Genomic DNA, 72,089 nt, shown 5'->3' with positions numbered 1-72,089 from the left:
TCTCTAGCGTGGAAGTTTTTTAGAAAATGTGCTGATAACAGGACATGAGTGGTTTGCACCCTGTGCAATCAGAGCCTGAAGCGAGGCATAAACCTTCTCAACCTGAGCACAACCTGCATGATCAGGCATCTAAGTGCAAAGCACGAGCTGCAGTGGAGTACACACCTTCAAAACCAAGAAACGTCTCTGGCTCATCCTGCTTCCTCTTCTGCTGCAGTCTCGGCCGCTCCAGCCACATCTGTAGTGATGCCACACCGCAAACAGACGATCTGTCAGCAACACCACCACCTGGGTCACCAACAACAATCTCCACAATGTCCCGTGGAAGCGTTCAGCTTTCCATCTCCCAAACACTTGAGAGGAAGAGGAAGTACCCCCCTACCCACCCGCGATCCCTGGCCCTGAATGCCAGCATTTCAAAATTATTGGCCTTTGAAATGCTGTCATTCCGTCTGGTGGAGACGCACAGTTTTAAAAACCTTATGTCGGTGGCTGTCCCACAGTACGTCGTGCCCAGCCGCCACTACTTTTCCAGGCAAGCCATCCCTTCCCTGCACAACCAAGTGGGGGAAAAAATCAGGTGTGCACTGCGCAACGCCATTTGTGCCAAGGTCCACCTAACTACCGATACGTGGACCAGTAAGCACGGTCAGGGGCGTTATATCTCCCTAACGGCACACTGGGTAAATGTAGTGGCGGATGGGCCTGAGGCGGATAGCAATTTGGCGCATGTCCTTCCACCACCGAGGATTGCAGGGCGCTTCAGTTTGCCTCCTGTTCCTAACTCCTCCTACTCCGCTTCCTCATCCTCTACCGCCTCCTCATCCGGACAGCGTAACACCTTCACCACCAACTTCAGCACGGCCAGGGGTAAACGACAGCAGGCAGTTTTACAACTTGCCTGTTTGGGGGAAAAACCACACACCGCGCAGGAGTTGTGGAGGAGCATGGAACAGCAGACAAATGAGTGGTTGCTGCCAGCGAGCTTCAAGCCCGGCCTGGTGGTGTGCGATAATGGGCAAAATCTCATAGCAGCTCTGGGCCTAGCCGGTTTGACGCACATCCCTTGCCTGGCGCATGTGCTGAATTTGGTGGTGCAGAGGTTCCTTAAAAACTACCCCGATATGTCAGAGCTGCTGCAGAAAGTGCGGGCCGTCTGTGCACACTTTCAGCGTTCTCACCCTGCTGCTGCACGCCTGTCAGCGCTGCAGCGTAACTTCGGCCTTCCCGCTCACCGCCTCATATGTGACGTGCCCACAAGGTGGAACTCCACCTTGCACATGCTGCAAAGACTGTGCGAGCAGCAGCAGGCCATAGTGGAGTTTCAGCTGCAGCACGCACGCGTGAGTCGCTCTGCGGAACAGCACCACTTCACCACCAATAACTGGGCCTCCATGCGAGACCTGTGTGCCTTGTTGCGCTGTTTTGAGTACTCCACCAACATGGCCAGTGGCGATGACGCCGTTCTCAGCTTAACTATCCCACTTCTATGCCTCCTTGAAAAAACAATTCGGGCGATGATGGAAGAGGATGTGGCACAGGATGAGGAGGAGGAGGAGGAGGAGGATGAAGAGGTAACATTTCCAAGGCTTTCAGGGCAGTCATTCGCAAGGGGCTCCGAGGGTGGGTTCCTGCACACACAAACGCCAGGGACACAATTGTCCAGCAGGGGCACAGTTCTGGAGGATGAGGAGGAGGAGGAGCTGGAGGAGGAGATGGAACCATGTTCACAGCAGGGTGGCACCCAGGCCAGCTCATGGCCATCACTGGTGCGTGGCTGGGGGGATACAGAGGACACGGACGATACACCTCCCACAGAGGACAGCCTTTCGTTGCCTCTGGGCAGCCTGGCACACATGAGCGATTACATGCTGCAGTGTCTCCACAACGACCGCCAAGTTGCCCACATTCTAACTTGTGCTGATTACTGGGTGGCCACGCTGCTGGATCCCCGTTACAAGGACAACGTACCGTCCTTAATTCACTCACTGGAGCGTGATCGCAAGATGCGCGAGTACAAGCGCACGCTGGTAGACGCGATGCTGCTGGCATTCCCATCTGACAGCGGGGCCACAGTGGAAGCACAAGGCAGAGGAGGAGGAGGAGGAGGAGGAGGTCGCCAACGCAACCAGGGCACCGCCAGCACCTCAGAAGGCAGGGTTAGCATGGCCGAAATGTGGAAAAGCTTTGTCAGCACGCCACAACAAACAGCAGCACCAGCAGCTCAGATGGAACGTCTTAGCAGGAGGCAGCATTTTACCAACATGGTGGAGCAGTATGTGTGCACACGCCTAGACGTACTGAATGAGGGGTTTGCCCCCTTCAACTTCTGGGTCTCCAAGTTGGGCACATGGCCTGAGCTTGCCCTTTACGCCTTGGAGGTGCTGGCGTGCCCTGCAGCCAGTGTATTATCTGAACGGGTATTTAGCACGGCTGGGGGCGTTATAACAGACAAGCGCAGCCGCCTGTCCAGAGACAATGTGGACAAGCTCACGTTCATTAAAATGAACCAGGCATGGATTCCACGGGACTTTTCCGTACCTTGTGCAGAATAGCAATGGATACCGACCTTACCCACCCATTGTTCCATTTTTGCTCTTTCTCACTCTTTTGGGGTGTACCCTCATTTAAAATTTGTGAAAAGAAGCAGTGTTGGCTACCTCGTCCTCCTCCTCAGGGCCAGATTAACGTAGGGGCTATTGGAGCTGCAGCTCCAGGCCCCTACCTTTTATATAGGCCCTGGGTTGGCCATATTCACTGTTACCACTCTTCTGTCACTTGTAAACACAGAAGTTCTGTGCTCGCTTCCCCAGGCAGCACCCTCAGAAACTCCCCACACAGCGCGAAGGCCGGACAAGGAGGGACAGTTGCTGATGCATGGATGTGTTTATGGGCTTCAGAGACAGCATCCCATGTTGAATTAGGCATGCATGGCTGCACCCTTCCTCCTCGGGGTGCATGCCAAGGCACGGCCCTTAAGGCCCTTCAAAATCCTCAGCACCAAGCCCATGATGCTCTTAATCCGGCCCTGGTCCTCCTCCACCGCCGCTTCCACCTACACCGCCCATAGGTGTGCGCAGCCTATTGCATTAGGGTGTGCACCCCAAAGTTTAAATACACCTGCATGTGTTTGCCTACATGTACATGGCCCCGATACATTACTCTCCCTGCTGGCAAAGAGAAATGGAGCAGAGCAGGTCCGAGGGAGATCTTTCCCATCTCCTCACTGGCAAACAGAGCGATAATGCTATGTGCCCTAGGTGATTAGGGTGTGCCCAGGTACACCCGGCACACCCTGTGCACACGCCTATTACACCGCCACATCCACCACCACCTCAACCTCCCTCCTACTCCATATGGGCCTCGTCCTTCAGAGATGAAGAACATTGTTTTATTTTTCTGGGATTTTTTTTGTTGTTTTAAGTTATTTCCCTATCCATATTTGTTTGCAGAGCACTTGCCAAGCTTTTAACTACGTTTTGCTGCCATTTGCAGCACTCTAGCCCTTTCCATTGGTGTTTTAGAGCCATTTTAGTGCCTGAAAGTTCGGGTCCCCATTGACTTCAATGGGGTTCGGTGTCCGGGAAAGTGCGGCCGAACCCGTCGAACACGGACATCCAGGTGTCCGCTCAACTCTAGTTAAGAATTATAGACCGATCTCATTGATCAATAACGATTTGAAAATTATGACAAAAATTTTGGCCAATAGGCTGGCAGACTTTATAGGTCGCTATGTCCATAAGGACCAGATGGGGTTCATGCTGGGCAGGCAGGGTCCAGATCAGATCCGCAGGGCTGTAGACATCATTTCTCTTCTGGGGGCTCCTTGGGATGGCGGGAGACCCCAGCAGGGCTTCCTCCTTTCCTTGGACCTCCAGAAGGCCTTTGATATGGTAGAATGGCCGTACGTGTTTGATGTCCTGGCCAGGTGGGGCTTTGGTCCCTCTTTTCTGAACACCCTAGGGGCCTTATACTCTTCTCCCAATGCACAAGTGAAGCTGCAGGGCCACTACTCGGAAGCATTTCCGATACACCGAGGCACCAGACAGGGTTGCCCTCTGTCTCCCCTAATTTTTGTGATAGCCATCGAAACGCTGGCCATCGCTATTAGAAGTAATCCCAACATTCAAGGCATCTCATGCGGAGGTAGGGAACACAAGTGTGCCTTATTCGCTGACGACCATCTCCTTTTCCTCTCAAGCCCGCTCATCACTAGCCCCAACCTTCTCAAGCTCTTAGATGAGTTTGGGAGGGTCTCGGGCCTTCAGGTTAACCTTTCTAAGTCCATAGCCATGAATATCAGTCTTCCTCCTCCTCTACTAAAAACCCTCCAGGAACACTTGCCGTTTTCATGGGCCTCCTCTTCCATCCTGTACCTAGGGGTCAATCTAACCACTTCCATTTCATCCTTATACCAAGCCAATTACCCCCTCTTTTCACAACATTGTCTGAGGATATGGAACTTTGGGCCAGATGGAACATCTCCTGGTTGGGAAGAGTTCATTCGGTTAAGATGAACCTTCTCCCCAGGATATTGTACCTTTGCCGTTCACTCCCTATACCGATAGCTAAGGGGAAACTTCAAAAGCTTCAGTCTAACATAGCTCAGTTTATTTGGGGCCCTAGGGGACTCAGACTCCCACGGAGGGTTCTCACTAAAAGCCGTCTGCAGGGGGGCCTGGGGGTCCCTTTAATTTGGAGATATTATCATGCGGCCCAACTGGCACAATTTTCGGTCATATATGCAATGTGTGGTAGACCAGACTGGGTAGACATGGAAAGGCAAGCTGTTCCCAATCACACTATAGACTTCTTGGTTTGGTCCTCCTCACGTCGGAGACCCCCAATTTTGGCACCCACCCTCTCTCACTCTATCACGCTTTGCGACAGGCTATATAAACATCCCACACTCATATCGGCTCATAAACCCCTGACCCATATTTTCAATAATCCGGATTTCCCCCCGGGAATGAACATTGCAGCTTTCCAATGGTGGACCAACAAGGGGCTGTTCAGGATAGGACATTTTCTGTCGCCTCAAGGTCCCCTGTCAGTCTCACACTGTGTTAGTAAACTTAGCATGCCACCCACAGAGAATTTTCGGTTACACCAAATAAGACATTTCCTGTCATCCGTGGTCGCAGGTTCAGATGCTGAACCCCGGGCCACATCCTATGAAGGCTGGTGTTTGCAGGCTCATGTCCAGAGGGGAGGTATTTCGCTGATCTACGGGGCATTAATCGACTCACCTGAAAAGCCTGGATATGCCCTTTCTTGGGAAAGGAATCTCGAGTTGTCTTGGGAGCCGGATGTCTGGAACTCCCTCTTTAGGAGGGCATTTAAAGGTATTTTGAATATGTCTCTCATAGAAGCAAATGTTAAGATTATTACTCATTGGTATCTTGTACCCACCCGTCTAGCTAAAATGTACCCAGGCACTGACCCCCTGTGTTTCCGTAATTGTGGACATCATGCTTCATATTTGGTGGGAGTGTCCTCGTATCCGTAGCTTTTGGAATAAACTGTTTAGCATGATTCGCAAAGTTACTGGGCTGTCAGTTCCCAAGACCCCGGAAGTAGCACTGCTTTTTGGCCCCGGAGTGAAGGGGCATAGAACCAGTGTAAAACTGATGCACTTTATGCTGTTGGGAGCGAAACTTACCTTGGCTCGGGCGTGGAAGTCACCCTCAATCTCTATGGGGGCGACCAAGCACAAGATCTCCTCGATCATGACCCAGGAGAAGATAGTTAGTATCTTCAGGGACAAGCAGGCTGAATTTGATGCAATATGGGAGCCCTGGTGTCTGTACATCACACCGCCTTCATCGTAGCTACTCTTCTAGGAGGGGAGGGAGGAGGTCCCTTCCCTCTTCCCCCTCTCAGCTTCCACTCCGGCTTCACTCTACTTTCTGTTTTCTTCTCTTGAGTTTCTCTTTTCTTCTCACCTTCATTTCCCTAATCTGCTGCCTCACCTTTCCTATTCTCTCTTGGTTCTCTGTATCTCTAGCTCTCTCAGGATTTATCTTTGCCTGGCTTTTAGGTTGCCAAAACCAATTTGTTATTGCTCAGTCCATAGGCGTGCGCAGCCTATTGCATTAGGGTGTGCACCCCAAAGCTCAAACACACATGCGTGTATATATATATGTGTATATAGGCGAACCTTGGCATGAGACGGTCAGAGACTGCAGACATGATACAGGAGATGGTCAGAGACTGCAGACATGATAAAAGAGATGGTCAGAGACTGCAGACATGATACAGTAGATGGTCAGAGACTGAGGACATGATACAGGAGATGGTCAGAGACTGCGGACATGATATAGGAGATGGTCAGAGACTGCAGACATGATACAGTAGATGGTCAGAGACTGAGGACATGATACAGGAGATGGTCAGAGACTGCAGACATGATACAGTAGATGGTCAGAGACTGCAGACATGATACAGGAGATGGTCAGAGACTGCAGACATGATACAGGAGATGGTCAGAGACTGCAGACATGATACAGGAGATGGTCAGAGACTGCAGACATGATACAGAAGATGCTCAGAGACTGAGGACATGATAGAAGATGGAAGAGCACTAGGGGGGCCGGAGAGCACAGGGGAAGTAGAGAGCACTGGAGGAGGTGAAGGGCACGGTGGGGGGGGGGGGACAGGAGAGAATTAAGAGGGGGTTTGCAAAGCATTGTAGGGGGGTTGGAAGGTGCAGGGGGTGGAGAGCACTGGGGGGGGGGCGAGCAGGGAAAACCAGGGGGGTGGAGAGCACTGGGGGGGGGGACAGGGAGCACTTGGGGGGCAGGCAGGGAAAACCAGGGGGGTGGAGAGCACTGGGGGGGCAGAGAGCATAGGGGGGAGGGAGATAAAAAGCACTGTGGGGAGCTGAAGAGCATGGGGGGGGGCTAAAGAACAGGGGGGTCTAGTGCACGGGGGTTAAGAGCACTGAGGGGGGGAGGTTAAGAGAGCACTGGGGGGCCAGCAAAGGAAGTTGTATAGGAGGGGCATGGGGCAGCTGCATATAGAGGAATTGATCTTCCTGCAGGAGGGAGAGGAGGACAATCAGTTATTCAGCAGCTGCAGGAAGAATAGGGAAGGATGAATTCCTCTATATGCAGCTTCCCCATCCTCCTCCTATCCAGCACAGAGCACACACACTTGGGCAATGGGCACTCACCTTCTTCCCACCGAGGCTCCGTCCCCTTCTTCCCGCCGAGGCTCCGCCCCTTTCTCCCCACCGCGGCTCCGCCCCCTTCATCCCACCGCGTCTCCACCCCCGCTTGCAGCATGGATTGAAGGAGCTGCCACTGCAGCTGCCTTCACACTGCCATACAGGATCTCTCAGAGGACGCTGGCTGATACCCCCCAGTGCGCCCCCCTATTGGTACCCCACTGTTTGTGTGACACTGTCATGTAGCTGCTTGCAGGGAGAAAGACCAGCTGTCAAAACTTAGCGGTGATGTCGGGGGTGGGCGGGATCGAGCAGCTGTCAAACACCAGCCAATGATTGGGCTGTTTAAGAAAGATGTGGAGCCACATAAATGAAGCAGCCGCCCAGACCCCATCCCATTGGCTGGTGTTTGATAGCTGTTCGGTCCCGCCCATCCCCGACATCACAGCCGAGTTTTGACAGCTTGTCTTTCTCCCTGCAAGCAGTAACATTACCTGACAGTGTCACACACACTGAGCGGCTCTGGCAAGCCTCACTGTCTGCTGGAGCCAACAGCACAGCCGCCTCTCCACCAAGTATCTCACTACCCTCAGTGCCAAAGATGGAGATCTGGCCCTACACTAACAGACACAGGGTGATTAGGGTGTGCCCAGGCACACTCGGCACACCCCGTGTGCATGCCTATGGCTCAGTCTAGGGCTTTGTCCCTACCCAGTTCAAGGTTGGCATTGAAGTTTTATCACTCATGATTGCTGATCTGCTTTTAACTGAAATTACAGTACCCTCGGACTTCATTCTGGTCCACAGGTTCTCTAGTTTTATATGGCTTGTTACAATGCTTAAATTACACTGCAATGTCTTTGATGTGTTCTTCACTAGAACTCTCCACAAGACGGCACTAGTCGTATATTATTTTGTATTTGGTTATGGTTATGTTAGCTGAGACTGTCTGTATTTGTTACCCTTTTGTTTTCCAAAATATAAAACTTTTGCAAGTAAAAGAACACCCTCGTTATCTGTCCTTACTAAAATACGTTTGTTCCTAAAGTTATGGCCCCAAATCTCCAAGGCCTCCACTATAGGAAATAATTCCAATAAGACACTGTTGCGAGTATAATCCAAATCTTTCCATCTCTTGCACCATGTATCCGCGCACCAATGGGTGTGCCAAATGGCAGCAAAACCCACAGAGCCAGCGGAATCTGTAAATAGGCAAAATTCCTCATCCAAAATGAAATGAAATCATCCTGCCAAATAGTACTACGTCGCTCACCCAGGAGCCTGTAGGAGGGCGAGCGCGCGCCGCTGGAGAGGGAGAAAGGCAGGCGGCTAATGTAAACAAAGCCACCTGTCATTCTCCCTGGTGTAACAGCAGAGACTATACAATACTGCTATGTAGGATCGTATGTCTCTGTGGTTACATCAAAAGCCACGCCCCTTGACAGTTAGAAGCACGCCCCTAGGGATACAATTAACCCCTGGATCTCTAATAAAGTTAACCCCTTCCCTGCCAGTGTCATTTTTACAGTAACAGTGCATATGTATAGCACTGATTACTGTAGTAATGTCACTGGTAACCCCAAAAGTGTCAAAAATGTTAGTCAGGGGTCCGATCTGTCCGCCAGAATGTCGCGGTCCCACAAAAAAAAAATCGCAGATCGCCACCATTACTAGTTAAAAAAAAAAAAACAATAAAAATTACATAAATCTTTCCCTTAGTTAGTAAACGCAATAACTTTTGCGCAAACCAATCAAAATACGCTTATTGCGATTTTTTTTACCAAAAATATGTAGCAGAAAACAAATTGGCCTAAAATGTTAAAAAATTTTGATTTTTAATTTTTTTTTGGGGAATTTCATATAAAAAAATGTGAAAAATATTGTTATTTTTTTCAAAATTGACGCTCTTTTTTTTGTTTATAGCACAAAAAATAAAAATTGCACAGGTGATCAAATACCACCAAACGAAAGCTCTGTTTGTGGGAAAAAAAGGATGTCAATTTCATTTGGGTACAGCATCGCACTACCGCGCAATTGTCCGTTAAATTCATGCAGTGCCGAATCACAAAATAGGCCCTGGTCTTTGAGCAGCCAAATCCTGCGGGGCTTAAGTGGTTAAATGTGCTAATGTTATGTTTGTGCAAATTTGAAAATTGGGTGCCAATTTCTAAACCATCACTAGATGGCGCCCATACTGCAATGGCTGAATTAGTGACTGACTTGGCACTACCCGACTCATATAGCGAATGGCATTCTTTCATAAATTTTTCGAAAAGATTAAAAAAGTAGTTATTGGGAGGTAAAGATGAAAACTCACCGCCCGTAACAGTCATATCTTCTGGTTAGTGTGCACTGCATCTGTGGATGTAAATGCTTGAGCAGAAGCATTATCGTGTAAATGTCGCTCACCTGTCAACCTGTGACGTCCGTGCTCTGGTGACTGGGATTCCTGACCACTAGCTGCCTGGGCTCCGGCCAGCTGCCCGGTGTCCGCCGCCATTTCCCTGTTGCTCCCGCGCCTGCCTGGAGAGGGCCGCAGAGCACTCCTTGCTGTGAGCTGTCTTTCAGCTGAGGGGGAGAACCTACATCGCGGGATGCGCCTCCTCTTCACTGGCCCTCCGTTCTGACCGGACATGACGGTGTCCCTGCTTCTGCGCAGTTCCGCCGGCGAGCGCTCCTCCTCTTCGTCCTCCAATGAAGATGGCATCCTTCCTCCACTGACACCCGCCTCTTCCGGTAATCTTCTTACTTCAGCTGCAGTCTCCCGAGCAGGGGCCGCGGCTGATGCAGCTCCCAACGGAGCCTCTTGACACGCCGTAGAAGGTAGATCCAGACACCACCGTATCCATTCCACGCCGCCCTCTTCTCCTGCACGCTACATCAGTAAGCTCATCTTCAGCCTCTGAAACCACTGCTTGTTCAATGGGAATGAACCCTAGAACACCACAGCTCCGTTCCAGGGGGGCAAGGCAGAGTCAAAGGCCTGGTGAGTCCCCTTAAATAGCCCTAAACCCGGGGTTCTGGACTAAACTGGCTGACTGGCTTCAGGCAGGAATTTTGAGCGGGAAGAGGGGACCTGACCTAATCTCCCCAGATACATTGCCAGTTTTTAGTGGGAACAGGAGGCTGCTTAACCCAGAGGAAAAGGTCAATTGACCTTTTCCCCAGCAACAGCACATCCTTTACCTCAACCTGCGACCAGTCAAAACTAGCCCCAAAAAAACTCCCTATCCTTGTCACTATCCCATAAGGAAAAGGGGCACAAAGGAGATGCCCCTCTTCCCTTATATTTATAAAAATAGAGATATTGTTTAGTGTCACTTTAATATCTAAGGAGTTCTGTCAGATATTTGAAACATCCCAGAACTATCTGTGCATCTGGGGATCAATAAACCCTTAAAACCTGAGATTTCACCTTCTCTCCTGCTGTCTGCTGACCATTATCATGGCCTGTGTTACTCCTGCCTGTTGATCTTTGGCTCCTCCACTTCTTTTTCTGCCCTTCTATGCTTCTCTCCACTGCAGGTGTCACAATCACTCTCTTCTTCTTGTAACAGAGTTGAGAAGGTCTAAAATAGTCAGTTCATGCAGGCTAGTAAAAATAGCAATTCAAAACTCAACGCACTTTGTAAACCAAATGTCATGAATATACCATGTCATAAATGTTTAAAGCAGTCGTAAACTAAAACTTAAAAAAAAAAAAAACAAAACAAAAAAATACCTGCAAGACAATGGCATAATTTGTTAGCATGCATTGCATAGTAGCACATTATGAAATACTTACCTTAGACCGAAGCCCTTCCAGCGGCGCCCAGTTACCGTTAAAAGGGCTGACATGTTCCCCCCAACGTTTCTTCCGTGCAGGGCTTTTTTTCTCAGTGAAAAGGTGCTGGAACTCCCCCTTCTGAGTCTTTTTGTGTCTTTGCCCTCTACCCACCTCTAAGCACCACCTAATTTAAGGAATACAGAGCCAAGTATAATTTTGCTGTGTTAAGTAATTTTGTATGGAATTTGTTAATGACAACAAGAAAAGCTGTAAAGTAGACCCCCCCTTCAGCCAGCAGCAATATACCCCCCCCCAGCAACAATCGATTCCCCCAGCAACTGTCGCCCCCCTGCAACAAAATATTACCCAAGCGCCAATAGACCCCTGGCAGCAACAACCGATATTTCAAAAGCCAGCATTATTAGACTACCCAGCAGTTAGGTACAATAGATCCCCTCCCACAATAGTAGATCCCTTCCAGCAACAATAGACCACCTCAAAAAATAGATCCACTACAGCAACAATAGATCCCCCAGCATCCAGCATCAGTAGACCCTGCAGCACACCCCTTGCCATTTCATACATTCAGTGCTGGAGGTGCTGGAGGTGCCGGAACTGCGTTCCCCCACGTTCCCCCGCGTTCCTGCTAAAAAAAAGGCCTGTTTCCGTGTTTGTGGGCTTCGGCACTTTGGATGGTCACTCTCACCCATGAGCACAGGAGCCCTTGGTCCTGGCAAGAAGCTCTGAAGGTCAGGCATGGTATGTTGGACCTTCAGGGCGCATGAGTCTCACTATCTGATACTGGTCACTGGAAGTTCAACAGGGCACCTCATGGCAAAGAACTCTCTGATGATCTGAAAAAATAGAATTGTTGGTCTTCAAAAAGATGGCCTAGGCTATAAGAAGATTGCCAAGACCCTGAAATTGAGCCAGAGCACGGTGACAAAGACCATACAGTGGTTTAACGGGACCTGTTTCACTCAAAACAGGCCTCGCCATGGTCAACCAAACAAATTGAGTGCACGTGTGCAGCATGATATCCAGAGGTTGTCTTTAGAAAATAGAATGAGTATGAGTGCTGCCAACATTGCTGCAGAGGTTGAAGGGGTGGAGGGGGGTCAGCCTGTCAGTGCTCAGACCATACGCTGCACTCTGTATCAAATTTGTCTACATGGCTTTCATCTCAGAAGGAAGTCTCTTCCAAAGATGATACTCAAAAAAGCCTGAAAACAGTTTGCTGAAAACAAGCAAACCCAGGACATGGATTACTGGAACTGTGTCCTGTGGTCTGATCAGCCCAAGATAAACTCATCTGGTTCAGATCGTGTCAAGCGTGTGTGGCAGCAACCAGGTGAAGAGTACAAAGACAAGTGTGTCTTGCCTACAGTCAAGCATGGTGGTGGGAATGTCATGGTCTGGGGCTGCATAAGTGCTGCCGACACTGGAGACCTACAGCTCATTGAAAGAACCATGAATTCCAACATGTACTGTGACATACTGAAGCAGAGCATGATCCCCTCCTATCGGAGACTGGGTTGAAGGGCAGTATTCCAACATGATAACCCCAAAACACACCTCCAAAAGGACCACTGCCTTGCTAGAGAAGCTGAGGGTAAAGGTGATGGGCTGGCCAAGCATGTCTCCGGACCTAAACCCTATTGAGCATCTGTGGGGCATCCTCAAACGAAAGGTGGAGGAGCGCAAGATCTCTAACATTCACCAGCTCTGTGATGTCCTCATGGAGGAGGGGAAGAGGACTCCAGTGGGAACCTGTGAAGCTCTTGTGAACTCAATGCCCAAGAGGGTTAAGGCAGTGCTGGAAAATAATGGTGGCCACACAAAATATTGACACTTTGGGCCCAATTTGGACATTTTAAATTAGGGGTGTACTCACTTTTGTTGCCAAGCTGTTTAGACATTAATGGCTGTGTTTAGTTATTTTGAGGGGACAGCAAATTGACACTGTTATACAAGCTGTACATTCACTACTTTACATTGTAGCAAAGTGTCATTTCTTCAGTGTTGTCACATGAAAAGATAATAAAATATTTACAAAAATGTGAGGGGTGTGCTCACTTTTGTGAGATGATGTAGACATGCATCATACATATATATGTAGTACCCTCCTAGATAGGTGCTAGGTAGGCAGTATAGTTTGCTCTTCCTGCTTAACAGGAGAACAGTAGGTAAAACCTAATTGATCTATCTGCTTAACAGGGGAGCAGGATTTCTAGTCAGGCCTGTTGCATGTGTCTATGTGTGATTCATCTGGTCTGAGGGAGTGTCCCCTCTGTGTCCAATAGGGGAGCCTGTTGGACAGTGGAGGAGACCCAGCCAGTGACACACAGGCTTTGTGATTGTCCCAGTGGGTTGGCACAGACAGTGGTGTATCCTGGGATATGTTATAAAAGCCAAGGACACATGTGACAGGGGTCTTTGGGCGGGAAGCCAGGTCCCCCAGGAGGTGGGTGATGTCTCTCCTCCTGTTTGCTGAAGAAGGTGGTTACAGGCAGTTGGCCTAGTGAACCAGTGGTGTGGCTGAACCCAGAGGTCCAGTGAAACTGACTGTGGAGGTGAAGGCAGAGCAACTCTGGAAAAACTGTGCCCGTGAGTACAGGGGAGCTTGCCAAAGGGTCTGCCCAGGAAGGGGACCACTCCAGTGGCTATAGTCAGCGGACAGGTGTCAGCACACAGGCAGTAAAGGGGGTGCCAAGTTGTTAACTCTGAAGAGAATAATAAGACAGGAACAGTCTATCTATCTTCACCTCTGTGGCAAGGTGAAGCAGTGGCCTTGCCTCACACTAGATCATTGTCCTCAGGTTTGTGCATAGTTCATAGTTGGAGTATCCCACTCATCCCTTCTCCCATCCCAGTTCTAAATAAAACACAATAATCAAATCCCCTGGACTGATTATTGTCTGAGCCAAGAACTGTTACTGCCGTTTATCTACTGTCAGTTGCTAATAGTAACCCAGGGGACCCAAGAAAGTGTAATTCTCAGCAGCTCTCTAGAGGGCAGTGATATATATATATATATATATATATATATATATATATATATATATATATATATACAGTGCCTTGCGAAAGTATTCGGCCCCCCTTGAACTTTGCGACCTTTTGCCACATTTCAGGCTTCAAACATAAAGATATAAAACTGTAATTTTTTGTGAAGAATCAACAAGTGGGACACAATCATGAAGCGGAACGAAATTTATTGGATATTTCAAACTTTTTTAACAAATAAAAAAGTGAAAAATTGGGCGTGCAAAATTATTCAGCCCCCTTAAGTTAATACTTTGTAGCGCCACCTTTTGCTGCGATTACAGCTGTAAGTCGCTTGGGGTATGTCTCTATCAATTTTGCACATCGAGAGACTGAAATTTTTGCCCATTCCTCCTTGCAAAACAGCTCGAGCTCAGTGAAGTTGGATGGAGAGCGTATGTGAACAGCAGTTTTCAGTTCTTTCCACAGATTCTCGATTGGATTCAGGTCTGGACTTTGACTTGGCCATTCTAACACCTGGATATGTTTATTTGTGAACCATTGTAGATTTTGCTTTATGTTTTGGATCATTGTCTTGTTGGAAGACAAATCTCAGGTCTTTTGCAGACTCCATCAGGTTTTCTGCCAGAATGGTCCTGTATTTGGCTCCATCCATCTTCCCATCAATTTTAACCATCTTCCCTGTCCCTGCATAAGAAAAGCAGGCCCAAACCATGATGCTGCCACCACCATGTTTGACAGTGGGGATGGTGTGTTCAGGGTGATGAGCTGTGTTGCTTTTACGCCAAACATAACGTTTTGCATTGTTGCCAAAAAGTTTGATTTTGGTTACATCTGACCAGAGCACCTTCTTCCACATGTTTGGTGTGTCTGCCAGGTGGCTTGTGGCACACTTTAAACAACACTTTTTTTGGATATCTTTAAGAAATGGCTTTCTTCTTGCCACTCTTCCATAAAGGCCAGATTTGTGCAGTATACGACTGATTGTTGTCCTATGGACAGAGTCTCCCACCTCAGCTGTAGATCTCTGCAGGTAATCCAGAGTGATCATGGGCCTCTTGGCTGCATCTCTGATCAGTCTTCTCCTTGTATGAGCTGAAAGTTTAGAGGGACGGCCAGGTCTTTGTAGATTTGCAGTGGTCTGATACTCCTTCCGTTTCAATATTATCGCTTGCACAGTGCTCCTTGGGATGTTTAAAGCTTGGGAAATCTTTTTGTATCCAAATCTGGCTTTAAACTTCTCCACAACAGTATCTCGGACCTGCCTGGTGTGTTCCTTGTTCTTCATGATGCTCTCTGCGCTTTAAACGGACCTCTGAGACTATCACAGTGCAGGTGCATTTATACGGAGACTTGATTACACACAGGTGGATTCTATTTATTATCATTAGTCATTTAGGCCAACATTGGATCATTCAGAGATCCTCGCTGAACTTCTGGAGAGAGTTTGCTGCGCTGAAAGTAAAGGGGCTAAATAATTTTGCACGCCCAATTTTTCCGTTTTTTATTTGTTAACAAAGTTTGAAATATCCAATAAATTTCGTTCCACTTCATGATTGTGTCCCACTTGTTTACAAATTACAGTTTTATATCTTTATGTTTGAAGCCTGAAATGTGGCAAAAGGTCGCAAAGTTCAAGGGGGCCGAATACTTTCGCAAAGGCACTGTATATCTTACAGTGGAAGAACAGTATGTACAAAAACAGTGCTCTTCATCACAGGGGATCCTTGCTGTATGTCTTTAAGTAACCCCTTTGTGAGGTTAAGCCCGTCACCACATGTGGGAACATCATGTGAACAGGCTCATGTTTTGTGTAAGCAGGAAGCCCTATAGTGACCCTGATAAGGGTCCCATGAACTGAGTAGCCTGACTTGTCAAATAATGATACAGAATAGTAAATATAAGAAACAAAAGAATACACAAATTTGTACATCTAGTTATAAAATTGAACTTTCTTTAAGAAATACCACAAGATGAGATTCAGCTAGCAATAATAGTTTCAATATATTAGAATTACATCTATATTTTATATATCATTTATGTGACGAGACCTTCTTAGACGATAACCCTATGTCCCAATGTTTATGGAAGGTATGCGTTCTCCTTTCTTTAATGCAAGCATTTTTCCAGTACACAACTTGAATTGACTCTAGCTATAACTTCTTCAACGCTGGGGGGGGGGGGGGGGAGATTTTGAATGCCATTTTTTTGCTATAGAAATATGGGCTGCAAATAATATGTGGATAACAACTTTTCTCAATAAGGGAGGGAAAGATTCTATACCCCAACTCAGGAGTGCCAATGCTGGGTTGATAGTGAATGTGGACCCTCAAAGTTCAAATATGAGGCAGAAGACATCCTTCCAAAAAGATCATAGCACCACACAGTCACACAATATGAGTACAAGATTATCAGTACTCTAACACTCTCTCCAGCACAAAGGGGATAATTTTGAGTCCAAGCTATGGAGGCGCATGGGTCTCTCCTTTGTTTCAACTGGCATCTCTCGTATTGGAGCCATAATTAATGTCAATCAGACTGGTGCAACAGCTCACTAAGGTGTGCAAGCACTCTTTTTTAACTGCAGACTAATTAGCAGATGTACTTACTTTTAACATGACACACACACACACACACGTCACTATTGTCAGTGAAGCACCATGAAATGTAAATGCAACTTTTAATGTGTTATATCCACTTTTAATAAAATACTACATTATAATATGTATAATTTCCTTTGGGCTCTTGGTATATTTGGTCGCTTAAAAGAGGTATATGTGGAGGGCCTGGTTATTTGGGACCCATCACCCTACCATCTAAATGGCTATTTGAAGAGCAGTCTGAAGAAATCCATTTGCGAATTCCCCTAAATGCTTAAGGTATTTTAAAGGTCTATGGTTGGTGAGTGTACATTTTACTCACTTTGTGGTGGAGCACATCTATAGGATAAGGAGTCACCTGACAACATTGAAGCACAGTGATTGGAAGATTTCTGGAAGGATGTTTTCTAACATTTTTTGAACAATTAAAATACTTTTTGAAACTTCTCATTTGGAGGTGTATGATGCACTTTGTTGCTATTTGATTTTCACAGTAGCACCCTACCTTCCTTTTAGTGTTTGTGTAATACTAACGCTTTGTTCAAGGCACAGTAACAGATCTAAATACTTTTACAATATCTCTACAGTTACTTAGAGTGGTGATAAGCTGAACTGCCCTGAGTTCAGTTTGAGCAGGGTTCAGTGAACCAAGAAGTTTGGATGCTAAACTCCAAACCCAAACCCGAACATACACTATATTACCAAAAGAATTGGGATGCCTGCCTTTACATGCACATGAACTTTAATGGCATTCCAGTCTTAGTCTGTAGGGTTCAATATTGAGTTGGTCCACCCTTTGCAGCTATAACAGCTTCAACTCTTCTGGGAAGGCTGTCCACAAAGTTTAGGAGTGCGTCTATAGGAATGTTTGACCATTCTTCCAGTAGCGCATTTGTGAGGTCAGGCCTTGCTCACAGTCTCCGCTCTAATTCATCCCAAAGGTGTCCTATCAGGCAGAGGTCAGGACTCTGTGCAAGCCAGTCAAGTTCCTCCACCCAGCTCGCTCATTCATGTCTTTATGGACCTTGCTTTGTGCACTGGTTCAAATCATTTGGTGGAGGAGGGATTATGGTGTGGGATTGTTTTTTCAGAGGTTAGGCTTGGCCCTTAGTTTCAGTGAAGGGAACTCTTAAGGTGTCAGCATACCAAGACATTTTGGACAATTTCATGCTCCCAACTTTGTGGGAACAGTTTGGGGATGGCCCCTATCTGTTTCAACATGACTGTGCACCAGTGCACAAAGCAAGGTCCATAAAGACATGGATGAGTGAGTTTGAGGTGGAGGAACTTGACTGACCTTCAGAGTCCTGACCTTAACCCAGTGGCGTAGCATGGGTTGTCAGCGCCCAGGGCAAGGTAAGTAATTTGTGCCCCCCTACACAAACCTACTAGACCATTACACAGACCACTACACTGACACCTACACTGACCTAGCTGGCCACTACACAGACCTACCTTATTCCTACACTGACCTACCTGATTACTATACTGACACCTACACAGACCTACCTGACCACTACACAAACCTACATGACCACTACACAAACCTACCTGACAATTACACTGACCACTACACAGACCTACCTGTTTCCTGCACTAACCTACCTGATTACTATATTGACACCTACACTGACCTACCTGATTACTATACTGACACCTACACAGGCCTACCTGACTACTACAGAGACCTACCTTATTCCTACACTGACCTACCTAATTACTATACTGACACCGACACAGACCTACCTGACCACTACACAGAAACCTACTCTGACCTACCCTCTTCCTACACTGACCTACCTTATTCCTGCACTAACCAACCTGATCACTACAATGACCTACCTAATTTCTATACTGACACCTACACTGACCTACCTGACCACTACACAGACCTACCTGATCAATACTTCCCACTACACTGACCTACCTGATCACTAAACTGACACCTACAGAGACCTACCTGATTCATACACTAACCGACCTGATTACTATACTGACACCTACAGAGACCTATCTGATCACTACAAAGACCTACCTAATTCCTGCACTAACAGACCTGATCACTACACTGACCTGCTTAATTAATTACTGATCCCTACACTGACATTCCTGATTCCTACACTGACCTACCTGACACCTTCACTGAACCCCCTACACTGACACCCCCCCCTACACTGAGCCCTGTAATGACCCCCTACAATTAACCCCATACACTGACTCCCCCCTACACTGACCCCTTCACTGATACCCCAATACACTGACACCTACACTGACCCCCCTACCCTGACCTGCCCCATACACTGCCACCTACACTTACCCCCCATACACTGACACCTACACTGACCCACCCCCCATACACTGACACCTACACTGACCCCCCCATACACTGACCCATTCACTGACACCTACACTGATTCCACGCACTGACCCCCCTACAGTGACACCTTCACTCACACCTTCACTGACAAATACACTGACCCCCCCTATACTGACCCCCCTCCACTGACCTCCCCCTACATTGACCCCCCCATAGACTGACACCTACACTGACCCCCCTGCACTGACACCCCTACGCTGACCCCCTCTACATTACCACATACACTGACCCCCTACACATAGCCCCCTATACTGACCCCCTACACTGACACCGACACTGACCCCCCCATACACTGACCCCTACACTGACACCTATACTGACCCCCCCATACACTGACCCCTACACTGACCCCCCTATACTGACACCGACTCTGACTTCCCCATACACTGACCCCCCCCATACACTGACCCCTACACTGACACTTATACTGACCCCCCTACACTGACCACCCCATACACTGACACCTACACTGACCCCCCTACACTGCCCCCCCATACACTGACACCTACACTGACCCCCCTACACTGACACCTACACTGACCCCCCTTCACTAACCCCCCCTACACTAACACATACACTGACCCCCATACACTGACCCCTACACTGACCCCCCCCTACATTTTCACATATACTGACCCCCCTACACTGACCTCTGACCTCCCTACACTGACCCCCCCATACACTGACACCTACACTGACCTCCCCACACACTGAGACCTACACTGACACCTATAGTGACCCCCCCTACACTTACCCCTCATACATTTCCACATATGCTGACCCCCCCACACTGACACCCCCTACACTGACCCCCCCATACACTGACACCTATACTGACCCCCCCCCACACTGACCCTCCCTACATTCCCACATACACTGACCTCCCTACACTGACCCCCACATACACTGACCCCCCTACACTGACCCCCCCTACATTTTCACATACACTGACCCCCTACACTAACCCCCCCTACACTGACACCCCCATACACTGACACCTACACTGACCACTGACCCCCCCATACATTGACACCTACACTGACCACTGACCCCCCCATACACTGACACCCCCTACACTGACCCACCTCCTCCCCTCCCATGTCAGCTTCCCTGGGCTCCCGGGGGCAGGCAGCACATCACTTACCTTGTTCTGTGTAAAAACACTGGCGACTCGGGGAGGCGATCCGGAGCGTAGGGGAGAGACAGCAGGGGGAGACTCCGGAAGCGGTGCTGCACATGCACCGAGCCACAGAGCATCTTCACCCATGACCAGCCCCGCCCCCTGGCCGCTGCTCGTCCTGCACAAAGTCAGTCACGGAGCCAAGAGGAGTGAGTGCGGGCGGGCGTTGGACACTATGATCCCGCGGATGGCGGGCGTGGGATGCGCCCCCCTAAATGTTGCGCCCGGCGCCAGTGGCCCCCCCAGCACCCCCCACGCTACGCCACTGCCTTAACCCAGTAGAACACCTTTGGGATGATTTAGAGCGGAGACTGTGAGCCAGGTCTTCTAGTGCAACATCAGTGCCTGACCTCACAAATGCGCTTCTGGAAGAATGGTCAAACATTCCCATAGACACACTCCTAAACCTTGTGGACAGCCTTCCCAGAAGAGTTGACGATGTTATAGCTGGAATGGGTGGGCCAACTCAATATTGAACCCTATGGACTAAGACTGGGATGCCATTAAAGTACATGTGCGTGTAAAGGCAGGCATCCTTATTCTTTTGGTAATATAGTGTATGTTCGGGTTTGGGTTTGGAGTTTAGCATCCAAACTTCTTGGTTCACTGAACCCTGCTCAAACTGAACTCAGGGCAGTAGTGTATGTTAAGATCAAACAATAAGTTCATCCCTAAATTAGAGTAATAATCTGTGTTTTTCTTACAGTCATTATTATTATGCATCATTTTTCTTTGCCTTGTTAGGTTGTATCCTGTAACATATGTGAGATTTTACATGTATCCCTTACTCTATTCAGCATTGAGTTACAGATGTGCTAATTTTACTATTGATGGAAAGTTCACTGCTCTTGAAATGTCAGCATATTTGTGGTCACTTTGGGTAAGCATACTTTGTACTTTGTCAATTTTGTGTTTTCTTTTCAATTCATATCTTTGTACTTTGGCCTAAAACAAGAGATTGTGTTGAAAATATTCTTTGTATCCCAAAAACAGTACAACCTGGGCACTAGAATTCATTCAATTTCCTATATGAAGGTTGTCTCTGGACAAAATATATTAACTTATTAATTATCCTATGAATGTTCAGTCTACAAAAAGGCCTACATTTACTTCCATCTACTCAAGACTCTATGACAGAAAAACTTCTGTTCTGGAGTTACCACATCCATTTACCTAAAATCCCACACATAAAAACAAGTGAGTGCTGGTGAAACAAAATGTAGCAACAGCAGCTAGCACACAAAGGTTAATATATGACCCTCAGAAAGACGTGTAAACAAAAAGTGCAGCCCTAAAAAATTAAAATGATAATGAGTGTCCAAATCAGTGCTACAATGAGAACAATAGCCACATAACAAACTATAATGAGGCTAGTCTATCTGCTAAGGATCCAGTCAAAGAAATTGTAAGTCCTTGAAGAAGCGTGCCATTCAAACGCAATAATGAATTTAGGGAGAAGATCTTCTTGTTATATAGGGTAAATAAAAAGCCACCAGTGCACTTCTTATATATAAAGTCAACTCAAATAGTGCTCCCCTCCACCGTGCCTATGCACTCACCAGATGTCTGGTGTATATACACCCTGAGTCCTATTCAACAGGAACTGTTGTTATCGCACCCAGGATCGTTCCCACAGTCAGAATTTCGTGTCCTTAACCCTCTCGCATCCACTGCTATTCAGGGTGAACAGGTTAGCTGGGGGATCCATTCAGATCATGCCCAGAGTTCAAAACAGGCTGCATGGAATGATATGAAGACCGCTGTTCCTACAGCATAAGGACACAGCAGGCCCTTAGGGGCCTACACACTGGCGGCACTGGTGGGAGGCACACTAACTGACAATGACACCAATAGTGACACTAATGCAGTGATTACTGTACACTGTCACTGAACTAATAACACTGTCTGGGAAGGGGTTAACATCCCAGGGCAATTAGGGGGTTAACTGTGTTAATGTCTGTATTATGTTCTGCTTTTACTGAGCAATCTTGCTGTTTTTTACCTGCTTTGCAGGGAATAAAAAAAACAGCAAGATCAACTGTCAGTGTAGAGAACTCTGTGCTGTTTACCAACACAGAGCTCTCTTCTGTGAATCACTGAGCCAATCAGTGGGCCCCAACAATCAATCATTGGCCGGAACCCGCTGATCAGCTTGTGCTGAAATGAATCACAGCTGGGGCGGTGGGCGCGCACTCTACCTTGAAGCACTGATCACATAACAGATACATGATCCAGCATAGAGTGGCCACACTACAGCAGGATATCTGTGTGGGGTGGTCAGGAAGTGGTGAACTGTACACAGTCTACAGTACTTGTACCCACTAAATACTGCATAATTATTGTAGGTGGTGGTGGGGTAGGGCAGTAGAGCCAGTGGTGGCAGAGTGATAGATCGTGGTGGTGTGGGATGGGGGAGTAGAGCTGGTAGTGGCAGAGAGATGGATCGTGGTGGTGGGGGGAGTAGAGCCAGTGGTGGCAGAGTGATGGGTTGTGGTGGTGGGGGGTGGGGGAGTAGAGCCGATGGTGGCAGAGTGATGGAGCGTGGTGGTGGGGGATGGGGGAGCAGAGCCGGTGGCAGCACAGTGATATATTGTGGTGGTGGGGAGTGGGGAGTAGAGCCGGTGGTGGCAGAGTGAAGGATAATGGTGGTGGGGGAGTAGAGCCGGGGGTGCTAGAGTGATGAATCGTGGTAGTGGGGGGTGGGGTGGGAGAGTAGAGACGGTGTTGCTAGAGTGATGGATCGTGGTGGTGGGCGGTGGGGGAGTAGAGCCTGTCAGTGCTAGAGTGATGGATCATGGTGGTGGGGGGTGGGGGAGTAGAGGCGGTGGTGACAGAGTGATGGATCGTGGTGGTGTGGGGTGGGGTGGGGGAGTAGAGCCGTGGTGGCAGAGTGATGGATCTTAGTGGTGTGGGGTGGGGGAGTAGAGCTGGTGGTGGGAGAATGATGGATCATGGTGGTGGGGGTGAGGGAGTAGAACCGGTGGTGCTAGAATGATGGATCATGGGGGAGGGGTGGGGGAGTAGAGCCAGTGGTGCTAGAGTGATGGATCATGGTGGTGGGGGGAGTAAAGCTGGTGGTGCTAGAGTGATGGATCATGGTGGTGGGGTGGGGGAGTAGAGCCAGTGGTGCTAGCATGATGGATCGTGGTGGTGGGGGGTGGGGGAGTAGAGCCAGTGGTGCTAAAGGGATGGATCATGGGGTGTGGGGTGGGGAAGTAGAGCCAGTGGTGCTAGAGTGATTGATCGTAGTGGTGGGGTGGGGAGAGAAGAGCTGGTAGTGTTAGAGTAATGTATTGTGGTGGTGGGGGGTGGGGGGAGTAGAGCCGGTGGTGCTGGAGTGATGGGTCTTGGTGGTGGGGGGTTAGAGCCGGTGGTGGCAGAGTAATGAATTGGGGAAAATAGTTTAAGATTTTCCATGATCACATGGGTGGGGGAGGACAATGTGGCACTCCAGGGCCCCTGGGGGACTTGTACCACCATGGCCTCAGGAACTAAAGTGCAAGCAGTGTAGACAAGTCCCTGTATGAACCCCTCAGAGCTGAAGACCTGACCCCCCCCAACTAGTAAATGACTACAAGTCCAAGCATGAACCCATGAGATCTAAGAGGTCACATTTTTAGAACTCAGGGGCTCATGTTGGGACTTTTAGTCCTTCACTGGTTGGGGGCTTTCATGTCCTCAGCTCTGAGGGGTTCATGCTGGGACTAGAAGTCCTTCACTTTTAGGGGGGGGGGGGGGTGTCACATTCTTAGATTTCAGGGGCTTATGTTGGGACTTGTAGTCCTTCACTAGTTAAGAGGGGGTGTCAGGTCCTCAGTTCTGAGGGGTTCACGCTAGAACTTGTAGCCCTTCACTTTTAGGAAGTTCATACCCCCAAAAGATGAAGGACTACTAGTCCCTGCATGAACCCCTTAGATCTAATGGGTTCATGCTGGGGCCTGTAGTCCTTAACTAGTTGGGGGGTATCGAATCCTCAGCTCTGAGGGGTTCATGTTGGGACCTGTAGTCCTTCACTTTTGGTCACTGGTTGCTAGAGGCCGGCGGTCCTAGCAACCAGTGGCAGTGGCAGCTAACGTAAAACGGGCTTCGGTCGCGATGTGGGGTGGAAGCGCACTAATAGATTATTACTCTCATCTGTGAGTAAAGAGGTGTTGGCTGTGGCGGCCATTTAATGAAGATTTAGAAATACCTCAGGGCTCCCAGTTGAAGATTGCTCCACCCAAGAGAGACAGGAGGTTTCCAGGAGTCAGAGAGGCTGCATGGGGCAGCTAGAGCATGTATGTGTCTGCAAGAGACAGGTAACAGCCTGAGAACTAAGGCCAGAGCTGAGCTGTGTGTGTTAGAGTTAAGCAGTCTATACTGAAGCACCTATTGTCTGGATGACCAGCATAAAGAGCAGAGGTACTGCAACTAAAGCTAAGTGAGAGCTTAAGACCCAGATGAGCTAGCGTTTTCTGTTTATTTGTTTTTACAGGAGAAGAACCACTGTGTGGGAAACCCTATATGGTATGGACTTTCCATTTGCCTTTTAATAAAAATTGGCTGCCATGCCCTAAAACTGAAGTGCAGCCTGACGTAAATCACTTGAAAATGCATCTATCAATAGAGCTAATGATCCCGCACGTTACACAGGCAACTCCGCACATAAACTTGATAGGACTGAAAATCTCCAACCATCAGAATTTGCCTCAAAACTATGGTAGTGGCAAATAAGAACCTAATCCCTAGTGGGGAGATTAGGGGAGAAGATACTGGGTCAACACAACAAGTAATTATATACTCCTAGATGCAGAAAGGGTTATGACATGCAAGGAGGGGAGGGGCTATGCTAGCAAATTGATCCCACTGGAGTAAGTGCAAGTGTTATAAAAACATACTTTATGGAAAGAAAATTAAAAAAAACAGAGTAAGTAGGCATTTACAATACTTATTTTTTTCTGTGCTTTTACCTGCATTTTTACCTTATGACAGGGGTGGATTTTAATATTACAGTGCTTTAGTAGTAATGTTTAGTTATTTACTCCAGAAGTCTGCCAAGAAACACTCAGGGTAATTTTTTTTTTTTTTTTTAGCAACAAAAATGTATAATGCTTTGCTAGATGTCTTGCTGTAAGAGATCAATAAAAATCAACTGAAAACAGTGAATGTATCTTTTCTGGGGAAATTTGCTTTGAGCTCCTTGTAGTGCCACTCAAATCCTTTATTTATGGCTATGCGTAGTACAGAGATTATGCCAAACACATGGCACACAAATGCCATAATATCACAATTGTAACAAGCCATTAAGTACAAAATATTGAGAAAAGAACTTGAACTGAGCAAAGCAAGTTGAAAAGAAGAGAATACCATAGCACTCAGCTTCAGTTGCATGTCTGAAAATACGTTAGGTTGATCTGGCTCCCCGAAGTCAAGTGCGTATTGTAACCTGAATGAATCTAGAACACGTGATTGGTCTTGTGTTAGTCATACAAAACACAAAAACTAGTATAGATGAAAATGAAACATCTCTTATCTAATTGTACTGACAGCACGTTGGTACCAAAAGTGTAGTATAGAACTCGATGCAACTCAAAGAAGGGTCAGCCAGTTTGAGAAGTAATATGAGGTAGGCTGACGGATATTCAGGAGGGTTGGGGGAGGAAGGGTGATAGGTGAGGGACAGGAAGAGGAGGGAAAAAAATTGGGAAGAAAAACAAAGGTCATTCTCCAAAGGTCAAACACTAACCAGACACCGTGGGCAGAAAAGTGCCTAGCAGGTGGCATGTCAGCTGACAGACTCGGATTGGAATAAGGCCTGTAGATAGCCATCAGTGTAAGTAAGTATCTTCAGGGCCTCCACCTCTACGGAAATGTTTTCTCTGCATTGTTTACGGTGGCAGTCAACTCCTCCATACAGAGGATGTCATTGATTTTTAAATATCTCAGGACCCCAGTCGGCGGCTGTGTCTGCCCCCAAAACAATAGCCACATTAACATGATGGATCTTAGATGATTGTTTGTATTTTAGGTGGAGGAGTCATTCAGTCGGGATCCCACCGAGGTCAACTGATGTCAAGTCCAAATATCACTCCACTCTCCTGTGTTTAAAGATGGGCCTCACGATAGGTGTCTCCCAGGATTCAAATGCTTGTCCACCCAGGATATCACTCGCCTTGCTGACCTTCCAAGACTGGGAATGTCAGATCACACTGGAAACAAGAGATAAACAGAGGGCGCACTGGCCTAGCGCATTGTTCTTAATTAAAATAGCTTTAGTAAAAGAAAATGCAAATTCATACTCACAAACGTAAGTTTTGAAAAAGGCACATCAACACTTTTGTTATATCATCAATATTGTCGCATCACAGATGTGAAGTACTTATAGTGACTGGCTGATGCATTTCGAGGCCTCGCCGCTTCCTCAGAGCCTGTTATACTGTATCTCAACCTCTATATTTAAATAACCAGACTAATTGCAAGGAGGTAAAAACCAGGGCTTGTCCCTTCCAGGCGGGTGTGTACGTTCCCAAAATGTCCACCCACCTAGAGTTGCTATGCACCCTTAAACCACAAAATGTAACTCGATATATTGAATGTATAAAAGCATTGCCAGAGACATGCTTAAAAAATTCTTCATAGATAAAAATACTTCAAAGGCATTTACGAACAGTACACAAATACACCATTGTCATATGTTGGCTCACCCTTTAATGTTATGATGGTCTTACATGCCTCTGTGTCATACTTGCAGTGAGGAAGAAAGGAACGGAAGGAATGGAGGAGAAGAGGGATAAAGACACCTGGGGTACTCCAGGTATCCACATCGGTGCCCTGCAATGGCAATGCATAGGATCCCCCTTGGTGCCCGGGCTATGGAGTGGCTGGAATGCACGCCACCACTACCAGGAAGTGAGGGTGCCTTGTGCGTTCCAAGCCACTGATGTCACTTCCGCCAACGTCATTTACGGGTCGGCAGCAACTGTATCATCTCCACCCCAATCCACGAAACCCTCTCACATCCAAGGGACCAGAAACAAGCGGCGCACTCCGCAGAGTGATCCCCTCCCTCCGACTAATCCAACACCCATCTCTGCAGACCTCTCACCAGCCACATATCAGACCCTGCTCAACCAAAAAAAGGAACAAAAATAAAACTGCAAGTAAAAATAAAAATTCAAGAACGACCAAAAACAAATACAAGCGAGCAAGGGCAGCAAACCACTAAAGGGAAAAGCAGAGAGGCACAAAGGAGGCAGAAGAAGGTTGAAGCACTCAAATGAGGGACATAGACAACCTATCTACCACAAGGGGGGGGGGGAGGCAACATGGTGGCAATGTAATGCCAAACTCTCAACATAAATATGCTACCAATACTCCACAAACAGATAATGACTTCACTTTATCTCGAAACTAGACACAGGGAAATGAAGCTGGGAAATGCTGGCTACCACGAACAACCTGGGGCTTTAGCAATTCAGCATCTCCAACATCTCAGGTGTCAGCAGATGAAAACAGTCAGGAGGGTGTATATGGACTCAGCCATCAGTGAACACACAAAAAGGACAAAAGAGACCCTCAGTAACAGTTACCCTCAGTAACAGATATATGGGGTCCTTGGGGATGAAACAGAAGGCTCGATGAAACATACCCCCACTATAGATGTTAACCTTACAAAAGCCTGTGTATCTCTTGGTCTTCGTTGATGCCCCTGGGAATGAAACATCCTAAATTGAAGATCCAATAGGTCTCCCTGATACACAGTTTTTGGAATCTCCTGCCACAGTCTGGATCTCTACCTATGGCCTCAATGCCAAAAATCCTTAGACCACACAGGTCCCTATTATGGTATTGCCTGAAAAGGGGACCGAGTATTTATTCATCTCCTTCACTCCTTCCCTTACATTTTATTCAGAATGTTGCATTTATGTTCATTGAACCTTATTCGCAGTGGGCGTATCATACATCCCACATAGAGAAGGCTGCATAAGACCATATACTACATAATTAGTACTGCAATTGATAAATTGTCTGATCATATGAGTGCAGCCATCAGTTCCCAATATCTCTTTTTTTCTGTGCCACGTGAACAAGCAGGACTCACAATTCTTCACTCCACATCTATAGTTGCCCTTTTGGTCGAATATTGTGGACCAAGGGTTGCCTATAGCTACCTCCCGACTGACTTGGGGTTTATGTACTTTACTAGGTGCTATTTGACTCCTGAGATCTTTGGGTTTTCCAAAAACAAGAGCTTGCCTAGGATAGGGTCCTGTCTCAGGATTTTCCAGTTTCTCTGTAGTACATGCTGAATCTCAAAGGCTTTAGTATTAAAGGTGGTGCTAAACCTTATGATGTATATCTTAGCATTTTCACTGTTACGCTTGTTTTTGCATCTAGGCCTATGTACCACTTCGTTAACACCCTGTGGGGCATCCTCGCTATATTGCAGCCAAAATTTCCTGAATGCTTCCTCCACCAGATCTTCTCTATAGCCTTTCTCCAGAACTTCCTTCTAAGGATCTCTCCTTGGACCTCATAATCTGCCCTCTTAGTGCAGGTTCTATGCAATCTGCAATATTGACCAAAATCCACCTTGGATGATGGTTGCTCTTTGCGTGTAAATATGAGTTCCCTGCATTAGGCTTGAAGTGTGTCTTAGTGGAGAATACCCCTATCCTCTCCTATTCGAAGTTCAAGGTCTAGGAAGACGAGATGGGTGAAACACAACATGAGTGAAAAATATACCATTAGGGTTATTATTACAATAAGAGAGCAACCCGCTGAGATCCTCAGTCGTCCCATCCCAGATGATCAAGATATTATCAATATACCTAGCATATTGGGCCAGGTTTGCCGCATATGGATTATTGGCCCAAATAAATTGGTCTTCCCAATAGTCCATAATTTATAGGGTTGAGCGAACACGGACTGTATTATTCGTGTTCGTACCGAATAATTGGATTTTTGTTACCCGAACACGGACCCGAAAACTTTACTGTATGTTTGGGTAAAAATCCGTGTTCGGTCATTTTATTTCCGGGTTTGTATGTATTGGCGCGCTTTTCATGGCGGGCTTTCAACAGCCAATCAACAAGCGTTTAACTGGTGTGCCTTAAGCCATCCCAGCCATGCCTACAAATGTATTAGTAGCTGTGATTGGCCATCTGAAGCATGTGACCAAGTCTTTATAAGTTCGAGACCGAGCGCCGCTGCGTCATAATTAGTGTTGAGCGAACACGGACTGTATTATTCGTGTTCGTACCGAATAATTGGATTTTTTTTACCCGAACACGGACACGGACACTTTACTGTATGTTCGGGTAAAAATCCGTGTTCGGTCGTTTTATTTCCGGGTTTTGCATGCTTTGGCGCTCTTTTCATGGCGGGCTTTCAACAGCCAATCAACAATCGTTTAACTGGTGTGCCTTAAGCCATCCCAGCCATGCCTGCAAATGTCTTAGTAGCTGTGATTGGCCGTCTGAAGCATGTGACCAAGTCTTTATAAGTTCGAGGCAGCCGCCGCAGCAGCGTCATTCTGCTGCTTAGCTAAGGGACAGAGCACACATCAATGTGCTGGCTGCTGATTAGGGAAAGACAGGCAGGAAAAAACCATTTGTGTCCGGATAGAATTGAGGGACAGGTCGGAGTGTTTAGGCAGGGCGAGTTGTAGGCATTTTAGGGATAGAGTCTGCTGAATTATAGGGTCAGTGTCTTCTACAAACTACAATCGATATTGCTGTGTGGGGGGTGGGGTGAATCTGCACTCAATCCTGATCTACGATCTCTTCTCAATCCTGTTAGGGACAGAGTCTGCTGAATTTTAGGGAAACTGTGTTCTACAAACTACAATCGATATTGCTGTGTGGTGTGGGATTGGAGATAGGCAGGTGTCAGTGATCCACATCCATTTTTCTGTGTGTGAGCTGCAGTGAACACAATCTTTTTGGGCTGCAGTGAACACAATCTTTTTGGGCTGCAGTGAACACAATCTTTTTGGGCTGCAGTGAACACAATCTTTTTGGGCTGCAGTGAACACAATCTTTTTGGGCTGCAGTGAACACAATCTTTTTGGGGTGCAGTGAACAAAATCTTTTTGGGGTGCAGTGAACACAATCCTTTTTGGTGTGCAGTGAACACAATCTTTGTGGGGTGCAGTGAACAAAATCCTTTGTGGGGTGCAGTGAACACAATCTTTTTGGGGTGCAGTGAACAAAATCCTTTTTGGGGTGCAGTGAACAACATCCTTTTTGGGGTGCAGTGAACACAATCTTTTTGGGGTGCAGTGAACAAAATCCTTTGTGGGGTGCAGTGAACACAATCTTTTTGGGGTGCAGTGAACACAATCTTTTTGGGGTGGAGTGAACAACATCCTTTTTGGGGTGCAGTGAACAAAATCCTTTTTGGGGTGCAGTGAACAAAATCATTTTTGGGGTGCAGTGAACACAATCTTTTTGGGGTGCAGTGAACACAATCTTTGTGGGGTGCAGTGAACACAATCTTTTTGGGGTGGAGTGAACAACATCCTTTTTGGGGTGCAGTGAACAACATCCTTTTTGGGGTGCAGTGAACACAATCTTTTTGGGGTGCAGTGAACACAATCTTTGTGGGGTACAGTGAACAGAATCTTTGTGGGGTGCAGTGAACACAATCTTTGGGGGGTACAGTGAACACAATCTTTTTGGGGTGCAGTGAACACAATCTTTGTGGGGTGCAGTGAACACAATCTTTTTGGGGTGGAGTGAACAAAATCATTTTTGGGGTGCAGTGAACAACATCCTTTTTGGGGTGCAGTGATCAAAATCCTTTTTGGGGTGCAGTGAACACAATCTTTTTGGGGTGCAGTGAACAAAATCCTTTGTGGGGTGCAGTGAACAGAATCTTTGTGGGGTGCAGTGAACACAATCTTTGGGGGGGTACAGTGAACACAATCTTTTTGGGGTGCAGTGAACACAATCTTTGTGGGGTACAGTGAACAGAATCTTTGTGGGGTGCAGTGAACACAATCTTTGGGGGGTACAGTGAACACAATCTTTTTGGGGTGCAGTGAACACAATCTTTGGGGGGTACAGTGAACACAATCTTTTTGGGGTGCAGTGAACACAATCTTTGTGGGGTGCAGTGAACACAATCTTTGGGGGGTACAGTGAACACAATCTTTTTGGGGTGCAGTGAACAACATCCTTTTAGGGTGCAGTGAACACAATCTTTGTGGGGTGCAGTGAACAACATCCTTTTAGGGTGCAGTGAACACAATCTTTGTGGGGTACAGTGAACAGAATCTTTGTGGGGTGCAGTGAACACAATCTTTGGGGGGTACAGTTATCACAATCTTTGTGAGGTGCAGTGAACACAATCTTTGTGGGGTGCAGTGAACACAATCATTGTGGGGTGCAGTGAACTCAATCTTTGTGGGGTACAGTGAACACAATCTCATACTTCTGAAGATTTGAGGGTGCTGCCTGTTCCATACTCCCCCTACTCCTCATCTAGCCTTTTAGGGGTACAAACAATAGTAATTGGGGCCTAGTGTGGTTGTGTACGTGTGATATACATACACTTTTTTTGGATCATATTTTCTATTCCGCTATTTAATCAAAAACCTTTGGGGATCAGTTAAATTGGGGGATAGTCTGTGTTGGTACGTGTGAGAGAGATCCACCTTTCCAAGTTGTTGGGGTTCATCTCATACTTCTGAAGGTTTGAGGGTGCTGCCTGTTCCATACTCCCCCTACTCCTAGCCTTTTAGGGGTACAAACAATAGTAATTGGGGCCTAGTGTGGTTGTGTACGTGTGATATACATACACTTTTTTTGGATCATATTTTCTATTCCGCTATTTAATCAAAAACCTTTGGGGATCAGTTAAATTGGGGGATAGTCTGTGTTGGTACGTGTGAGAGAGATCCACCTTTCCAAGTTGTTGGGGTTCATCTCATACTTCTGAAGGTTTGAGGGTGCTGCCTGTTCCATACCCCCCCTACTCCTCATCTAGCCTTTTAGGGGTACAAACAATAGTAATTGGGGCCTAGTGTGGTTGTGTACGTGTGATATACATACACTTTTTTTGGATCATATTTTCTATTCCGCTATTTAATCAAAAACCTTTGGGGATCAGTTAAATTGGGGGATAGTCTGTGTTGGTACGTGTGAGAGAGATCCACCTTTCCAAGTTGTTGGGGTTCATCTCATACTTCTGAAGGTTTGAGGGTGCTGCCTGTTCCATACTCCCCCTACTCCTCATCTAGCCTTTTAGGGGTACAAACAATAGTAATTGGGGCCCAGTGTGGTTGTGTACGTGTGATATACATACACTTTTTTTGGATCATATTTTCTATTCCGCTATTTAATCAAAAACCTTTGGGGATCAGTTAAATTGGGGGATAGTTTGTGTTGGTACGTGTGAGAGAGATCCACCTTTCCAAGTTGTTGGGGTTCATCTCATACTTCTGAAGGTTTGAGGGTGCTGCCTGTTCCATGACCCCCCTACTCCTCATCTAGCCTTTTAGGGGTACAAACAATAGTAATTGGGGCCTAGTGTGGTTGTGTACGTGTGATATACATACACTTTTTTTGGATCATATTTTCTATTCCGCTATTTAATCAAAAACCTTTGGGGATCAGTTAAATTGGGGGATAGTCTGTGTTGGTACGTGTGAGAGAGATCCACCTTTCCAAGTTGTTGGGGTTCATCTCATACTTCTGAAGGTTTGAGGGTGCTGCCTGTTACATACTCCCCCTACTCCTCATCTAGCCTTTTAGGGGTACAAACAATAGTAATTGGGGCCTAGTGTGGTTGTGTACGTGTGATATACATACACTTTTTTTGGATCATATTTTCTATTCCGCTATTTAATCAAAAACCTTTGGGGATCAGTTAAATTGGGGGATAGTCTGTGTTGGTACGTGTGAGAGAGATCCACCTTTCCAAGTTGTTGGGGTTCATCTCATACTTCTGAAGGTTTGAGGGTGCTGCCTGTTCCATACTCCCCCTACTCCTAGCCTTTTAAGGGTACAAACAATAGTAATTGGGGCCTAGTGTGGTTGTGTACGTGTGATATACATACACTTTTTTTGGATCATATTTTCTATTCCGCTATTTAATCAAAAACCTTTGGGGATCAGTTAAATTGGGGGATAGTCTGTGTTGGTACGTGTGAGAGAGATCCACCTTTCCAAGTTGTTGGGGTTCATCTCATACTTCTGAAGGTTTGAGGGTGCTGCCTGTTCCATACTCCCCCTACTCCTAGCCTTTTAGGGGTACAAACAATAGTAATTGGGGCCTAGTGTGGTTGTGTACGTGTGATATACATACACTTTTTTTGGATCATATTTTCTATTCCGCTATTTAATCAAAAACCTTTGGGGATCAGTTAAATTGGGGGATAGTCTGTGTTGGTACGTGTGAGAGAGATCCACCTTTCCAAGTTGTTGGGGTTCATCTCATACTTCTGAAGGTTTGAGGGTGCTGCCTGTTCCATACCCCCCCTACTCCTCATCTAGCCTTTTAGGGGTACAAACAATAGTAATTGGGGCCTAGTGTGGTTGTGTACGTGTGATATACATACACTTTTTTTGGATCATATTTTCTATTCCGCTATTTAATCAAAAACCTTTGGGGATCAGTTAAATTGGGGGATAGTCTGTGTTGGTACGTGTGAGAGAGATCCACCTTTCCAAGTTGTTGGGGTTCATCTCATACTTCTGAAGGTTTGAGGGTGCTGCCTGTTCCATACTCCCCCTACTCCTCATCTAGCCTTTTAGGGGTACAAACAATAGTAATTGGGGCCCAGTGTGGTTGTGTACGTGTGATATACATACACTTTTTTTGGATCATATTTTCTATTCCGCTATTTAATCAAAAACCTTTGGGGATCAGTTAAATTGGGGGATAGTCTGTGTTGGTACGTGTGAGAGAGATCCACCTTTCCAAGTTGTTGGGGTTCATCTCATACTTCTGAAGGTTTGAGGGTGCTGCCTGTTCCATACTCCCCCTACTCCTCATCTAGCCTTTTAGGGGTACAAACAATAGTAATTGGGGCCTAGTGTGGTTGTGTACGTGTGATATACATACACTTTTTTTGGATCATATTTTCTATTCCGCTATTTAATCAAAAACCTTTGGGGATCAGTTAAATTGGGGGATAGTCTGTGTTGGTACGTGTGAGAGAGATCCACCTTTCCAAGTTTTTGGGGTTCATCTCATACTTCTGAAGATTTGAGGGTGCTGCCTGTTCCATACCCCCCTACTCCTCATCTAGCCTTTTAGGGGTACAAACAATAGTAATTGGGGCCTAGTGTGGTTGTGTACGTGTGATATACATACACTTTTTTTGGATCATATTTTCTATTCCGCTATTTAATCAAAAACCTTTGGGGATCAGTTATATTGGGGGATAGTCTGTGTTTGTACGTGTGAGAGAGATCCACCTTTCCAAGTTGTTGGGGTTCATCTCATACTTCTGAAGGTTTGAGGGTGCTGCCTGTTCCATACTCCCCCTACTCCTCATCTAGCCTTTTAGGGGTACAAACAATAGTAATTGGGGCCCAGTGTGGTTGTGTACGTGTGATATACATACACTTTTTTTGGATCATATTTTCTATTCCGCTATTTAATCAAAAACCTTTGGGGATCAGTTAAATTGGGGGATAGTCTGTGTTGGTACGTGTGAGAGAGATCCACCTTTCCAAGTTGTTGGGGTTCATCTCATACTTCTGAAGGTTTGAGGGTGCTGCCTGTTCCATACCCCCCCTACTCCTCATCTAGCCTTTTAGGGGTACAAACAATAGTAATTGGGGCCTAGTGTGGTTGTGTACGTGTGATATACATACACTTTTTTGGGATCATATTTTCTATTCCGCTATTTAATCAAAAACCTTTGGGGATCAGTTAAATTGGGGGATAGTCTGTGTTGGTATGTGTGAGAGAGATCCACCTTTCCAAGTTGTTGGGGTTCATCTCATACTTCTGAAGGTTTGAGGGTGCTGCCTGTTCCATACTCCCCCTACTCCTAGCCTTTTAGGGGTACAAACAATAGTAATTGGGGCCTAGTGTGGTTGTGTACGTGTGATATACATACACTTTTTTTGGATCATATTTTCTATTCCGCTATTTAATCAAAAACCTTTGGGGATCAGTTAAATTGGGGGATAGTCTGTGTTGGTACGTGTGAGAGAGATCCACCTTTCCAAGTTGTTGGGGTTCATCTCATACTTCTGAAGGTTTGAGGGTGCTGCCTGTTCCATACTCCCCCTACTCCTAGCCTTTTAGGGGTACAAACAATAGTAATTGGGGCCTAGTGTGGTTGTGTACGTGTGATATACATACACTTTTTTTGGATCATATTTTCTATTCCGCTATTTAATCAAAAACCTTTGGGGATCAGTTAAATTGGGGGATAGTCTGTGTTGGTACGTGTGAGAGAGATCCACCTTTCCAAGTTTTTGGGGTTCATCTCATACTTCTGAAGATTTGAGGGTGCTGCCTGTTCCATACCCCCCCTACTCCTCATCTAGCCTTTTAGGGGTACAAACAATAGTAATTGGGGCCTAGTGTGGTTGTGTACGTGTGATATACATACACTTTTTTTGGATCATATTTTCTATTCCGCTATTTAATCAAAAACCTTTGGGGATCAGTTATATTGGGGGATAGTCTGTGTTTGTACGTGTGAGAGAGATCCACCTTTCCAAGTTGTTGGGGTTCATCTCATACTTCTGAAGGTTTGAGGGTGCTGCCTGTTCCATACTCCCCCTACTCCTCATCTAGCCTTTTAGGGGTACAAACAATAGTAATTGGGGCCCAGTGTGGTTGTGTACGTGTGATATACATACACTTTTTTTGGATCATATTTTCTATTCCGCTATTTAATCAAAAACCTTTGGGGATCAGTTAAATTGGGGGATAGTCTGTGTTGGTACGTGTGAGAGAGATCCACCTTTCCAAGTTGTTGGGGTTCATCTCATACTTCTGAAGGTTTGAGGGTGCTGCCTGTTCCATACCCCCCCTACTCCTCATCTAGCCTTTTAGGGGTACAAACAATAGTAATTGGGGCCTAGTGTGGTTGTGTACGTGTGATATACATACACTTTTTTGGGATCATATTTTCTATTCCGCTATTTAATCAAAAACCTTTGGGGATCAGTTAAATTGGGGGATAGTCTGTGTTGGTATGTGTGAGAGAGATCCACCTTTCCAAGTTGTTGGGGTTCATCTCATACTTCTGAAGGTTTAAAGGGTGCTGCCTGTTCCATACTCCCCCTACTCCTAGCCTTTTAGGGGTACAAACAATAGTAATTGGGGCCTAGTGTGGTTGTGTATGTGTGATATACATACACTTTTTTTGGATCATATTTTCTATTCCGCTATTTAATCAAAAACCTTTGGGGATCAGTTAAATTGGGGGATAGTCTGTGTTGGTACGTGTGAGAGAGATCCACCTTTCCAAGTTGTTGGGGTTCATCTCATACTTCTGAAGGTTTGAGGGTGCTGCCTGTTCCATACTCCCCCTACTCCTAGCCTTTTAGGGGTACAAACAATAGTAATTGGGGCCTAGTGTGGTTGTGTACGTGTGATATACATACACTTTTTTTGGATCATATTTTCTATTCCGCTATTTAATCAAAAACCTTTGGGGATCAGTTAAATTGGGGGATAGTCTGTGTTGGTACGTGTGAGAGAGATCCACCTTTCCAAGTTTTTGGGGTTCATCTCATACTTCTGAAGATTTGAGGGTGCTGCCTGTTCCATACCCCCCCTACTCCTCATCTAGCCTTTTAGGGGTACAAACAATAGTAATTGGGGCCTAGTGTGGTTGTGTACGTGTGATATACATACACTTTTTTTGGATCATATTTTCTATTCCGCTATTTAATCAAAAACCTTTGGGGATCAGTTAAATTGGGGGATAGTCTGTGTTGGTACGTGTGAGAGAGATCCACCTTTCCAAGTTGTTGGGGTTCATCTCATACTTCTGAAGGTTTGAGGGTGCTGCCTGTTCCATACTCCCCCTACTCCTAGCCTTTTAGGGGTACAAACAATAGTAATTGGGGCCTAGTGTGGTTGTGTACGTGTGATATACATACACTTTTTTTGGATCATATTTTCTATTCCGCTATTTAATCAAAAACCTTTGGGGATCAGTTAAATTGGGGGATAGTCTGTGTTGGTACGTGTGAGAGAGATCCACCTTTCCAAGTTGTTGGGGTTCATCTCATACTTCTGAAGGTTTGAGGGTGCTGCCTGTTCCATACTCCCCCTACTCCTAGCCTTTTAGGGGTACAAACAATAGTAATTGGGGCCTAGTGTGGTTGTGTACGTGTGATATACATACACTTTTTTTGGATCATATTTTCTATTCCGCTATTTAATCAAAAACCTTTGGGGATCAGTTAAATTGGGGGATAGTCTGTGTTGGTACGTGTGAGAGAGATCCACCTTTCCAAGTTTTTGGGGTTCATCTCATACTTCTGAAGATTTGAGGGTGCTGCCTGTTCCATACTCCTCCTCCTACTGCTCAACCATCCTTTTAGGGGTACAAACAATAGTAGTTGGGGCCTAGTGTGGTGGTGTACGTGCGAGATACATACACTTTCTTTTTGATCATATTTTCTATTCCGCTATTCAATTAAAACCTTTGGGGATCAATTCAATTGCGAGATAGTCTGTGTCGGTACGTGTGAGATCCACCTTTCCAAGTTGTTGGGGTTCATCTCATACTTCTGAAGATTTGAGGGTGCTGCCTGTTCCATACCCCCCCTACTCCTCATCTAGCCTTTTAGGGGTACAAACAATAGTAATTGGGGCCTAGTGTGGTTGTGTACGTGTGATATACATACACTTTTTTTGGATCATATTTTCTATTCCGCTATTTAATCAAAAACCTTTGGGGATCAGTTAAATTGGGGGATAGTCTGTGTTGGTACGTGTGAGAGAGATCCACCTTTCCAAGTTGTTGGGGTTCATCTCATACTTCTGAAGGTTTGAGGGTGCTGCCTGTTCCATACTCCCCCTACTCCTAGCCTTTTAGGGGTACAAACAATAGTAATTGGGGCCTAGTGTGGTTGTGTACGTGTGATATACATACACTTTTTTTGGATCATATTTTCTATTCCGCTATTTAATCAAAAACCTTTGGGGATCAGTTAAATTGGGGGATAGTCTGTGTTGGTACGTGTGAGAGAGATCCACCTTTCCAAGTTGTTGGGGTTCATCTCATACTTCTGAAGGTTTGAGGGTGCTGCCTGTTCCATACTCCCCCTACTCCTAGCCTTTTAGGGGTACAAACAATAGTAATTGGGGCCTAGTGTGGTTGTGTACGTGTGATATACATACACTTTTTTTGGATCATATTTTCTATTCCGCTATTTAATCAAAAACCTTTGGGGATCAGTTAAATTGGGGGATAGTCTGTGTTGGTACGTGTGAGAGAGATCCACCTTTCCAAGTTTTTGGGGTTCATCTCATACTTCTGAAGATTTGAGGGTGCTGCCTGTTCCATACTCCTCCTCCTACTGCTCAACCATCCTTTTAGGGGTACAAACAATAGTAGTTGGGGCCTAGTGTGGTGGTGTACGTGCGAGATACATACACTTTCTTTTTGATCATATTTTCTATTCCGCTATTCAATTAAAACCTTTGGGGATCAATTCAATTGCGAGATAGTCTGTGTCGGTACGTGTGAGATCCACCTTTCCAAGTTGTTGGGGTTCATCTCATACTTCTGAAGATTTGAGGGTGCTGCCTGTTCCATACTCCTGCTCCTACTGCTCAACCATCCTTTTAGGGGTACAAACAATAGTAATTGGGGCCTAGTGTGGTTGTGTACGTGCGAGATACATACACTTTTTTTGATCATATTTCCTATTCCGCTATTCAATAAAAACCTTTGAGGATCAATTGAATTGCGGGATAGTCTGTGTCGGTACGTGTGAGATCCACCTTTCCAAGTTTTTGGGGTTCATCTCATACTTCTGAAGATTTGAGGGTGCTGCCTGTTCCATACTCCTCCTCCTACTCCTCATCCATCCTTTTAGGGGTACAAACAATAGTAATTGGGGCCTAGTGTGGTTGTGTACGTGCGAGATACATACACTTTTTTTGATCATATTTCCTATTCCGCTATTCAATAAAAACCTTTGAGGATCAATTGAATTGCGGGATAGTCTGTGTCGGTACGTGTGAGATCCACCTTTCCAAGTTTTTGGGGTTCATCTCATACTTCTGAAGATTTGAGGGTGCTGTCTGTTCCATACTCCTCCTACTCCTCATCCATCCTTTTAGGGGTAGAAACAATAGTAATTGGGGCCTAGTGTGGTTTTGTACGTGCGAGATACATACACTTTTTTGGATCATATTTCCTATTCCGCTATTCAATAAAAACCTTTCTAGGGCAAGATCTTAAATTACAGAAATATGAGGAGACCGTCAAATAAGGGCCGTGGCCTGGGTCGTGGTGCTGCTGGTAGAGCTCCTGTTGCAAGGAGAGGACGTGGTCGATCTGTGCCAGCTACACGCACAAGTGAAACACCTTCCTCAAGTGTGAGTAGGCGACAGAACCTGCATCAGTATTTGGTAGGGCATCAAACGCCCCTAGAAGTGATGAGGCCAGAACAAGTTGAGGCGATAGTAGATTGGTTTGCTGCTGACAGTGCCTCCAGTTCCTTCACATTGTCTCCCACCCAGTCTACTGCAGAAAGGTCAGAGTTGGCACCTGCAGCCAATGTCCAACCGTCTTTCACCTCACCCCCTTGCAAATCAGGCCAGCAGTCTGAGCCCCAAGCCATAAAGCAGTCTCTTATTCTTTTTGAGGACTCTGTCAGCAGGGTTTCCCAGGGCCATCCACCTAGCCCTGCCCCAGAAGTGGAAGAGATTGAGTGCAGCGATGCCCAACCACTTATTTCTCAAGATGAGTACATGCAAGGATCATCGCAGCACGTCTCCGATGATGACGAAACGCAGGTGCCAACTGCTGCGGCGTTCAGCATTGTGGAGACCGACAAGGAGGGCAGGGGTGAAGACTGGGTGGAAGATGATGTGGAGGACGATGAGGTCCTCGACCCCACATGGAATGAACGTCATGCAGGTGACCTGAGTAGTTTGGAGGAAGAGGCGGTGGTCGCACAGAGCCACCAGCACAGCAGAAGAGGGAGCAGGGTGCAGAAGCGGAGCGGCCGTGCCCTAGACACTACGCCCGCTACTGCCCAACGCAGCAAGGGAACGAGCGCACCAAAGTCAGCTCAAAGGAGTTCTCTAGCGTGGAAGTTCTTTAGAAAATGTGCTGATGACAGGACACGAGTGGTTTGCACCCTGTGCAATCAGAGCTTGAAGCGAGGCATAAACCTTCTCAACCTGAGCACAACCTGCATGATCAGGCATCTAAGTGCAAAGCACGAGCTGCAGTGGAGTACACACCTTCAAAACCAAGAAACGTCTCTGGCTCATCCTGCTTCCTCTTCTGCTGCAGTCTCGGCCGCTCCAGCCACATCTGTAGTGATACCGGCACCTGCCACCCCTGCAAACAGACGATCTGTCAGCAACACCACCACCTGGGTCACCAACAACCATCTCCACAATGTCCCGTGGAAGCGTTCAGCTTTCCATCTCCCAAACACTTGAGAGGAAGAGGAAGTACCCCCCTACCCACCCGCGATCCCTGGCCCTGAATGCCAGCATTTCAAAATTATTGGCCTTTGAAATGCTGTCATTCCGTCTGGTGGAGACGCACAGTTTTAAAAACCTTATGTCGGTGGCTGTCCCACAGTACGTCGTGCCCAGCCGCCACTACTTTTCCAGGCAAGCCATCCCTTCCCTGCACAACCAAGTGGGGGAAAATATCAGGTGTGCACTGCGCAACGCCATCTGTGCCAAGGTCCACCTAACTACGGATACGTGGACCAGTAAGCACGGTCAGGGGCGTTATATCTCCCTAACGGCACACTGGGTAAATGCAGTGGCGGATGGGCCTGAGGCGGATAGCAATTTGGCGCATGTCCTTCCACCACCGAGGATTGCAGGGCGCTTCAGTTTGCCTCCTGTTCCTAACTCCTCCTACTCCGCTTCCTCATCCTCTACCGCCTCCTCATCCGGACAGCGTAACACCTTCACCACCAACTTCAGCACGGCCAGGGGTAAACGACAGCAGGCAGTTTTACAACTTGCCTGTTTGGGGGACAAACCACACACCGCGCAGGAGTTGTGGAGGAGCATGGAACAGCAGACAAATGAGTGGTTGCTGCCAGCGAGCCTCAAGCCCGGCCTGGTGGTGTGCGATAACGGGCGAAATCTCATAGCAGCTCTGGGCCTAGCCGGTTTGACGCACATCCCTTGCCTGGCGCATGTGCTGAATTTGGTGGTGCAGAGGTTCCTTAAAAACTACCCCGATATGTCAGAGCTGCTGCAGAAAGTGCGGGCCGTTTGTGCGCACTTTCGGCGTTCTCACCCTGCTGCTGCTCGCCTGGCAGCGCTGCAGCGTAACTTCGGCCTTCCCGCTCACCGCCTCATATGTGACGTGCCCACAAGGTGGAACTCCACCTTGCACATGCTGGAAAGACTGTGCGAGCAGCAGCAGGCCATAGTGGAGTTTCAGCTGCAGCACGCACGCGTGAGTCGCTCTGCGGAACAGCACCACTTCACCACCAATAACTGGGCCTCCATGCGAGACCTGTGTGCCTTGTTGCGCTGTTTTGAGTACTCCACCAACATGGCCAGTGGCAATGACGCCGTTCTCAGCTTAACTATCCCACTTCTATGCCTCCTTGAAAAAACAATTCGGGCGATGATGGAAGAGGATGTGGCACAGGATGAGGAGGAGGAGGAGGATGAAGAGGTAACATTTCCAAGGCTTTCAGGGCAGTCATTCGCAAGGGGCTCCGAGGGTGGGTTCCTGCACACGCAAACGCCAGGGACGCAATTGTCCAGCAGGGGCACAGTTCTGGAGGATGAGGAGGATGAGGAGGAGGAGGAGCTGGAGGAGGAGATGGAACCATGTTCACAGCAGGGTGGCACCCAGGCCAGCTCATGGCCATCACTGGTGCGTGGCTGGGGGGATACAGAGGACACGGACGATACACCTCCCACAGAGGACAGCCTTTCGTCGCCTCTGGGCAGCCTGGCACACATGAGCGATTACATGCTGCAGTGTCTCCACAACGACCGCCGAGTTGCCCACATTCTAACTTGTGCTGATTACTGGGTGGCCACGCTGCTGGATCCCCGTTACAAGGACAACGTACCGTCCTTAATTCACTCACTGGAGCGCGATCGCAAGATGCGCGAGTACAAGCGCACGCTGGTAGACGCCATGCTGCTGGCATTCCCATCTGACAGCGGGGCCACAGTGGAAGCACAAGGCAGAGGAGGAGGAGGAGGAGGTCGCCAACGCAACCAGGGCACCGCCAGCACCTCAGAAGGCAGGGTTAGCATGGCCGAAATGTGGAAAAGCTTTGTCAGCACGCCACAACAAACAGCAGCACCAGCAGCTCAGATGGAACGTCTTAGCAGGAGGCAGCATTTTACCAACATGGTGGAGCAGTATGTGTGCACACGCCTACATGTAGTGAATGACGGGTCTGCCCCCTTCAACTTCTGGGTCTCCTAATTGGGCACATGGCCTGAGCTTGCCCTTTACGCCTTGGAGGTGCTGGCGTGCCCTGCAGCCAGTGTATTATCTGAACGGGTATTTAGCACGGCTGGGGGCGTTATAACAGACAAGCGCAGCCGCCTGTCCAGAGACAATGTGGACAAGCTCACGTTCATTAAAATGAACCAGGCATGGATCCCACGGGACTTTTCCGTACCTTATGCAGAATAGCAATGGATACCGACCTTACCCACCCATTGTTCCATTTTTGCTCTTTCTCACTCTTTTGGGGTGTACCCTCATTTAAAATTTTTGAAAAGAAGCAGTGTTGGCTACCTCGTCCTCCTCCTCAGGGCCAGATTAATGTAGGGGCTATTGGAGCTGCAGCTCCAGGCCCCTACCTTTTATATAGGCCCCGGGTTGGCCATATTCACTGTTACCGCTCTTCTGTCACTTGTAAACACAGAAGTCTGGCTTCTATGCTCGCTTCCCCAGGCAGCACCCTCAGAACCTCCCCACACAGCATGAAGGCCGGACAAGGAGGGACAGTTGGCGATGCATGGATGTGTTTATGGGCTTCAGAGACAGCATCCCATGTTGAATTAGGCATGCATGGCTGCACCCTTCCTCCTCTGGGTGCATGGCAAGGCACGGCCCTTAAGGCCCTTCAAAATCCTCAGCACCAAGCCCATGATGCTGTTAATCCGGCCCTGGTCCTCCTCCACCGCCGCTTCCACCTACACCGCCCATAGGTGTGCGCAGCCTATTGCATTAAGGTGTGCACCCCAAAGTTGAAATACACATGCATGTGTTTGCCAGCAGGGAGAGTAATGTATCGGGGCCATGTACCTGTAGGCAAGGAGAAATAGAGCAGAGCAGGTCCCAGGGAGATCTTTCCCATCTCCTCACTGGCAATGCTATGTGCCCTAGGTGATTAGGGTGTGCCCAGGCACACCCAGCACACCCTGTGCGCACGCCTATGTCACCGCCACATCCACCACCACCTCAACCTCCCTCCTACTCCATATGGGCCTCGTCCTTCAGAGATGAAGAAGAACATTGTTTTATTTTTCTGTTTTTTTTTTGTTGTTTTAAGTTATTTCCCTATCCACATTTGTTTGCAGAGCACTTGCCATGCTCTTAATTACGTTTTGCTGCCATTTGCAGCACTCTAGCCCTTTCCTTTGGTGTTTTAGAGCCATTTTAGTGCCTTAAAGTTCGGGTCCCCATTGACTTCAATGGGGTTCGGTGTCCGGGAAAAGTTCGGTAAAAGTCCGGGACACGGACCCGGACTTTTTTTTAAAGTTCGGCCGAACCCGTCGAACACGGACATCTAGGTGTCCGCTCAACCCTAGTCATAATGCTGTAGTACAGGGACAGAGCACACATCACACGTGCTGGCTGCTGATTAGGGACAGACAGGCAAAAAAATCATATTGTGTCTGAAATAGAATTAAGGGACAGGTCGGAGTGCTGCAGGCAGGGCGAGATATAGGCATTTTAGGGCGAGGCTGGAGATATTTAGGGTCAGTGTTCTACAATCGATTTTGCTGTGTGGGGGGGGTTTGCAGTGCCGGCAGTGACCGATCTTATCAATCCTTTTAGGGAGAGGCTGGAGATATTTAGGGTCAGTGTTCTACTACAATCAATTTTGCAGTGTGGGGGGGGGTTTGCAGTGCCGGCAGTGACCGATCTTATCAATCCTTTTAGGGAGAGTCTGGAGATAGGCAGGTGTCAGTGGTCCACATAGATTTTGCTGTGTGTGGGGTGGTGTGAACACAATCTTTTTGCCCACTGAGGAGGAGGGAGAAAAAAAGTATTTTTTATCAGTCAGTTGTGTGCAGCGTTTTTCCTTCAGTGCTGCTGTGCTGACTGTGATAATACACTGCTGTGTTCACACATGTGCTATTATTGAGTGATTTCAAAAGTTATACACTTTTTTCTATTCAACTATTCAATATACACCCTTGGGTTAAAAAAATTAAATTGTAGCATAGTCTGTACTAATCTAGTTAAAAATTACAAACTTAAAAGGGGAATTTTTTTTTTTTCCCCTTCATAGCCTGCAGCAGAGCTGACTGATAAAAGACACTGCTGTTCACATGTGCTATTGATAAATCACCAATTTTTTATCATATTTTCTATTCCGCTATTCAATCTACACCTTTGGGTATAAACAATTAAATTGCGGGATAGTCAGTGTCGGTACGTGTGAGATACACCTTTACAATTTTTGGGGCGCATCTCATACTGCCGAGGATTTGAGGGTGCTGCCTGTTCTGAACTCCTCCTACTCCTCATCCTGCCTTTGTGGGGTACAAAAAATAGTAATTTGGGCCTAGTCTGGGTCTCTACGTGTGAGATACATACACCTTTTAACATCATATTTTCTATTCCGCTATTCAATCTACACCTTTGGGTATAAACAATTAAATTGCGGGATAGTCTGTGTCGGTACGTGTGAGATACACCTTTCCAATTTTTGGGGCGCATCTCATACTGCCGAGGATTTGAGGGTGCTGCCTGTTCCGAACTCCTCCTACTCCTCATCCTGCCTTTGGGGGTACAAAAAATAGTAATTTGGGCCTAGTCTGGGTCTCTACGTGTGAGATACATACACCTTTTGATATCATATTTTCTATTCCGCTATTCAATCTACACCTTTGGGTATAAACAATTAAATTGCGGGATAGTCAGTGTCGGTACGTGTGAGATACACCTTTCCAATTTTTGGGGCGCATCTCATACTGCCGAGGATTTGAGGGTGCTGCCTGTTCCGAACTCCTCCTACTCCTCATCCTGCCTTTGGGGGTACAAAAAATAGTAATTTGGGCCTAGTCTGGGTCTCTACGTGTGAGATACATACACCTTTTGATATCATATTTTCTATTCCGCTATTCAATCTACACCTTTGGGTATAAACAATTAAATTGCGGGATAGTCAGTGTCGGTACGTGTGAGATACACCTTTCCAATTTTTGGGGCGCATCTCATACTGCCGAGGATTTGAGGGTTCTGCCTGTTCCAAACTCCTCCTACTCCTCATCCTGCCTTTGGGGGTACAAAAAATAGTAATTTGGGCCTAGTCTGGGTCTCTACGTGTGAGATACATACACCTTTTGATATCATATTTTCTATTCCGCTATTCAATCTAAACCTTTGGGTATAAACAATTAAATTGCGGGATAGTCAGTGTCGGTACGTGTGAGAAACACCTTTCCAATTTTTGGGGCGCATCTCATACTGCCAAGGATTTGAGGGTGCTGCCTGTTCCGAACTCCTCCTACTCCTCATCCTGCCTTTGGGGGTACAAAAAATAGTAATTTGGGCCTAGTCTGGGTCTCTACGTGTGAGATACATACACCTTTTGATATCATATTTTCTATTCCGCTATTCAATCTACACCTTTGGGTATAAACAATTAAATTGCAGGATAGTCAGTGTCGGTACGTGTGAGATACACCTTTCCAATTTTTGGGGCGCATCTCATACTGCCGAGGATTTGAGGGTGCTGCCTGTTCCGAACTCCTCCTACTCCTCATCCTGCCTTTGGGGTACAAAAAATAGTAATTTGGGCCTAGTCTGGGTCTCTACGTGTGAGATACATACACCTTTTGATATCATATTTTCTATTCCGCTATTCAATCTAAACCTTTGAGTATAAACAATTAAATTGCGGGATAGTCAGTGTCGGTACGTGTGAGATACACCTTTCAAATTTTTGGGGCGCATCTCATACTGCTGAGGATTTGAGGGTGCTGCCTGTTCCGAACTCCTCCTACTCCTCATCCTGCCTTTGGGGGTACAAAAAATAGTAATTTGGGCCTAGTCTGGGTCTCTACGTGTGAGATACATACACCTTTTGATATCATATTTTCTATTCCGCTATTCAATCTAAACCTTTTGGTATAAACAATTAAATTGCGGGATAGTCAGTGTCGGTACGTGTGAGAAACACCTTTCCAATTTTTGGGGCGCATCTCATACTGCCGAGGATTTGAGGGTGCTGCCTGTTCTGAACTCCTCCTACTCCTCATCCTGCCTTTGGGGGTACAAAAAATAGTAATTTGGGCCTAGTCTGGGTCTCTACGTGTGAGATACATACACCTTTTGATATCATATTTTCTATTGCGCTATTCAATCTAAACCTTTGGGTATAAACAATTAAATTGCGGGATAGTCAGTGTTGGTACGTGTGAGAAACACCTTTCCAATTTTTGGGGCGCATCTCATACTGCCGAGGATTTGAGGGTGCTGCCTGTTCCGAACTACTCCTACTCCTCATCCTGCCTTTGAGGGTGCAAAAAATAGTAATTTGGGCCTAGTCTGGGTCTCTAAATGTGAGATACATACACCTTTTGATATCATATTTTCTATTCCGCTATTCAATCTACACCTTTTGGTATAAACAATTAAATTGCGGGATAGTCAGTGTCGGTACGTGTGAGATACACCTTTCCAATTTTTGGGGCGCATCTCATACTGCCGAGGATTTGAGGGTGCTGCCTGTTCCGAACTCCTCCTACTCCTCATCCTGCCTTTGGGGGTACAAAAAATAGTAATTTGGGCCTAGTCTGGGTCTCTACGTGTGAGATACATACACCTTTTGATATCATATTTTCTATTCCGCTATTCAATCTACACCTTTGGGTATAAACAATTAAATTGCGGGATAGTCAGTGTCGGTACGTGTGAGATACACCTTTCCAATTTTTGGTTCGCATCTCATACTGCCGAGGATTTGAAGGTGCTGCCTAATCCGAACTCCTCCTACTCCTTATCCTGCCTTTGGGGGTACTAAAAATAGTAATTTGGGCCTAGTCTGGGTCTCTACGTGTGAGATACATACACCTTTTGATATCATATTTTCTATTCCGCTATTCAATCTAAACCTTTGGGTATAAACAATTAAATTGCGGGATAGTCAGTGTCGGTACGTGTGAGATACACCTTTCCAATTTTTGGGGCGCATCTCATACTGCCGAGGATTTGAGGGTGCTGCCTGTTCCGAACTCCTCCTACTCCTCATCCTGCCTTTGGGGGTACAAAAAATAGTAATTTGGGCCTAGTCTGGGTCTCTACGTGTGAGATACATACACCTTTTGATATCATATTTTCTATTCCGCTATTCAATCTAAACCTTTTGGTATAAACAATTAAATTGCGGGATAGTCAGTGTCGGTACGTGTGAGAAACACCTTTCCAATTTTTGGGGCGCATCTCATACTGCCGAGGATTTGAGGGTGCTGCCTGTTCTGAACTCCTCCTACTCCTCATCCTGCCTTTGGGGGTACAAAAAATAGTAATTTGGGCCTAGTCTGGGTCTCTACGTGTGAGATACATACACCTTTTGATATCATATTTTCTATTCCGCTATTCAATCTAAACCTTTGGGTATAATCAATTAAATTGCGGGATAGTCAGTGTCGGTACGTGTGAGAAACACCTTTCCAATTTTTGGGGCGCATCTCATACTGCCGAGGATTTGAGGGTGCTGCCTGTTCCGAACTCCTCCTACTCCTCATCCTGCCTTTGAGGGTGCAAAAAATAGTAATTTGGGCCTAGTCTGGGTCTCTAAATGTGAGATACATACACCTTTTGATATCATATTTTCTATTCCGCTATTCAATCTACACCTTTTGGTATAAACAATTAAATTGCGGGATAGTCAGTGTCGGTACGTGTGAGATACACCTTTCCAATTTTTGGGGCGCATCTCATATTGCCGAGGATTTGAGGGTGCTGCCTGTTCCGAACTCCTCCTACTCCTCATCCTGCCTTTGGGGGTACAAAAAATAGTAATTTGGGCCTAGTCTGGGTCTCTACGTGTGAGATACATACACCTTTTGATATAATATTTTCTATTCCGCTATTCAATCTACACCTTTGGGTATAAACAATTAAATTGCGGGATAGTCAGTGTCGGTACGTGTGAGATACACCTTTCCAATTTTTGGTTCGCATCTCATACTGCCGAGGATTTGAAGGTGCTGCCTAATCCGAACTCCTCCTACTCCTTATCCTGCCTTTGGGGGTACTAAAAATAGTAATTTGGGCCTAGTCTGGGTCTCTACGTGTGAGATACATACACCTTTTGATATCATATTTTATATTCCGCTATTCAATCTAAACCTTTGGGTATAAACAATTAAATTGCGGGATAGTCAGTGTCGGTACGTGTGAGAAACACCTTTCCAATTTTTGGGGCGCATCTCATACTGCCGAGGATTTGAGGGTGCTGCCTGTTCCGAACTCCTCCTACTCCTCATCCTGCCTTTGAGGGTGCAAAAAATAGTAATTTGGGCCTAGTCTGGGTCTCTAAATGTGAGATACATACACCTTTTGATATCATATTTTCTATTCCGCTATTCAATCTACACCTTTTGGTATAAACAATTAAATTGCGGGATAGTCAGTGTCGGTACGTGTGAGATACACCTTTCCAATTTTTGGGGCGCATCTCATATTGCCGAGGATTTGAGGGTGCTGCCTGTTCCGAACTCCTCCTACTCCTCATCCTGCCTTTGGGGGTACAAAAAATAGTAATTTGGGCCTAGTCTGGGTCTCTACGTGTGAGATACATACACCTTTTGATATAATATTTTCTATTCCGCTATTCAATCTACACCTTTGGGTATAAACAATTAAATTGCGGGATAGTCAGTGTCGGTACGTGTGAGATACACCTTTCCAATTTTTGGTTCGCATCTCATACTGCCGAGGATTTGAAGGTGCTGCCTAATCCGAACTCCTCCTACTCCTTATCCTGCCTTTGGGGGTACTAAAAATAGTAATTTGGGCCTAGTCTGGGTCTCTACGTGTGAGATACATACACCTTTTGATATCATATTTTATATTCCGCTATTCAATCTAAACCTTTGGGTATAAACAATTAAATTGCGGGATAGTCAGTGTCGGTACGTGTGAGATACACCTTTCCAATTTTTGGGGCGCATCTCATACTGCCGAGGATTTGAGGGTGCTGCCTGTTCTGAACTCCTCCTACTCCTCATCCTGCCTTTGGGGGTACAAAAAATAGTAATTTGGGCCTAGTCTGGGTCTCTACGTGTGAGATACATACACCTTTTGATATCATATTTTCTATTCCGCTATTCAATCTACACCTTTGGGTATAAACAATTAAATTGCGGGATAGTCAGTGTCGGTACGTGTGAGATACACCTTTCCAATTTTTGGGGCGCATCTCATACTGCCGAGGATTTGAAGGTGCTGCCTAATCCGAACTCCTCTTACTCCTCATCCTGCCTTTGGGGGAACAAAAAATAGTAATTTGGGCCTAGTCTGGGTCTCTACATGTGAGATACATACACCTTTTGATATCATATTTTCTATTCCGCTATTCAATCTAAACCTTTGGGTATAAACAATTAAATTGCGGGATAGTCAGTGTCGGTACGTCTGAGATACACCTCTCCAATTTTTGGGGCGCATCTCATACTGCCGAGGATTTGAGGGTGCTGCCTGTTCCGAACTCCTCCTACTCCTCATCCTGCCTTTGGGGGTACAAAAAATAGTAATTTGGGCCTAGTCTGGGTCTCTACGTGTGAGATACATACACCTTTTGATATCACATTTTCTATTCCGCTATTCAATCTACACCTTTGGGTATAAACAATTAAATTGCGGGATAGTCAGTGTCGGTACGTGTGAGATACACCTTTACAATTTTTGGGGCGCATCTCATACTGCCGAGGATTTGAGGGTGCTGCCTGTTCCGAACTCCTCCTACTCCTCATCCTGCCTTTGTGGGGTACAAAAAATAGTAATTTGGGCCTAGTCTGGGTCTCTACGTGTGAGATACATACACCTTTTAACATCATATTTTCTTTTCCGCTATTCAATCTACACCTTTGGGTATAAACAATTAAATTGCGGGATAGTCTGTGTCGGTACGTGTGAGATACACCTTTCCAATTTTTGGGGCGCATCTCATACTGCCGAGGATTTGAGGGTGCTGCCTGTTCCGAACTCCTCCTACTCCTCATCCTGCCTTTGGGGGTACAAAAAATAGTAATTTGGGCCTAGTCTGGGTCTCTACGTGTGAGATACATACACCTTTTGATATCATATTTTCTATTCCGCTATTCAATCTACACCTTTGGGTATAAACAATTAAATTGCGGGATAGTCAGTGTCGGTACGTGTGAGATACACCTTTCCAATTTTTGGGGCGCATCTCATACTGCCGAGGATTTGAGGGTGCTGCCTGTTCCGAACTCCTCCTACTCCTCATCCTGCCTTTGGGGGTACAAAAAATAGTAATTTGGGCCTAGTCTGGGTCTCTACGTGTGAGATACATACACCTTTTGATATCATATTTTCTATTCCGCTATTCAATCTACACCTTTGGGTATAAACAATTAAATTGCGGGATAGTCAGTGTCGGTACGTGTGAGATACACCTTTCCAATTTTTGGGGCGCATCTCATACTGCCGAGGATTTGAGGGTTCTGCCTGTTCCAAACTCCTCCTACTCCTCATCCTGCCTTTGGGGGTACAAAAAATAGTAATTTGGGCCTAGTCTGGGTCTCTACGTGTGAGATACATACACCTTTTGATATCATATTTTCTATTCCGCTATTCAATCTAAACCTTTGGGTATAAACAATTAAATTGCGGGATAGTCAGTGTCGGTACGTGTGAGAAACACCTTTCCAATTTTTGGGGCGCATCTCATACTGCCGAGGATTTGAGGGTGCTGCCTGTTCCGAACTCCTCCTACTCCTCATCCTGCCTTTGGGGGTACAAAAAATAGTAATTTGGGCCTAGTCTGGGTCTCTACGTGTGAGATACATACACCTTTTGATATCATATTTTCTATTCCGCTATTCAATCTAAACCTTTGGGTATAAACAATTAAATTGCGGGATAGTCAGTGTCGGTACGTGTGAGAAACACCTTTCCAATTTTTGGGGCGCATCTCATACTGCCAAGGATTTGAGGGTGCTGCCTGTTCCGAACTCCTCCTACTCCTCATCCTGCCTTTGGGGGTACAAAAAATAGTAATTTGGGCCTAGTCTGGGTCTCTAAATGTGAGATACATACACCTTTTGATATCATATTTTCTATTCCGCTATTCAATCTACACCTTTTGGTATAAACAATTAAATTGCGGGATAGTCAGTGTCGGTACGTGTGAGATACACCTTTCCAATTTTTGGGGCGCATCTCATTCTGCCGAGGATTTGAGGGTGCTGCCTGTTCCGAACTCCTCCTACTTCTCATCCTGCCTTTGGGGGTACAAAAAATAGTAATTTGGGCCTAGTCTGGGTCTCTACGTGTGAGATACATACACCTTTTGATATCATATTTTCTATTCCGCTATTCAATCTACACCTTTGGGTATAAACAATTAAATTGCGGGATAGTCAGTGTCGGTACGTGTGAGATACACCTTTCCAATTTTTGGGGCGCATCTCATACTGCCGAGGATTTGAGGGTGCTGCCTGTTCCGAACTCCTCCTACTCCTCATCCTGCCTTTGGGGTACAAAAAATAGTAATTTGGGCCTAGTCTGGGTCTCTACGTGTGAGATACATACACCTTTTGATATCATATTTTCTATTCCGCTATTCAATCTAAACCTTTGGGTATAAACAATTAAATTGCGGGATAGTCAGTGTCGGTACGTGTGAGATACACCTTTCAAATTTTTGGGGCGCATCTCATACTGCTGAGGATTTGAGGGTGCTGCCTGTTCCGAACTCCTCCTACTCCTCATCCTGCCTTTGGGGGTACAAAAAATAGTAATTTGGGCCTAGTCTGGGTCTCTACGTGTGAGATACATACACCTTTTGATATCATATTTTCTATTCCGCTATTCAATCTAAACCTTTTGGTATAAACAATTAAATTGCGGGATAGTCAGTGTCGGTACGTGTGAGAAACACCTTTCCAATTTTTGGGGCGCATCTCATACTGCCGAGGATTTGAGGGTGCTGCCTGTTCTGAACTCCTCCTACTCCTCATCCTGCCTTTGGGGGTACAAAAAATAGTAATTTGGGCCTAGTCTGGGTCTCTACGTGTGAGATACATACACCTTTTGATATCATATTTTCTATTCCGCTATTCAATCTAAACCTTTGGGTATAAACAATTAAATTGCGGGATAGTCAGTGTCGGTACGTGTGAGAAACACCTTTCCAATTTTTGGGGCGCATCTCATACTGCCGAGGATTTGAGGGTGCTGCCTGTTCCGAACTCCTCCTACTCCTCATCCTGCCTTTGAGGGTGCAAAAAATAGTAATTTGGGCCTAGTCTGGGTCTCTAAATGTGAGATACATACACCTTTTGATATCATATTTTCTATTCCGCTATTCAATCTACACCTTTTGGTATAAACAATTAAATTGCGGGATAGTCAGTGTCGGTACGTGTGAGATACACCTTTCCAATTTTTGGGGCGCATCTCATACTGCCGAGGATTTGAGGGTGCTGCCTGTTCCGAACTCCTCCTACTCCTCATCCTGCCTTTGGGGGTACAAAAAATAGTAATTTGGGCCTAGTCTGGGTCTCTACGTGTGAGATACATACACCTTTTGATATAATATTTTCTATTCCGCTATTCAATCTACACCTTTGGGTATAAACAATTAAATTGCGGGATAGTCAGTGTCGGTACGTGTGAGATACACCTTTCCAATTTTTGGTTCGCATCTCATACTGCCAAGGATTTGAAGGTGCTGCCTAATCCGAACTCCTCCTACTCCTTATCCTGCCTTTGGGGGTACTAAAAATAGTAATTTGGGCCTAGTCTGGGTCTCTACGTGTGAGATACATACACCTTTTGATATCATATTTTCTATTCCGCTATTCAATCTAAACCTTTGGGTATAAACAATTAAATTGCGGGATAGTCAGTGTCGGTACGTGTGAGATACACCTTTCCAATTTTTGGGGCGCATCTCATACTGCCGAGGATTTGAGGGTGCTGCCTGTTCCGAACTCCTCCTACTTCTCATCCTGCCTTTGGGGGTACAAAAAATAGTAATTTGGGCCTAGTCTGGGTCTCTACGTGTGAGATACATACACCTTTTGATATCATATTTTCTATTCCGCTATTCAATCTACACCTTTGGGTATAAACAATTAAATTGCGGGATAGTCAGTGTCGGTACGTGTGAGATACACCTTTCCAATTTTTGGGGCGCATCTCATACTGCCGAGGATTTGAGGGTGCTGCCTGTTCCGAACTCCTCCTACTCCTCATCCTGCCTTTGGGGGTACAAAAAATAGTAATTTGGGCCTAGTCTGGGTCTCTACGTGTGAGATACATACACCTTTTGATATCACATTTTCTATTCCGCTATTCAATCTACACCTTTGGGTATAAACAATTAAATTGCGGGATAGTCAGTGTCGGTACGTGTGAGATACACCTTTCCATTTTTTGGGGCGCATCTCATACTGCCGAGGATTTGAGGGTGCTGCCTGTTCCGAACTCCTCCTACTCCTCATCCTGCCTTTGGGGGTACAAAAAATTGTAATTTGGGCCTAGTCTGGGTCTCTACGTGTGAGATACATACACCTTTTGATATCATATTTTCTATTGCGCTATTCATTCTACACCTTTGGGTATAAACAATTAAATTGCGGGATAGTCAGTGTCGGTACGTGTGAGATACACCTTTCCAATTTTTGGGGCGCATCTCATACTGCCGAGGATTTGAGGGTGCTTCAGTCTGCCTCCTGCCTGTTCCGAACTCCTCCTACTCCTCATCCTGCCTTTGGGGGTACAAAAAATAGTAATCGGGGCCTAGTCTGGTTCTGTACGTGTGAGATACATACACCTTTTTTTTGATAATATTTTCTATTCCGCTATTTAATCTACACCTTTGGGTAAAAACAATTAAATTGCGGGATAGTCTGTGTCGGTACGTGTGAGATACACCTTTCCAATTTTTGGGGCGCATCTCATACTGCCGAGGATTTGAGGGTGCTTCAGTCTGCCTCCTGCCTGTTCCCAACTCCTCCTACTCCTCATCCTGCCTTTGGGGGTACAAAAAATAGTAATCGGGGCCTAGTCTGGGTTTGTACGTGTGAGATACACCACCGTTTTGTAAAATTTTTCCTATTCCGCTATTCAATATACACCCTGTTTGAGTGTAAAAAATTAAATTATGGCATAGTCTGTATCGGTACGTGTGAGATACACCTTTTTAAATTTGTTTGGCGCATCTCCTTTCACCGCCGAGGATTGCAGGGCGCTTCAGTTTGCCTCCTGTTCCCAACTCCTCCTACTCCTCTTCCTCATCCTTCCTTTAGGGTGCAAAAAATTGTAATCGGGGCCTAGTCTGTGTTTGTACGTGTGAGATACACCGTATTATAAAATTGAGATACACCGTTTTTTATCCTTTTTCCTATTCCGCTATTCAATATACACCCTTTTGGGGTAAAAAACATTAAATTGCGGCATAGTTTGCATATTTGACTGTGAGATACACCCGTGCAATACTGTTGTTGTTTTGTTCCGCTATTCAATAAACACCTTTCTAGGGCAAGATTATAAATTACAGAAATAGGAGGAGACCGTCAAATAGGGGCCGTGGCCTGGGTCGTGGTGCTGCTGGTAGAGCTCCTGTTGCAAGAAGAGGACGTGGTCGATCTGTGCCAGCTACACGCACAAGTGAAACACCTATCTCAAGTGTGAGTAGGCGACAGAATCTGCAGCAGTATTTGGTAGGGCATCAAATGCCTCTAGAAGTGATGAGGCCAGAACAAGTAGAGGCAATAGTAGATTGGTTTGCTGCTGACTGTGCCTCTAGTTCCTTCACATTGTCTCCCACCCAGTCTACTGCAGAAAGGTCAGAGTTGGCACCTGCAGCCAATGTCCAACCGTCTTTCACCTCACCCCCTTGCAAATCAGGCAAGCAGTCTGAGCCCCAAGTCATGCAGCAGTCTCTTCTTCTTTTTGAGGACTCTGTCAGCAGGGTTTCCCAGGGCCATCCACCTAGCCCTGCCCCAGAAGTGGAAGAGATTGAGTGCAGCGATGCCCAACCACTTATTTCTCAAGATGAGTACATGCAAGGACCATCGCAGCACGTCTCTGATGATGACGAAACGCAGGTGCCAACTGCTGCGGCATTCAGAATTGTGGAGACCGACAAGGAGGGCAGGGGTGAAGACTGGGTGGAAGATGATGTGGAGGACGATGAGGTCCTCGACCCCACATGGAATGAAGGTCATGCAGGTGACCTGAGTAGTTTGGAGGAAGAGGCGGTGGTCGCACAGAGCCACCAGCACAGCAGAAGAGGGAGCAGGGTGCAGAAGCGGAGCGGCCGTGCCCTAGACACTACGCCTGCTACTGCCCAACGCAGCAAGGGAACGAGCGCAGCAAAGCCAGCTCAAAGGAGTTGTCTAGCGTGGAAGTTCTTCAGAAAATGTGCTGATGACAGGACACGAGTGGTTTGCACCCTGTGCAATCAGAGCCTGAAGCGTGGCATAAACCTTCTCAACCTGAGCACAACCTGCATGATCAGGCATCTAAGTGCAAAGCAGGAGCTGCAGTGGAGTACACACCTTCAAAACCAAGAAACGTCTCTGGCTCATCCTGCTTCCTCTTCTGCTGTAGTCTCGGCCTCTCCATCCACATCTGTAGTGATACCGGCACCTGCCACCCCGCAAACAGACGATCTGTTAGCAACACCACCACCTGGGTCACCAACCATCTCCACAATGTCCCGTGGAAGCGTTCAGCTTTCCATCTCCCAAACACTTGAGAAGAAGAGGAAGTACCCCCCTACCCACCCGCGATCCCTGGCCCTGAATGCCAACATTTCAAAATTCTTGGCCTTTGAAATGCTGTCATTCCGTCTGGTGGAGACGCACAGTTTTAAAAACATTATGTCGGTGGCTGTCCCACAGTACGTCGTGCCCAGCCGCCACTACTTTTCCAGGCAAGCCATCCCTTCCCTGCACAACCAAGTGGGGGAAAATATCAGGTGTGCACTGCGCAACGCCATCTGTGGCAAGGTTCACCTAACTACCGATACGTGGACCAGTAAGCACGGTCAGGGGCGTTATATCTCCCTAACGGCACACTGGGTAAATGCAGTGGCGGATGGGCCTGAGGTGGATAGCAATTTGGCGCATGTCCTTCCACCACCGAGGATTGCAGGGCGCTTCAGTTTGCCTCCTGTTCCTAACTCCTCCTACTCCGCTTCCTCATCCTCTACCGCCTTCTCATCCGGTCAGCGTAACACCTTCACCACCAACTTCAGCACGGCCAGGGGTAAACGACAGCAGGCAGTTTTAAAACTTGCCTGTTTTGTGGAGGAGCATGGAACAGCAGACAAATGAGTGGTTGCTGCCAGCGAGCCTCAAGCCCGGCCTGGTGGTGTGCGATAACAGGCGAAATCTCATAGCAGCTCTGGGCCTAGCCGGTTTGACGCACATCCCTTGCCTGGCGCATGTGCTGAATTTGGTGGTGCAGAGGTTCCTTAAAAATTATCCCGATATGTCAGAGCTGCTGCAGAAAGTGCGGGCCATCTGTGCGCACTTTCGGCGTTCTCACCATGCTGCTGCTCGCCTGTCAGCGCTGCAGCGTAACTTCGGCCTTCCCGCTCACCGCCTCATATGTGACGTGCCCACAAGGTGGAACTCCACCTTGCACATGCTGGAAAGACTGTGCGAGCAGCAGCAGGCCATAGTTGAGTTTCAGCTGCAGCACGCACGCGTGAGTCGCTCTGCGGGACAGCACCACTTCACCACCAATAACTGGGCCTCCATGCGAGATCTGTGTGCCTTGTTGCGCTGTTTTGAGTACTCCACCAACATGGCCAGTGCCGATGACGCCGTTGTCAGCTTAACTATCCCACTTCTATGCCTCCTTCAAAAAACAATTCGGGCGATGATGGAAGAGGATGTGGCACAGGATGAGGAGGAGGAGGAGGAGGATGAAGAGGTAACATTTCCAAGGCTTTCAGGGCAGTCATTCGCAAGGGGCTCCGAGGGTGGGTTCCTGCACACGCAAACGCCAGGGACGCAATTGTCCAGCAGGGGCACAGTTCTGGAGGAGGAGGAGCTGGAGGAGGAGATGGAACCATGTTCACAGCACGGTGGCACCCAGGCCAGCTCATGGCCATCACTGGTGCGTGGCTGGGGGGATACAGAGGACACAGACGATACCCCTCCCACAGAGGACAGCCTTTCGTTGCCTCTGGGCAGCCTGGCACACATGAGCGATTACATGCTGCAGTGTCTCCACAACGACCGCCGAGTTGCCCACATTCTAACTTGTGCTGATTACTGGGTGGCCACGCTGCTGGATCCCCGTTACAAGGACAACGTACCGTCCTTAATTCACTCACTGGAGCGCGATCGCAAGATGCGCGAGTACAAGCGCACGCTGGTAGTCGCGATGCTGCTGGCATTCCCACCTGACAGCGGGGCCACAGTGGAAGCACAAGGCAGAGGAGGAGGAGGAAGAGGTCGCCAACGCAACCAGGGCACCGCCAGCACCTCAGAAGGCAGGGTTAGCATGGCCGAAATGTGGAAACGCTTTGTCAGCACGCCACAACAAACAGCAGCACCAGCAGCTCATATGGAACGTCTTAGCAGCAGGCAGCATTTCGCCAACATGGTGGAGCAGTATGTGTGCACACGCCTACATGTAGTGAATGACGGGTCTGCCCCCTTCAACTTCTGGGTCTCCAAATTGGGCACATGGCCTGAGCTTGCCCTTTACGCCTTGGAGGTGCTGGCGTGCCCTGCAGCCAGTGTATTATCTGAACGGGTATTTAGCACGGTTGGGGGCGTTATCACAGACAAGCGCAGCCGCCTGTCCAGAGACAATGTGGACAAGCTCACGTTCATTAAAATGAACCAGGCATGGATCCCACGGGACTTTTCCGCACCTTGTGCAGAATAGCGATGGATACCGACCTTACCCAGCCATTGTTCTATTTTTGCTCTTTCTCACTCTTTTGGGGTGTACCCTCATTTAAAATTTCTGAAAAAAAGCAGTGTTGGCTACCTTGTTTTCCTCCACCGCCGCTTCCACCTACACCGCCCATAGATATGCGCAGCCTATTGCATTAGGGTGTGCACCCCAAAGTTTAAATACACATGCATGTGTTTGCCTACATGTACATGGCCCTGATACATTACTCTCCCTGCTGGCAAAGTGTAATAGAAGTGTGTGGCACTTCTCTTATGGCAGAGCAGGTCCGAGGGAGATCTTTCCCATCTCCTCACTGGCAAACAGAGCGATAATGCTAATGTGCCCAAGGTGATTAGGGTGTGCCCAGGTACACCCGGCACACCCTGTGCGCACGCCTATGACACCACCACATCCACCACCACCTCAACCTCCCTCCTACTCCATATGGGCCTTGTCCTTCAGAGATGAAGAACATTGTTTTATTTTTCTGTTTTTTTTGTTGTTTTAAGTTATTTCCCTATCCACATTTGTTTGCAGAGCACTTGCCATGCTCTTAACTATGTTTTGCTGCCATTTGCAGCACTCTAGCCCTTTCCTTTGGTGTTTTAGAGCCATTTTAGTGCCTGAAAGTTCGGGTCCCCATTGACTTCAATGGGGTTCGGTGTCCGGGTAAAGTTCGGAAAAAGTCCGGGACACGGACCCGGACTTTTTTTTCAAGTTCGGCCGAACCCGCCGAACACGGACATCCAGGTGTCCGCTCAACTCTATCCATAAATAAACTGGCATAACTAGGAGCAAACCTGGCTCCCATAGCAGTTCCTCTGACTTGTCTATAGTACTTCCCATATATAGGAGAATGAATTGTGTGTCAGGGTAAACTCTACAGAGCTCCCCGGTAAGGATGACTGTATGGGATGTAGGTTGCTGTGACTTAGATAATAGTTGACTGATTTTAGGCCGTGTTTGTATTCGATTGACGTGTACAAGGATGTGACATGAAGGGAGAGCCACAAAAAATGCTGACTCCACCTAAAGGGTGATAGAATGTCCAACATGAGACTGGAATCTCTAATGTAGGAGGGAAGTTCTGTGACCAAATCCTGGAGGAAATAATCGATATAGCAACCTAGATTACTAGGTTGCTATCTATGCCCGCTATGATTGATGTACCCTAGGGATTAACCTGATCCTTATGGATCTTAGATATGTGGTAAAAATGAGGGATTAGTGGATGTTGTCTGTATAGAAACTGATATTCATTTTTTTGTAATTGCTTTATCCAGTAATGCTTTATCCAACAATTGAATTGATTGGTACTCGGGCAGCGGATCCCTAAGGAGTGTATCATATGTGGCCGTATCTCCCAGCAACCTAAAAGCCTCTGCCAGATACGAAGACTTGTACTGTATGACAAGGCCCCTGCCCTTATCCGCTTGTCTGATGATCTGATTATTATTTTTAAAGCTATTATTTGCATCCATTGTGTTGTCCCATTTGGTACCTCTGGCTGTGTTTTCAGTTTTGGAATTGGTATTATTCTTATGGCAGATTTGTCTTAATTCATCAAGTACCACTTCATAAAAGGTGGGGAAAAGGTTGCCCTGGGGAAAGAATGAGGATTTAGGTTTAAAATGTCTGTAAATCATAATCCTCTCATCTTGACCTGACCTCGGTGGTTCTATTTGTATACCGTTGCAACCTCCCTCCTGGAATAAACTCTCCAGGATGGGTAGTGCGGCATACACCATATAGTCCTCAATGCCCCCTGGTGCCCTCTTGGGGCTAACAGGCTCCTTACTAGTTTCATTTATAAGGGCAAAGTACTGTATCTCTTGACAGTCAGGCCTCTGATATATTTATTAAGATCCACAAAAAGCTTGAACAGATTGGGATGGTTATTGGGAGCAAAATTTAACCCTTTTAGGTAAAAGATCCAGTTCCGTGTCCATGAACACGGAGCTGGTAAATTATAGATCTTAATGGTGGAAAACTCTTGAATTCCCTTCTCCCTCTTTTTGGTATTCTTTCCTTCTCTCTTCCCTCTCTTCCTCCTCCTTCTCTTTTTCTCACTAACTTTCTCTGTGGGAGTGAGCTTGAATGTCTGGAGGCTACCGGGGAGAATCATCCTCCGCCTGTCATTCTTCCCTGTGTAAGAATGGAGATCATACGGTTCTGCTATGTAGGACCGTTGATCTCTGTTCTTACACAACAAGCCACATCCAATCACAGTTAGAATCATGCCCCTAGGAACACACTTAACCCCTCCCTGCCAGTGTAATTTTTACAGTAACAGTGCATATGTATAGCACTGATTACTGTAGTAATGTCACTGGTAACCCCAAAAGTGTCAAAAATGTCAGTCAAGGGTCCGATCTGTCCGCCGCAATGCCGCAGTCCCGCTAAAAAAATCGCAGATCGCCACCAATCCTCGTTAAATAAAAAACAACAAAATGACAAAAATCTTTCCCTTAGTTAGTAAACGCAATAACTTTTGCGCAAACCAATCAAAATATGCTTTTTACGATTTTTATTACCAAACATATGTAGCATAAAACAAATTGGCCTAAAATGTTAAAAAAATTTTGATTTTTACATTTTTTTGGGGGGGGGAATTTCATATAAAAAATTTGAAAAATATTGTAATTTTTGCAAAATTTTCACTCTTTTTTTGTTTATAGTGCATGATCAAAATATCGCACAGGTGATCAAATACCACCAAAAGAAAGCTCTGTTTGTGGGAAAAAAAAAGGTCAAATTCGTTTAGGAAGAGCATTGCACGACCGTGCAATTGTCCGTTAAAGTCCCTCAGTGCCAAATCGCAAAATAGGCCCTGGTCAGGAAGGGGGTAAAATCTTCCGGGGCTTAAGTGGTTGACGTGGATGAGACAAAGTAATGGGACTAATGCCAGGATTACCCGTTTGTTCCTGGCACTCTAGGAATTTAGGTTTGTAGTGGAGCACAGGCCCGGGAGACAGCATCAAAATGCAGATGCCCTCTCACGAGCCCATTGTCTTATCTCCACTGTTGCCTCCACCTCCTGGCGTTGGGGCAGAGGGGGGGAAAATATGTACAGGTCGTCGAGGGTGGGTCCTTGAAGGACGCTAGATTTCCCCTCTGTTTGGGCTCTGGTCCCTTTAAGGGAGCAAAAGGGGTTAACTCATTGATCAGAGGAAGTGTGTTTAAGAAGGACAGGAAATTGTAGATTGGGTGTGGTGGAGCATAGAGGAGACTGTGGATGGTGGATGGTGGACTTTTGTACAGCCGAGAGGGTGCATGTCAGTGTGCTGACTGGGAACCTGTTGCCAGGGGAAGTTACCCTCTTCAAAGGTTGGGACTGTTTGACTGCAAAAGCAGCTCTGAACTCTTCAAGTCAGTGAGACTGTTTTTTCCTTGTTATGTTTTTTTGCTACGAAGCCTGTTTAAGTTAACCACTTTACCGCTGCTCACGAGAGCTCTACTGCGGCAAAGTGGCTCGATAACGTCTGGCGACGTAGACCTACGTCGTCAGACATTCCCCTCTCTCGGTGGCGCGCTCGCTCCCGCTGTATTCAGATCTGTCCCTGTGTCACATAGTCCCCTCCCCCCACACATGTCAGTAAGCACCAGGCATACATTAACCTCTCCAATAGAATTAACCCCTTCACTGCCAGTGTCATTTTTACAGTAACAGTGCATATGTATAGCACTGATTACTGTAGTAATGTCACTGGTACCCCCAAAAGTGTCAAAAATATCAGCCAAAATATCAGCCAAGAGTCCGATCTGTCTGCCGCAATGTCGCAGTCCCGCAAAAAAATCGCAGATCGCCGCCATTACTCGTTAAAAAAAAAAAACACCAAAAACGACAGAAATCTTTCCCTTAATTAGTAAACGCAATAACTTTTGCGCAAACCAATCAAAATACGCTTATTGCGATTTTTTTTACCAAAAATATGTAGCAGAAAACAAATTGGCCTAAAATTATAAAAAATTTTGATTTTTACATTTTTTTTGGGGGGGGGGGGGGGGAATTTCATATAAAAGAATGTGAAAAATACTGTTATTTTTTCCAAATTGTCGCTCTTTTTTTGTTTATAGCGCAAAAGTAAAAATTACACAGGTGATAAAATACCACCAAAAGAAAGCTCTGTCTGTGGGGAAAAAAGGACGTAAATTTTGTTTGGGTACGGGGAATTTCATATAAAAAAATGTGAAAAATATTGTTATTTTTTCCAAATTGTCGCTTTTTTTTTGTTTATAGCGCAAAAGTAAAATTTACACAGGTGATAAAATACCACCAAAAGAAAGCTCTGTCTGTGGGAAAAAAAGGACGTAAATTTTGTTTGGGTACGGTGTTGCATGACCGCGCAATTGTCCGTTAAAGTCACACAGTGCCGAATCGCAAAGAGTGGCCCAGACGTAAGACAGCAAAATCCTCCGGTGGTAAAGTGGTTAATAAACATTTCTTTGGTTGCAACGCCTGTGTCCTGCGATCCAGCTGATTCCCTATATATATATATATATATATATATATATATACTGTATATATGTAGTATACACACACATATATATATATATATATATATATATATATATATATATATATATATATATATATATATATATATATATATATATATGTATACTGTATGTACACACACACACTTTTTGTTTTGTCGAGTTTTAAACATATATATATATATATATATATACATACATACACACAATATCTATGTCTATATCTTTATCTATCTATATCTAGATATCCTGGAACATGACATGTGTGCTAGGCAGGAAGTGCATGTTTGGTGAGGTGCACTAAAAGACATTCCACCTCCCTCCACCAGCTAACTGACAGATCCCCCCCTCCCAAGGGACAAAATTACCCCTCCCTGACTTTCCCTGCAAATGAACACAAGCTTTTCTGTGAAGTACAGGGAGGGAGCCATTGGTGTCCGTATTGTGCGAGCAGCTGTACGAGATCCGGGAACGTGTGCACACTCGAATAGTGTCGTTTCCAGTCACCTGTGGCGATCACGTGTTTGCGAGAATGCCGCGAAATGGATAAAGTTCAAAATACACATCCAAAATACACAATTACATATAGACAAATATAAAATGTAAAAAAACATAAGCGGTGTAAAGCTTGTATAACAGTGTAAGTTTGCTGTCCCCTCAGGCTATAAGAAGATTGCCAAGACCCTGAAACTGTGCTGCAGCATTGTGGCCAAGACCATACAGCAGTTTAACAGGACAGGTTCCACTCAGAACAGTCCTCGCCATGGTCGACCAAAGAAGGTGAGTGCATGTGCTCAGCGTCATATCTAAAGGTTGTCTTTGGGAAATAGACGTATGAGTGCTGCCAGCATTGCTGCAGAGGTTAAAGGGGTAGGGGGTCAGCCTTTCAGTGCTCAGACCATACGCCACACGCTGCATCAAATTGGTCTGCGTGGCTGTCGTCCCAAAAAGAAAACCTTTTCTAAAGATGATGCACAAGAAAGCCCGCAAACAGTTTGCTGAAGACAAGCAGACTAAGGACATCGATTACTGGAACCATGTCCTGTGGTCTGATGAGACCAAGATAAACTAATTTGGTTCAGACGGTGTGAAGTGGCAGTAACCAGGTGAGGAATACAAAGACAAGTGTGTCTTGCCTACAGTCAAGCATGGTGGGGGGAGTGTCATGGTCTGGGCTGCATGAGTGCTGCTGGCACTTGGGAGCTACAGTTCATTGAGGGAACCATGAATTCCAACATGTACTGTGACATACTGAAGCAGAGCATGATCTCCTCTCTTTGGAGACTTGGCCGCAGGGCAGTATTCCAACATGATAACGACCCCAAACACACCTCTAAGACGACCACTGCCTTGCTAAAGAAGCAGAGGGTAAAGGTGATGGGCTGGCCAAGCATGTCTCCAGACCTAAACCCTATTGAGCATATGTGGGGCATCCTCAAATGTAAGGTGGAGGAACACAAGGTCTCTAACATCCACCAGCTCAGTGATGTCGTCATGGAGTGGGAGAGGACTCCAGTGGTAACCTGTGAAGCTCTGGTGAACTCCATGCCCAGGAGGGTTAAGGCAGTGCTGGAAAATAATGGTAGCCACACAAAATATTGACACTTTGGGCCCAATTTGGATATGTTCACTTAGGGGTGTACTCACTTTTGTTGCCAGCAGTTTAGACATTAATGGCTGTGTGTTGACTTATTTTGAGGGGACAGAAAATTTACACTGTTATACAAGCTGTACACTCAGAGGGTAAAGGTGATGGGCTGGCCAAGCATGTCTCCAGACCTAAACCCTATTGAGCATATGTGGGGCATCCTCAAATGTAAGGTGGAGGAACACAAGGTCTCTAACATCCACCAGCTCAGTGATGTCGTCATGGAGTGGGAGAGGACTCCAGTGGTAACCTGTGAAGCTCTGGTGAACTCCATGCCCAGGAGGGTTAAGGCAGTGCTGGAAAATAATGGTAGCCACACAAAATATTGACACTTTGGGCCCAATTTGGATATGTTCACTTAGGGGTGTACTCACTTTTGTTGCCAGCAGTTTAGACATTAATGGCTGTGTGTTGACTTATTTTGAGGGGACAGAAAATTTACACTGTTATACAAGCTGTACACTCACTACTTTACAAAGTGTCATTTCTTCAGTGTTGTCACATGAAAAGGTATAATAAAATATTTACAAAATTGTGAGTGGTGTACTCACTTTTGTAAGATACTGTATATATATATATATATATATATATATATATATATATAGTATGCATGTTTGAAATAATATATATATTATTTTTTGGGGCGCAAGAGATATTATGCTTGCTATATAGAACCACAGAGAAAGTTGAAGATAGATAGGGGATTCAAACCCACAACGCCAGTGCCGCAAGGCAGAAGTTCTAACCACTTAGCCACTTGCTGGTTATGACATTTTGCCTTGGATTAGTGATGTTAGTAGATGTGGTGTAGTACATTTTGAACTGAAAACTGTCAAAAATGGCAAAGTGTTTGAGCATGCGCAGTTGAATGCAAGAACTCTTTAATAAAAAATAATATATATATATATATATATATATATATATATATATATATATATATATATATAAAGTATTTCACAAAAGTGAGCACACCACTCACATTTTTGTAAATATTTTATTATATCTTTTCATGTGACAACACTGAAGAAATGACACTTTGCTACAATGTAAAGTAGTGAGTGTACAGCTTGTATAACAATGTAAATTTGCTGTCCCTTAAAAATAACTCAACACAAAGCCAACACAAAGCCATCAAAGAAACTGCTGGCATCAAAAGTGAGTACACTCCTAAGTGAAAATGTCCAAATTGTGCTCAATTAGCCCTTTTCGCTCCCCTGTGTGATGTGTCTCGTTAGTGTTACAAGGTCTCAGGTGTGAATGGGGAGCAGGTGCGTTAAATTTGGTGCTATCGCTCTCACTCTCTCATACTGGTCACTGCAAATTCAACATGGCACCTTATGGCAAAGAGCTCTCTGAGGATCTGAAAAAAATAATTTTTGCTCTACATAAAGATGGCCTAGGCTATAAGAAGATTGCCAAGACCCTGAAACTGAGCTGCTGCATGGTGGCCAAGACCATACAGCGGTTTAACAGGACAGGTTCCACTCAGAACAGTTCTCGCCATGGTCGACTAAAGAAGTTGAATGCAGATGCTTAACGTCATATCCAGAGGTTGTCTTTTTGGGAAATAGATGTATGAGTGCTGCCAGCATTACTGCAGAGGTTGAAGGGGTGGGGGGTCAGCCTGTCAGTGCTCAGACCATACGCCAAACACTGCATCAAATTGGTCTGCATGGCTGTTGTTCCAGAAGGAAGCCTCTTCTGAAGATGATGCACAAGAAAGCCCGAAAAACAGTTTGCTGAAGACAAGCAGACTAAGATCATGGATTACTGGAACCATGTCCTGTGGTCTGATGAGACCAAGGTAAATGTATTTGGTACAGATGGTATCAAGCATGTGTGGCGGCAACCAGGTGAGGAATACAAAGACAAGTGTGTCTTGCCTACAGTCAAGCATGGTGGTGGGAGTGTCATGGTCTGGGGCTGCATGAGTGCTGCCGGCACTGGGGAGCTACAGTTCATTGCGGGAACCATGAATGTCAACATGTACTGTGACATACTAAAGCAGAGCATGTCTCCTCCGTTCAAAGACTGGGCTGCAGGGCAATATTCCATCATGATAACAACCTCAAACACACCTCCAAGATGACCACTGCCTTGCTAAAGAAGCTAAGGGTAAAGGTGATGGACAGGCCAAGCATGTCTTCAGAACCAAACCCCATTGAGCATCTGTGGGGCATCCTCAAATGGAAGGTGGAGGAGCGCAAGGTCTCTAACATCCACCAGGAGTGGAAGAGGACTCCAGTGGTGACCTGTGAAGCCCTGGTGAACTCCATGCCCAAGAGGGTTAGGGCAGTGCCGGAAAATAATGGTGGCCACACAAAATATTGACACTCTGGGCCCAATTTGGACATTTTAACTTAGGGGTGTACTCGCTTTTGTTGCCAGCGGTATAGACATTAATGGCTGTGTGTTGAATTATTTTGAGGGGACAGCAAATGTACACTGTTATACAAGCTGTACACTCACTACTTGACATTGTAGCAAAGTGTCATTTCTTCAGTGTTGTCACATGAAAAGATATAATAAAATATTTACAAACATGTGAGGGGTGTATTCGTTTTTGTGAGATACTGTATATATATATATGTATGTTGGAAATAATATATGTTTTTTGTTTGGGGGGGAAGAGATATTATTCTTGCTTGCTATATAGCGAGCAAGTATAATATTTGTTACCCCCCAGAAATAATATATTTTTAAAACTTTGAAGCAATTTCTAACATTGTTTACAATAAAAATGCTTGAGCAGGGAACCCCAAAAATATAGGAAGGATAATGATGTTTAAGAATTTAGCAATTGGAGATTGGAGAGCTATTTCCAAACTAACACCCACAGTAAACCTTTTCCACGCTTGTGATATTCCTATTAAGATATTAGAATCTAAATTTAAAAAGCTCAATGTCACTAAGTTGGGGGATTACGGTCTATCACTCAAATCACAACTCTATAGAAATTGTAGGCTTAAAGAAAAAGAAGAAATCATCCAGGAATTCTCCCTCCCTCATGACCTGTCACTCACCATCTCTAAAATAATTTTCACTCTAGCCAAACATCCATTTTCAGAACTACTAACCAATTCCCAAACATGGAATTTCATCTCCACGGTACCGCCCCTAACCAAAGGTATATCCCTCTTTTACTCCTGCCTTACATCTGATTCCCTCAAAACTAAATCGCCACATATGCTGAAATGGGAGAAAACACTTAATCACTCTTTCACCCTAAAGCAATGGCAAATAGCGATCAACTCGACCCACAAACTATCACATTGTACAAACCATTGGGAAATGATGACAAAGATTGTAAACAGGTGATATTTCACTCCCTATAGGTTATCTAAGATGAATCTCTCCCTTTCACCACTGTGCTGGAGAGAATGTGTTAGAGTAGGTACCTTACAACACGTCCTCTGGGAGTGCCCCTCCCTCACAAGCTTTTGGAAAGCAATTTTCCAATGTATGGCATCCATCACTGGAATCTTAACTCCTCCCAAACCAGAATTAGCATTGTTGAATCTAAACATTGAACTATACCCATTGACATACAGACAAATGATTGTACATCTCCTTTCGGCTGCCATAACTTTAATACTACGTAAGTGGAAAACCACCGACACCCCAAATCTTTCTGAGGCAATTACCCAAGTTAATGAAAACTATAAACTAGAAAAAGCTTTATCCTTCAACGCTTTAACCCATCACAAATTTCAAAAAGCTTGGTCAGAGTGGCCCTATTTAACACCTGATACTAGAAGCTTATAATGTAACCTATTATATAACTTAGTTCTACTCATCCTAATCCTGAGGATGATGGGGGGTGTCGGCGACTCGTGGCTTAGTGACATTGTTCCCCTAGGGGTTCTGAGCCAGGGTGGTTCGACGCCTCTCTTCTCCTCCCTGCATCAGAAGAAACTATGTTAACCTTTACATGCATGATGTCAAAGCACTCTTGTAAGAAGCTTATAACTATTGTTTGAACACTGTAACATCCACTACTGGATAGTGTTCTACCTTGTTGTTGTTATTTTCTTATATCACATTCTGTTGATGTGATTTTCTGTTTTTCATTTGTATTTGAAATTCAATAAAAATTATTGATTGAAAAAAAAAAAAGAATTTAGCAATTGATAGAAATATGGACTGTGTGCATTTAAAACATTAATTTATGTACTGCTCGCCTGGCTTTAACGGCCAAGTGCACAAATTTTGCGATCGCGCACAACTGAATTCACGATATCGCTGGCTCGCGATTTGAAAAACATTAATTTTCAGGTCTATTCTGGCGTTGAGCATGCGCACATGTGCTGCCTCCCAGCCATAGAGATATTTTTTCCTTTCACACTTTTGTGGAAATCTCTTTTTATATTTCACTTTTGACACAGTTTAAAATCTGTTGATCTCCAAATGATAGCCCAAATCTTTCAGAACCATGTGTGCTAGTTTTTCATGCTGAAAACGTGATTTAGAACAAAACATTGGAGCTTTTAGCTTGGCTGTTTTTCCGCTCTCTCGCTGACGTTATATGACCTTAGTGAATTCCAAATTGCAATAACGTTTCCTCCAGCATTATAGTAAATTTCGATCTCACCTTCTCACGTTCGCCATGGCGCTAAATTTGAGTCAATCGCGTAAACGCAATATAATGAATTAGGCCCTAAGTATTGGTATCGGCCGATATGGGCCAATATTTTGTACATTTAAAGTTTTGAAAAAATGAAGACAATTTTTGACACAAATCTGGTACTGAACATGTTAATGTTTTGTTTATTAAAATTTTTAACAGTAAAGGTTCGTTCTTCACACCTTACCTGCATGAAAACTGATAGGAAAACTGCACAGCTTTCACTTGCAGGTAGATCAGTTTCACAATGTGAAGGACCGAGTCCTAGAAGAGTAGACAACTGTAGACAACTGTGAAAAATAAAGTGCTGAGAAAATATTAACTAAAGGCTTCCCAAAACAAAATTTACATAAACTGCTGCAGTAGTGCACTCACTGTCTGCAATTAATCTAGTAGGTGCAGTGCAAAGGACAGTGGATTTGGACACTAGTACTACTCACTTTCAATACTCCCAGTTAAGTAGAAAAATATTATAGCGCAGAAAGCATAACATTTCAGCATGTTCACCAGTTAAACGGCTTCTGTTTTTTTTCATATATTGCTGCCACTTCACTAAAAACACGCTCACTTGGTACAGAGGAAGGAGGAGCAGAAAGGTATCTTCTAGCATGAGAAGCAAGTCATTTGTAGCGTGCCTCATTTTCTTTCCACCACTGAAGAGGATCATCACTTCTTCTGTCAATTACTGGTTCTTTCAAATAGAGATGAAGTTCATCATCCAGGTTCATTTTTGAAGATTCAGAAGTATCCTCTGCATGAGGCCCCAATAAAACACTGAACATGGCATCTATTTGACCAAAATGAAGTTTCTCTTCTGTCCATAGTCTTTTTGGACATTTTTCTCTTATTGCAGCATCCTGCTCTTCCACATTAGAAACCTGCTCTTCCTGACTTGTCTTTTTGACAGGAACCTCCTGCACCTCCTGTTGAATATCTTCTGTCAGCCATTGTTTTTCCTTGGCCAATAGGTCATCAGAAAATAAAGTATGATTCTTGTATCGAGGATCTAAAAGACATGCAAGCACAACATTTTTATTCTCTTAATGCTTCTCAAAACATTTGGCGTGGCTGTCCCTCATGGCCTGCCTACATGTTTTAGTGCTAGTGTGTTGGGTCCTTCATTCTGTTGAAGAAGCATCTTCAGCACTCTCACACATGGGTTGACAGATGACACAGATGAGTCGTAATGACTCACCTCTAGTGTCACTTCCTCTGTCACTTCCTCTATGGGGAGGAGGGTCTCAATGACAATGTCCCACTGATCAGCAGTAGGACACGAATATCCTCAATATTCACCTGAATAGATGGTAAGAGCTTGCTTCTGCTCAAGCATTCTTTGCAGCATGTGAAGTGTTGAGTTCCATCATGTTGGAACAGCGTTAATCAAGTTGTTTTTGGGTAGGCCAAGGTCTTCCTGAATGCAGCTCAGTCGCTGATTGGCAAGGATTGAATGGTGGAAATGGCCTGCGCACCTCTTCAGCATGCCAATTATATCAAGCAAAGCTCTCTGGTTTGACAGACTGTCATTTACCACAAGTTGAAGGGTGTGTGCCATGCAACCGAGGTCTGACACTTCAGCAAGTCTCATTCCTTTTTACCATGTTCACTCCACTGTCTCGAAGCAGAAGCATCACTCAGTCTTTGATGATTCCCCAGTCTTAAAGCCTGCCTAGAAACCTTTCTCCAATGTACTCCCCAGTGTGGGATCCTTGCATCACTTTTGTATTCAACACAAAATGCCTTCTTGTCCATCCGCTGTCAATGAAGTGGCATGTAAGACTCATTGGTGACTCTGTTTGTCCTGACCAGAAGTGAATGAGAGTGAGTTGACAGCACTCTCTGGTTTCAACATTTACTTTCTTTACTTTCTCAATGACCTTTTGGTGAATGTTTCTCAGCATTTTGGTTCGATAACACTTGTCACTCTTCAGTGTGTACTTTGGCTCAACTATGGACATTAACCGTTTAAATCCACAGTCAGACACCATTGTAAATGGCTGGTTATCAGTGACCATCATCTCTGTGATTACTCTGTCCAGCAGTTGGGATCTTCCATCCGAATTTAGCCACCTGTTTTTTTTCTGAAACATACAGTATCTCACAAAAGTGAGTACACCCCTCACATTTTTCTAAATATTTTAATATATCTTTACATGTGACAACACTGAAGAAATGACACATTGCTACAATGTAAAGTAGTGAGCATACAGCTTGTATAACTGTGTAAATTTACTGTCCCCTCAAAATAACTCAACACACAGCCATTAATGTCTAAACCACTGGCAACAAAAGTGAGTACACCCCTAAGTGACAATGTCCAAATAGGGTCCAAAGTGTCATTATTTTGTGTGGCCACCATTATTTTCCAGCACTGCCTTAACCCTCTTGGGTGTAGATTTCACCAGAGCTTCACAGGTTTTCACTGGAGTCCTCTTCCACTCCTCCATGACGACATCACTGAGCTGGTGGATGTTAGAGACCTTGAGCTTCTCCACCTTCCATTTGAGGATGCCGCACAGATGCTCAATAGGGTTTAGGTCTGGAGACATGCTTGGCCAGTCCATCACCTTTTCCCTCAGCTTCTTTAGCAAGGCAGTGGTCATCTTGGAGGTGTGTTTGGGGTCGTTATCATGTTGGAATACTGCCCTGCCACCCAGTTTTTGAAGGGAGGGGATCAAGCTATGCTTCAGTATGTCGGAGAATGTGTCATTCATGATTCCCTTGATGAACTGTAGCTCCCCAGTGCCAGCAGCCCTTATGCAGCCCCA

This window comes from Pelophylax lessonae (assembly GCF_965119305.1).
Source record: "Pelophylax lessonae genome assembly, chromosome: 9".
NCBI lineage: Eukaryota > Metazoa > Chordata > Amphibia > Anura > Ranidae > Pelophylax > Pelophylax lessonae.
This window is presented reverse-complemented; position numbering follows the sequence as displayed.